Source organism: Hakea prostrata, chromosome 9 (assembly GCF_041222555.1).
Source record: "Hakea prostrata isolate BN-2017 chromosome 9, UWA_Hpros_2, whole genome shotgun sequence".
Taxonomy (NCBI): Eukaryota; Viridiplantae; Streptophyta; class Magnoliopsida; order Proteales; family Proteaceae; genus Hakea; species Hakea prostrata.
In genome coordinates, this window is record NC_142608.1 from 38,614,226 (window position 1) to 38,686,314 (window position 72,089).

Consider the following 72,089-nt stretch of genomic DNA (forward strand, 5'->3'; position numbering starts at 1 on the left):
ATCTGAAGCTAATGTATTTCTCAATACCATCTCTCCTGCTGAGTACCGACGGTTTTTTACTCGGGAATTATAATGTGACTCTATTCTCCTTTGATAATGTTGAGTTCGTGCTATTGCTTTTGTACGAACCTCATCCAACAAATCAAGGCTATCAAGCAATCCTTGTTCATTCGCTTTTTCTTTGAATTCTTTGTCCCGTAATGTTCCCGCCATTACTTCCACAGGTGCTAATGCCTCAGATCCATATGCCATCTTAAAAGGAGATTCTCCTGTAGGTGTTCGAACCGTAGTTCTGTAAGCCCACAGGACATTCTGCAATTCTTCGACCCATAAGGCTTTTTCAGCTTCGAGTCTTCTCTTTATTCCCTCAAGTAGTGTCCGGTTCGTAACCTCTACCTAACCATTGCTTTGGGGATATGCCACTGATGACATACGATGCTTGATCAAATAAGTTGCACAAAATTGTTCAAACTGAGGACAGTCGAATTGGGTGCCATGATCGGTCATGATTATTTTTGGCATCCCAAACTGATATATAATCGACTCGAGTACGAACTTCTCCATCTTTTTTGCAGTAATGGTTGCCAGGGCGCTAGCCTCAACCCACTTGGTGAAGTAGTCTATTGCTACTATGAGATATTCTCTTCCGCCCGACGCCTTGGTGAATTTGCCCATGATATCAATTCCCCACATCGCAAAAGGGATGGGATCTAGAATCGAAGTCATGGTTTCAGCTGGGCATTCAGAAACCGTGGCATGGATTTGACAATTGCTACATCGGCGAACGTACTCCATAGCAGCTTGTTGGAGCTTAGGCCAGTATAAACCAAGCCTCAAAATTTTGTGTGCCAAGGCTCGACCACCAATGTGAGCACCACAAATTCCTTCATGCACTTCAGCCAGGGCTGACTCCGATCCTTCAGGACCCAAACATCTCAGGAGGGGGTCCAGAGTAGGATCTTCTGTACCGCCTCCCATTTTGCATAATGAATCCTGCCGACCGTTAATCTTGCCTCTTTCGGATCCTCTAGTAATTTATCATCTCTCAAATACTCGACTATGGGATCCATCTAGCAACGTTCTACTTCAATGTAGGACATTTCCTTCTCGTGATAACTTGGGAACGTTATCTCATCGATGTAGACCAAAGCGTCTAAATTCTTTTCTTTGGCATTGGCTAATCGGGATAGCTCATCTGCCATTGTATTTTCTTTTCTTGGGATCTGGCATACTTTCAGATTCCTAAACTCTTTCTGCAATACTTGCACAATTTCTTGATATTTCTGTAATCGGGGCTCCTTAACACCATATTCCCCCTGTACTTGGTTGACAATAAGTTGAGAGTCACTATAAATAGTTACGTCTACTATTGCCAAAGCTTTTGACAATCTAAGTCCAGCTATTAGTGTCACGTCCTCCCAGCCGGTACCCTATCTGGCATACCCGAGAGTGTGATCCACAGCCCGAAGATCAGGTATCGAGTGATCAACCTCCCACATAAACAATAACATAATCATGAACAATCATAATAAAAGTGCGGAAGATAAACCATAGATCCAATAAAGAAAGAATGAATCATAAATGAATCAGAATAATAGATATAGTCAGAGTGTCAAACAGATAAGTAAAGTGAGGCAAAAATCCCACTCTACAACCAGCGGAAAAGTAGCTCTAAAAGAATAAACTAGACAAAATCTAATCCCAGTAGCAAGTACATTGGGTAACTAAATTGTTCTCCACTTTATAGACAACATCCTTATAAGTGTAAATCTCATAAATGGCACAAGGACACTTCCACTCAATGGTCGGACTAAGCATTGTACGGAGCATAACCACTCGCAGGATCTTCAGTTTAATTGTGGTAACCGCAATCACCTTCCTGGAGATATGCCTCTTCGCCTTGCGCTTCTTCATAGGGACCGTCATAGTACTCAAGACTGCAGGGATAGTCTAACAAACATTTTACAATAAAGGAATGAGTTTCAAAGAAACTCAGTAAGGCAGTAAAAATCCATAATAACATAAATGGCAGGATTCCAGAACAACATAAATGCAATATGATATGAGACAAACAATGAATGAATGAATCTAACTCTATGTATGCTGGTCTCTATTGGCAGACATGCTTTAAGTCATAGCACCGTACTTCTTTAGGAAAGTCCACTCACATCCTCAACCATTTAAGATATCTTGGATTCTCTCACGGATCATTTCACCGGTCTTGAGCAGCCGATTGGTAATGGGTCCTTCATCCCTCGGGACAAACCATGGCGAGGGGGTTAAGTCAACACACTCTCTCACAACCATTTGGTATAAGTGCGGCGCATGTCGGGGTAAAACCTAGCCAAATGCAAGTCTTCTACTTAGTTACATCAAGTCAGATCCGAGATACGTCCATTCCTCGTCACGACGATCCTTTCCGGTATCCTTCACACTAGAGTCCTCATAGTCCCCGACTACGGACTCATCAACCCTATTGGTTATCCACATATGGTAAACGGGAAGCTCTCACGTCCTCTCACGGGTTGGTTACCGGTCTTAAGCGCCCGTGAGCCCAAGTCTAACCATATGCAACCCTACCAATAAATGGCCCCCACAATGTGATTCCTGTCCTCTCACGGGTTGGTTACCGGTCTTGAGCGCCCATGAATCCCCATTGCTACCACGGGTCGTTCGGTCTCAATACCCCTCCGATTAGGGTCGACATAACAGGACATCCTAGCCAAACACTACTAGACAATCCTAGATATGTCATCCAACAGTTTAGGAAGGTGTCCAGGAGGGCATCTCCGGAAACATCCCATAATATTCCCGTAGTAGTCCAAGGACAGAAATGTCAAAAGGACACCTCTCCTTTCCAAACCATACTTAAGCATACACATGCATCAATTCATATCATCACATATATGGTAACTTCATATATGGAAAGAAATCAATAATTACAATCACTTGTATATAATTGGTAAGTAAATCATACATGAATCAATTTAATATGAATAAGTAATGCTACTGTAATCAAAGTTATGCAACAGTAGTATATCATTGTAAGAATCTAATTTAGGAAACATGTCAATGATATTCAAATATAGAAACTAGATTCATGCTATCTATGTAATTAAGGAAATAACCATCCTTACCTTTTATAACTTGCAAAGGAATCCTAAGAAATCAAGTAAGATCTTGGCAAACTTGAGAAGGAGGTCCTAAACAAGTATATACAACATATTAGGAAAGATCCCTAACAGAAAAGATACCAAAACATCCAACACGGACCAATTCGGAGTTGCTTTGTACTCATTGGTCGAGTGGATTGGTCGATTGGACCAATCGACCAATCAGTCGACCAATGCGATACGATAACCTAAAAAAACAAAGTTTTAAGATATGAAATCCGAATTTGGTGGTTCAAAAGGGTACTAATCAAGGGGTAAACTACATCAGTAGTATTCTAACATATAGGGGACTTCAAAACACCAATCAATTCAAGACTTCATGATCCAAATTAGGAAACAAAAAGTTACCATAATTAGATCAACCATGGATCTTGATGAATTCGAAATAGAAATCAAAGACAAGAACAATAGGAGGATGGATCATTGCTTCAGGTAAAGGTATCATGAAAACATACTTAGATCTTCAAGGAACAAGGCTTAGAAGCATAAATCTAAATAAGGAAATAAAACCTACCATATATGTAACTACCATGCTTCATGAAGAACACATAGTATGGTAGAAGAGAACAACTAGAAATTGATAGATTATGGATCATGGAAAGAAAACACAGTAATTAACTACTAACATGATCAATATAGAAGATCCAAAGAGATCAGAATTCAAATCAGAAGTTTAACAAGATTAGATCATGGTTTGATCATGATTCCTTCAAAAGCTTGCAATGATCATGGTTAAGATCATTGTTCTAGCCTCAAATCCTTAGGATGATCATGAGAACATGTTCAGAGATGTTTGCAACAGAGAATGTAGCATCTCTTCTACTGTCTCAACTCAAAAAGGAAAGAAAAAGAAAGATGGAGGAGAAGAAGAGAGAGTAGACATACCTTTTGATGCAAAAGGAAGAGTTTCGACGAAGATCCGTCAAGAAAACACCAAGGATGCAAGGGAGATGACTTGCAGAGGTCTTTGGTTCGTTCCAAAGAGTTTGGAGGCAGCAAATACGAAGTGGACTCGAGATTGGACTTAAATAGAGCAAGAAAAACCTAATTGCCAAAGACAGCACTCATTGGTCGAGTGGATTGGTTGACTGGCCCACTCGACCAATCAGTCGACCAATGCTGACAGCAAGACCAAAACAGGGAATTGAAGGCCCAGATCAAATCCAATCCTAAAGGGGTTTTGCACACATGTCAAGTGACTTACCTAATAGGTAGAAATGCCTTCAAACCAAGATAGAGAGCACTCCAAGTCCATCAACTAATCCGATCTTCATCAAGATTCAGTTTCCATAAATAGAACTTCATCATCAACTTTCCTAGATCCAAAGCCAGACACCAAGTCCTCCACTGGGATGGCCCAAAGCTGACTTCTTACTTTACTCCGGGTCATCGGACCTACAATTAACAAGGTTTCCGGGTCAAGGTTAGGGCTGGGTTTTACAATTAGGGCTTCGTACTCTGCTTCATTATTACTTGCTTCGAATGCAAATCTTAGTGCATATCAAATAATGAATCCTGCTAGGCTCTTTAGGAGAATTCCAACTCCTGCTCCATCTTTGTTACTTGATCCATCCACATATACCTCCCAGACAGTCGGGATAGTGGGCTAGATAACTTCTTCCACGGGTGCAGTAGTCTCTACCACAAAGTCGGCTAGTGCTTGAGCTTTGATTGCTGTTCGAGGCTTAAAGCTTACTTGGAACTCACTGAGTTCAACCGACCATGCTACCATTCTTCCAGATAAATCAGGTTTACGAAGAACTTTACTAACAGGAAAAGTAGTAAATACCTCGATGGAATGAGCTTGAAAATATGGCCGTAGTTTTCTAGCTGCTATCATAAGAGCTAGAGCCTACTTCTCAATTTGAGAATATCGAGTTTCCGCGTTCAGTAATACGTGACTGACATAATATATTGGCCATTGCTTCTTATCCTTTTCCTAAACAAGAACTGCACTGACCGCTGAAGGTGATGCTGCTAAATATATCTGCAAAACTTCCCCCTTCTCGGGTCGAGATAATAGTGGTGGTCTTCCTAGTGTCTCCTTCAGTTCCTCGAAAGCTTTCTGACACTCTTCAGTCCATTTTGCCTCCTTGCTTCCCCTCAAGTCTTTGAGAGTTTTGAAAAAAGGTGGACACTTTTCTCCTGATTGTGAGATGAAACGGTTCAAAGCGGCTACTCTCCCCATTAAGCATTGTACATCTTGAACAGTTTTGGGGGCCTCCATGTCAATTAAGGCCTGTATTTTGGCTGGATTAGCCTCAATACCCCTTTGTGATACCATGAAGCCCAAAAATTTGCCTGACGAGACTCCGAAGGCACACTTCTCCGGATTCAGCTTCATCTAGTATTTTCGTAGTACCGAAAATACCTCTGTGAAATCTTCAATATGTCTCGCTCTTGCAATGCTCTTTACCAGCATATCGTCAACATAAGCCTCGACATTTTTCCCGATCAAATCCTTGAATATTTTGTTGATAGCCCTTTGGTAAGTAGCCCCTTCATTCTTCAGGCCAAAAGGCATGACTTTATAATAAAAACTTTCACGATCAGTCATGAAACTCAAGGTTTTCGTCCTCCTTATTCATGAGGATTTGATTATAACCTGAATAAGCATCCATGAAACTCAAGGTTTCATACCCTGCAGTTGCATCTATCAGCAGATCAATCCTAAGCAACGGGTAACAATCTTTAGGGCAAGCCTTGTTGAGGTCTGTGTAGTCTGTACACATTCTCCATTTCCCGTTTGCCTTTTTGACCATCACAACATTGGCCAGCCAGATGGGGCATTCAATTGGTTCGATGAAACCAGAACTTTTCAGCTTCTCGACTTCGCCTTGAACGGCTTCATATTTTTCCATTGAGAAATTTCTCCTTCGTTGGATAACTGGTTTTACCTTGGGATCTAACCAAAGTTTGTGTTCTGCAACATGCCTATCGATTCCTGGCATATCGTCTGTAGACCATGCGAACACGTCACTATTTTGCTGAAGAAAAGACTTTAACTCCCCTTTGAATTCTTCCAGCTCTTCAGACCCGATATAGGTAACTCTTTTGTCATCATCGGGATACAACTATATTTGCTCAAGCTTTTCTACTGGCTCGGGTCTTTGCATTTCTGCCTCATCCCGATCATCTCGTACTTCAATTGGTAATGCCGTTACCTTTCTCGGGCCTTCCTTGTCTTTCAAATATGCAACATAACATTGCCGAGAGATTCTCTGGGTCGATTTAACTTGACCGACTCCCATCTCAGTCGGGAATTTAATTTTGAGGTGCTTCGTTGAAACAATAGCACCTAATTTTGACAACGATGGTCTCCCAAGAATTACATTGTAAGTAGGAAGATCTCGAACCACCAAGAAATTTACCCGAACGGTGGCTTCCTTAGGGAAGCTTCCAATTGATAGGTCCAACTGGACCGATCCTTCCGCAACTGCAGATGATCCTGCAAAGCCATATAGATGTGTGGATGATGGCTCCATCAAGTCTTCACCCACCTTAAGTTTTTGATAAGCTGCATAAGATAAAAGATCTGCAGCAGATTCGGTGTCAATTAACACCCTGTGTACTTCGCGTCTTGCGATCTCTACCTTGATGACTATGGCATCATCATGAGGCAGGCCAAACGCCCTCTCATCTTCTTCTCCAAAGGTGATCGAACCCTCACCATTTGGTCTCTTATGCTTCTGCGTTTCTCCGGTCTCAACAAATTTTGATTTTGCTTTCAGCCTCCGGAGTGATTCAAGCTCGGGACCACCGAAGATGGTAAGGATCGGTGATCGAGTAGCATCAATTACCTCCTTACCCTTCTTAGATTTAGGAGCCTCCTTCGGTTGGTCTGGGCTAACCGAACGGTCCCTGCCTCACGTGGTTCCTCTCGCCTTCTACTGACGAAGCTGGACAAATGTCCTTGGGATATCAATCTCTCAATATCTGCCTTTAAATGTCTACAATGATTGGTATAATGACCGTAATCTTTATGGAAACGGCAATATTTTTCTTGATCTTGCTCCCCTGGTTTTGAAGGAATCTTCGGAGGCCACTTCAAGATATTCCGCCTTTTGATAATGTTCAGAATATCAGCCCGAGGAGTATTTAATGGAGTATACTTGCCTTTGTCGGGAGATCTCTGCCGCCACACCTGATAAGGCTTTCCAACTCGATCACGAATGTTCTGCTTTGGCTTCTGCTTGTTCTCAGGAACCTTTTGTTCTTTTGCGGAGACTTTATTGTCTCCCTAGAGTGCATCCAAGATTTCCGTGACTTCCGCTTGCTTTTGGCATCTATGTATCAATTCAACATAAGTTGTGGGCATGTCTTGAAGTAATAACTCCAAGAGTCTTCGATTAGTGAGTCCAGTGAACAAGGCAGTTTTAGCTACTTGTTCATCTAGATTCTCTATCTCCATTGTAACTCTGTTGAACCTTTTCAGATATTCCCGAATTGGCTCATTCTTCCCTTGTCTAATAGTAAACAAGGTTTCTTCAGTCTTCTTGATATGAATTCCACTCTGGAACCGCCCTATGAATTTACATGCCAACTCGTCGAAATTCACGATCCTCCCTGATGGAAGGTTTGAGAACCGTTTCTGTGCCGCTCCAGTTAAAGATGAACCAAAGACCCTGCAGAGAATTTCATCGAATTACCTGCAACTGCCATAGTCTGCTGATAATAACCGTGTGGGCTGTAGGATCTCCGGAGCCGTCAAATGTAGAAAAAGTTGGCAACGGAAATTGTGAGGAAACTGGTATCCGGCAATGGGTTCGGCAAACGGAGTCTTTCGAATAATTGAATAGATATCATCAGTTATCCTACCTTTCGCCAATTGTCCGAGCTTCTGATTGATATTAGCTAGTTCCTGACCAATATGTGTCGATCAATCTTCAGCAACACGATCACAACCCCGAACAACGTAATCATTATCACAAACAGCGCGATCATCTCGAACAGCTCGATCATCACGAACAGTTCGATCATCATGAGCAACTCGTCTAATAGTTGGTGAGTGAGTTCTCACTCCGGTAACCAACCGTGTATTTGAATCAGTAGTACTCCCTTGTGGTCCGTCAAACTGATCATCACGCCTAGGGAGTTTTTCAGATCTCTTGGGTACTCGGTCTTCTTCACAGAAGTTTTGACCGACATTTTGTTCGTCAATTAATCTCCGCTACGATGCACGCCTTCCCGTATCACGATGATCAGGCTTTGGTGGTATCACCACCTGTCTGGTCAGTGCATGGAGTGCCTGATTTACATCCAACATCTGGAGTTTCAATTGATCTAGTTGATACTGGAGTGTCTCTGGAGGATTATTACCTCCTTGACCACCATCTACCCCGAGCGGCCGACTACTTCCCTGGGGAATATCTGGATTGTTTACTCCAAGAATTTGAATACCAGCATCCCGCTGTGCAGCAGCGGCTGTTGCTGCCGCTGATCTAGTCAGCATGGCTTTCTGAAATGTTTCCCACACACGGCGCCAAATGATGCGTCCAAAATTTGCTCAGCCCTTAGATCTCCTGAGAATGACCTGCAAAACAAAGCGTCAAATGTGGCCCGACCGCTGGGGTCGAGAGTCAACCTCTGAAGGCTAAGTCAGTTGATGAACTTAATCACAAACGGCTCTGCTAGAACATAGAGCTAAGGAATGAATATCTAGAATACGATTCAGATAGTAAGCATCTGAGTGTTCACGTTCAAGTGTGTGTATCTAGATCCCCCTCCCTTGTGGGGAGGCAATGTTTATATAGAGTGTACCTTTGAATCTTCTTCGTTGGATGTATATGAGCCTTCTTCGGATAGCCATTGGATCTCAACAGATAGAAGACAAAGGGAATCTTCTTCGTTGGATGTATATGAGCCTTCTTCGGATAGACTTCTATTAGTTTGGACTAGTAGAGGACTCCTAGGATAATCCGATCGTTATCTGATGATTATCCTTTTGAAAGTTATAAGTGACAGCCGCCGAATTCTGCCTGGCATCATTAGGTTAATTAACCTCCTCCATAAGTATTGGATTAGGGCGTGCTTGTGGCTGATTAAGTTTTCTTCCTCAGCAAGCTACCTCCTGAACCGGCTCGTTCAGAAACAAGTCGGTTCCCTTTGTCTCGACAGGAGTCGAGGGTCGAACCAAGAGCGAACCAAGTTCGATCGTATTTTCTCCGTATTAATAACATATTATGAAAGATACTAAAATGGAAAGATATCAAAACATCCAAAATAGACCAAATATGAGGTTGTTGTACTCATTGGTCGATTGGATTCGTCTACTGCCTTAGTCGACCAATGAGTCGACCAACAGAGATAGTTGCCTTCAGAAATCAGAATTTTAGAATATGAAACCGAATTTGGTGGTTCAAAAGGGTACTAAACAAGGGGGAAACCACAATGGAACTATACTAGTATATAGAGGACTTCAAAACATTAATCATATCAAGTCTTCAAGTTACAAATTAGGAAACAAAAAGTAACCATAATTAGATCAATCATGGTTCTTGAAGAATTCCTAGTAAAAATCATGGACAAGAAAAATAGGATGATGGATCACTAATTGTGATAAAGAAATCATGAAAAGCATGCATAGATCTTCAAGAAAATTAGATCTAAGACTGAAGAACATCAATCTAATTAAGGAAAGTGAATGAATACATGTTTTCCTTCAAAAGCGAGTGATGATCTTGATGAAGATCATCCACCAAGCTTTAGATCCTTAGGAAAAGAGAGGGAAAGAGTATAGTGATGGTTGCAACAGAGATACAACATCACTACTACTGTCCTCAATCAGAAAAGGAAACAAAAATAATGGAGAATCAAAGATGAAACATAGAAGAGGATGATCACATACCTTTTTGTGTAAAAGCAGGAGTTTTGACGAAGATCCGTCAAGAAAATCACCAAGGATGCAAGGGAAATGATTTGCAGAGGGCTCTGGTACATTCCAAAGAGTTTGGAGGCAGAAAATACGAAGTAGACTCGAGATTGGACTTAAATAGAGCAAGCAAAGACCTAATCAGCAAAATCAGATCTCATTGGTCGATTGGATTTGTCGACTGACCCAGTCGACCAATCAGGACAGCAAGTCCAAAACATGGAAATGAAGGTTCAGATCAACTCCAAACATAAAGGGGTTTTGCACACACATTAAGTGACTTACCTAGTAGGTAGAAATGCCTTCGAACCCAACCAGAGAGTATTCCAAGTCTATCAACTAATTCCATCTTCATCAGGGTGCAGTTTCCATAAATGGAACACTGACATCAACACTCATGGATTCTAAGCTAGCCACCAAGTATTCCACTAGAATGGCCCATAACTAACTTCTTGCTTTACTTCGGGTTGTTGGACCTACAAACAACAGGGTTTCCGGGCCAAGGTTAGGGCTGGGTTTCACAGCAATCCTATTGTAGTTCCAGAATTATAGCAAGCAATGTAACCATAAGAAAGTTATAAAAACAGTAGTATGATCATGCAATTCGAATCAAATACAAGCAATCATGTATTTAGGTTAATTGAGAACAAGCATCCTTACCTTAATTAACTTTGAAGAATTTCGGAGAAAAGAATGAGGGTAGGTCCAAAGTATTCAAATAAATCCTAAACAAATAGAGGTTAAGCATTAGGAACAAACTAGAAGATTGGAAGTGAAATGGACCAAAACAGGCCAAGACTTGCTATCACTGACTCTATTGGTCGATCAGGGGATCGACCGACACTGTTCTATATGCACAAAATCCCTAATTTTTTATTTGAAACTCAACTTCTAGGATTCAAAACACACTGAAATTTTAAGGGAAACTCTAGAATAGTAAACTAAGACTATCTAGCATAGATTAGGCATCAACAATGATCATTAGAGTAGAATTCTAATTTAATCAAAAGCTAGAGAGAATGGGAATTCAGTCTAGAAAGAAAAGAATAGTAGACCATAGTCAAGAATAATCATGGGAATGAATCTAGCATGCTTTAGAAATCAAAAACCTAGAATGGATAGTCCATCATGAAGATCACACTTGATTTCCCTTCAAAATCATCATATGGAGATTCACAAAGTTATAGAGTGTATGGAGATCCACTCTAGAATAGTAGGGATTGGAGGATCAGTCATGGGAATGACAATAGATCATCCTCTCAATCACAGAGAATAGAAGAATTCAATAGGATAATAGATCAAGTGAGGTGTGGGAGTGAATACCAACCTTAAGGAAGAAGATTCGCCGAGAAGCTTTGAGGATTTGATGAGGATCTTCCACAACTCCAATGTGAGTGCTTGAGAGAGGTTTCCCACATTCTCCAGAGGCTGAGGAACATAATGGGGCTGATTACCATGAATTTATAATATAAAGAACATCAAAAACCAAAAAATTCAGAGATTTACAAAACTGCCCCTGTCCTTGTTGGTCACTCAGCTTGGTCTGTCAGGCTGATCGACCAAGGTGATTGACCAACACTGACAACAAGCCCAAAAACAGGGTTTTCAAGCTCCAAACCTCAAAATTCCAAAGGGGCTTCTCCCAACTCAAAAAGTGACTTACCTAGCATTGAGGGACCTTCCAAAACATGTCAAGTTAGGGCTCAAGTCCATCAAGAAGTTCTTCATCATCAAGATGCAGTTTCTTCTCCAACTCAGGCATGGTTTCCATATACGGAATTCCATCATTAATTTTCATGGGTTTTGGGTCAAACACCATGTCTTCCTCTGAGATGGCCCACAATTGCCTTATACCTTCACTTCGAGTCTTTGGACCTACAAACAAATGAATTTCCGGATTAGGGTTTGGGCTGGATTTCACATTACCCCCCCCCCCTTAAAAGAAATTTCATCCTCGAAATTGAAAGCATACCTGGGTTTCCAAAAAGATAGGGAAATTTCTCTTTCATCCCTTCTTCCTTCTCCCAAGAAGCTTCTTCAGGGGTGTGGTGCTTCCACCAAATCTTCACCAAGGGAATGGTCCAATTTCACAACTATTTGTCCTTTTCGTCTAGGATTTTAACCAGTTCTTCATTGTAAGAATGATCATCACTAAGTCCTTCAAGTTCTTGTTGTAGTATGTATTTCGGATTCTCTACCTATTGCTGAAGCATCGATATATGGAAAACATTATAAACTCCAGTAAGAGACGGAGGTAAGGCCAAATAGTACGCAATAGGTCCAACCTTTTCCAGAATCTCATAAGGTCCAATGAACCGAGGGCTAAGCTTTCCTTTAACATTGAATCTCATCACACCTTTCACAGGTGACACCTTCAGGAAAACTTTCTCCCCAACTTGAAATTCGAAATCGGTCCTTCCCTATCTGCATACGATTTCTATCTTGACTGGGCTGATTTGACTCTCTCTCTAATATGTCCACCATTACACTTGTAGCTTCAATCATTTCTAGACCTAACACTTTTCTTTCACCAGTCTCAGTCCAATACAAGGGTGTTCTACAAGTGTTTCCATACAAAGCCTAGAATGGAGCCATGCCTATAGTTGCTTGATATCTGTTGTTGTAGGCAAACTCAACCAAAGCTAAGTGTTTATCCTAGTTGCCACCCATATCCACAATGCAAGATCTAAGCATGTCTTCCAAAATCTGAATTGTCCGCTCAGATTGTCCATCATTCTGTGGATGATGAGCACTACTCAAATTTAACCAGGTTCCCAAGCCTTTCTACAAACTATATTTTCAAAGTTCCCAATACAATTTGCATCCAGCTTCAAATACCAAACCTCTTATGAATAGGGGGCATACAAGGGTGACAGAGCAATGTTAACAATTATTCAAAAGGCTTCAGTATTAACTAAATGGGTCCTTTCAAAAGCTTAGAAAATTCTCAAGAATTTTCTAAGTATGAGGCATCGGTTAGCCTAGACTGAATGGGACCTCCAAAAGCTTAGAAAAATTCTCAGGAATTTTCTAAGTATGAAAATATTTAAGAATTTTCTAAGTATGAGGCATCAGTTAGCCTATACCAAATGGGACCTCCAAAAGCTTAGAAAAATTCTCAAGAATTTTCTAAGTATGAAAATTCTTGAGAATTTTCTAAGTATGAGGCATCGATTAGCCTAGACCAAATGAGACCTCCAAAAGCTAAAAAAATTCTCAGGAATTTTTTAAGTATGAGGCATCGGTTAGCCTAGACCGAATGAGACCTCCAAAAGCTTAGAAAAATTCTCAAGAATCTTCCAAGTATGAAAATTCTCAGGAATTTTCTAAGTATGAGGCATCGGTAGCCTAAACCGAATGAGACCTCCTCACATAGAAAAATTCTCAGGAATTTTCTAAGTATAAGGTATTGGTTATGTGAAACCCAACCCTAACCTTGACCCGGAAAACCTATTGTTTGTAGGTCCAGCAACTCGAAGTAAGGCAAGAAGTCAGCTTTGGGTCATTTCAGTAGAAGACTTGGTGGCTTGATTGAAATCCTTGAGTGTTGATGTCGGTGTTCCATTTATGGAAATTGCACCCTGTTGAAGATCGGATTAGTTGATGGACTTGGAGTGCTCTCTGTATTGGTTCGAAGGCATTTCTACCTACTAGGTATGTCACTTTAGGTGTGTGCAAAACCCCTTGATGTTTGGACTTGATTTGAGCCTTCAATTCCCTATTTTGAAGTTGCTGTTCTGATTGGTCGACTCATTGGTCGACTGGACCAGTCGACCAATCAATCGACCAATTGATTATGTTTTTGTAAATTAGGTCGTGGCTACTCTATTTAAGTCTAATCTCGGGAATACTCCGCCTCATCTTCCTCCTAAGCCTCTGGAACGAGTCAGAACTCCATTCTAATCAATTCCCTTGCATCCTTGGTTGATATCTCGCAAGAACTGAAGTAATCTTCATCCTCCTGCATCAAAGGTATGTCTATACTCTCTTTCTCTTCTCCATCTCTGATTTTATTTTCTTTGATCTGTTCTTGGTTGAGATCAGGAAGATGATGTTGCATTCTTGCAACCATCTATTCCATGATCTCATTCGATTCTTTAAGATCTATGATCATCGTCATGATCTTAACCCTAAATAGTTGAACTCTTGGAACCCTAGCCAATTAAATTCTTGTAACCCTAACCCTTGAATGATCTTTCTGGAAACCTTTTGGTAACCTCCCATGTGAGGGAAACCTCATGGGTAATATTTAGGTTAATCTAAATTTGATCTTCTATGTTTTTCTTGTTATTATTGGCCAACAATTTACTTCCCTTTCATCCTGTGATCTTAACCTTTCATGAAAGCCAAAAAGGTTGAAACCCTAACTTCTTGGATATATGTTATTGACCCTGTTAATAGCCAATTAATGTGTTTTCCTTACAAGAATTGCAACCTATCATCCTCTAATTCTTTATCCTTGATCATACTATGTTTTCTTCATGATCCATGATTTAACTTAATTAGGTTAACTTTTTGGTTCCTGAGTTGTGACTTGGAAACTTGATTTGGTTGGTGGTTTGATGTCCTCTATATACTTGGATGCTACCATTATAGTTTCCCCCTTATTTTGTACCCTTTTGAACCACCAAATTCGGTTTTTTTTTCTAAAATTCGGATTCTTGAAAGCCACTGTCTCTATTGGTCGACTCATTGGTCGACTGGGACAGTAGACCAATCAATCGACCAATGAGTACAACAACCTCATTCTTGGTCTGTTTTGATTGATTTTATATCTTTCCTTCTATGTATCTTTCCTAACATGTTGTATACACTTGTTTAAGACTTTCTTCTCAGGTTTAGTCAAGGTCTTACTTGATTCCCTAAGTTCCTTTACGAGTTAGAAGGTAAGGACAGTTATTCTTTAATTACATAGATCGCATACTCTCTAGTTTCTACCTTATGAAACTATGAGTTTACCTATTGTTGTTATACTTTATATTTCTGATTTACTACTGTGAGAATAGTAGCACTTGCTTATGTTTTCTTTTTATTATTTAAGCTTATGTGAATTGCTTATTACTATATTGTTTAAAGATTGGATCATGACTGTATACTCTCTTGTATATGATGAACTGTTGATTGTGTATGTCATGTCTGATCTGAGATTGTGTCTGATTAGGTATGATTTGGGATTGAGAGGTGTCCTTTTGACACTTCTGTCCTTGGACATTATCGAATATAGTATGGGATGTTTCCGGGGTTGCCCATCGACGCTTTCCCGAATTATTGATTGTCATACCTAAGACTGTCTAGCAGTGTTTGGGCTAGGATGTCCCTGTTATATCAGACCCAAATCGGAAGGGTATTGAGACCTAATGACCCATGGCAGCAATGGGGATTCACGGGCGCTTAAGACCGGTAACCAACCCGTGAGAGGACGGGAATCACATTGTGGGGGCAATGTATTGGAGGGTTGCATATGGCTAGACTTGGGCTCATGGGTGCTTAAGACCGGTGAGTTATATCCGTGAGGGGACATGAGAGCTTCCCGTTTACCATATGTGGATAACTAATAGGGTCGATGAGTCCGTAGTCCGGGACTATTAGGACTTTAGTGGAAAGGATACCGGAAAGGATCCTGAGAGGGGAAGAATGGAAGTATCTGGACCTGAGTTGATGTAACTGAGTAGATGACTTGCATTGGGCTAGGATTTACCCTGACATGTGCCACTACTTAGACCAAATGGTGATGTGAGAGAGCGGTGACTTAACCCCCAGCCATGGATTGTCCCGAGGGATGCCGGACCCACTACCAACAGGAGCCGTATGCGTGACTTACCCAAAGAAGTACGGTGCTATAACTTAAAGCATGTCTGCCAATAGAGACCAGCATACATAGAGTTTAGATGCATACATACATTATCTGTTTCATACTGCATTGCATCTTGCTATGTTCTGCCACATGTTATTTATGTTGTTATGGATTAACTACCTTACTGAGTTTCTTCGAAACTCATTCCTTTTTGTACATTGTTTTGTTAGACTATTCTACATGTACTGACTACTATGAAGAACAGTACACTGAAGCGCAAGCCGATGAAGCATACTACACGCAAGGTGTTGGCGACAATCAAGATTACTCTGATGATCCCTCAGTTGATCAAGTTTCGTACTACGATTAAAGGCAATATGGAGTTGGAACATCTCCGTTGGATTGATGAAGTCCACTATTTTGAAGATGTCATCTATAGGATAGAAGACTCTTAAGTTTTGATATCTTTCTTATTTCCTTTGTTTTAGTTGTAATTCCTTTTAGACTTACATACTACATTCCGCTGTATTTGTGGAGTGAGTTTCCGCCTCACTTTACTTCTTTTGATATCTACAGATATCTGGTATCATTTTCCGTACTCTAACTATATTGTTTATTCATTTCTTGTTTTGAACCTTGTTTATAATATTAAACCCTAATTATTTCCTGTTTATGATTATGTTATTGAATATGTGGGATGATGATTTCCTCGATACTTGATCTTCGAGGCTGTGGATCACACTCTCGGGTATGCCAGTTAGGTTACCGGCTGGGAGGATGTGACAGGTTAGCCTAAACCGAATGAAACCTCCTAACACTTAGAAAAAATCTCAAGAATTTTCTAAGTATGAGGCATCGATTAGCCTAGACTGAATGAGACCTCCCAACACTTAGAAAAATCCTCTGGAATTTTCTAATTACAAGGCATCGGTCAACCTAAACCGAATGAGATACTCCAGCATCGGTCCAACATAGAAACTCCCCATTACTTAGAAAAAGTTTTAGAATTTTTCCTAAGTATATGTCATTGGTACACCTAAATGTTATCCATGAGATAAAGTATTCTTAGAAACAATGGAAGGAAATAATTCTTCATTGATATTTTGAACAACCGGAGCGGACCAACCCTTACAAAAAAAGAAAAGAGAAGAGAAAATTACAGAAAAGATACCTAACGCAGTCAGTACCAACAAAAAAAACACAGTTATCATTCTTGAGCGGGTTCGGGATTGAGGATTTCTTGAGGTTTTGCGGCTGGGATTTGCTCTAGAGGAGGAACTTGATTGTCTTGAATCACTTCAGCTTTAGGAGTAAGAGGAGGAGAATCACTGAGATAGTATTCAACGTTTGGATTAGCTGTCGGAGGATTTTCCTTCGATCAGACCCATTTGGGAAGAGGCTGTCTTAGAGAATCAAACACTTATGGATGGCCAACTTCCTGAAAGGGGCTGGTGTCGAAGGCCGGGTCGACCGTTAAAATGGCCTTCCATACCTCATTTTTCCCATCTTATAGGCCTGGGTGTTGAAAGGAACCAACAACTCATTGAAAGGCTTACAATTCAGATATTTCCTAATGCAAGCCTTTCTGGCTTCCTCAGAGATGTGTTTGGGCTTTGAAGGAGCCACCCGATCTTGGAGATCTTCCTTCTCCTTCTTTAGATTCTCGATTCTCTTCTTGGACTCCATCAACATCCCTTGAAGGCTCCTCACTTCCTGATCAAGACAGACAATTCTCCCGACAGCAGCCTCTAAGTCTTTATTGGCCCTTCCCAGCTTCATATTTTCCTCCTTAAGCTTCAAGCTTTCTTCTTTCAACCGAGTAACCTCGGCACCCCTAGACTTCATCTCCTCCTCCAGCCATTTTTATTGAGCACTAAGACGCCTGATCCAAACATGGCTTCCATTTGACGGTGAAAGTCGTCTGCAATCACTCTGAGAAAAACATTGAAGACCAAGGATCAAGTTCGGGAAAATTCAAACACTTATGAATTACAAGAAAATTTTGAGAGAGAATTGCTACCTAAGTGAGGAATTTACAAATCCCTCATCACTGACTAACTTAAGAACATTGGTGTCGGTTGGCATTTGGGCGAAGGTGCCCACTGCAAAGCTTTCTCACAGTCTTGGGTGACCTGATCGGTCACCTTCAATTTCCATTGGGGAACATAGATCTCCCCTGCCTCTCGAACCATTCGCTGTTTTTTCGATGCAACGTCATTGGTCAAGTCATGTCTCCTCTTAGTTAGGATGACATCTTCGTGGGTGTATTCTTCCACCTAGACAGGAGCTTTACCTCTCACTGAACCCTCAATCACCACCTTTAAAAACCCCTTCGGGGCTTTCGGAGCAGCCTTCGGGGAGGAGGCGGCAACATTCTCAGGCTCTTTCCTCTTCGCCCGAGGGGTCCTATCTTCTTCTGCTGCTATTTCCTTACCAGCCATGGCCTTCACCGCATTTGGTTTATACCTTGGAGGCACTACACAAAGAAGAGAACAGAGTTAGTAAACCAAGCACAATGGATAATTCAAAGCATAATATGATTACAAGTTATAAACGAATTCAAGAGCTCACCGAGGGCTAGACCTCACATTTGGAGAACAACTTCGTACTCCATCACTAAGCCATGGATATCCTGACACGCCTTGATTGATTTAATCTTCTTGATGGAGCTTTCATCGTCAGGAGTCAATGGCAGAGCACGATTTGCTTGAGTGTAGGAGTCGACCCGATTCTAGGCGATCGGGAAATTAAGCTTAAAAGGTGGCGCTCGGTAGAAGAAGTACTGGTGACGCCAACCCTTATGATTAGAGGGGCAAGAACCCTCAGCTAAAATGCCACCCAACCATCCCAGTTTGGTCTTATGGCGCTTAGAAAGAAAAACCCAACCCAGAGGATTGGACTTGCTAAGAGAGTAGAAGTGGGAAAATAAGGTAACAGAAGGTTGAACTTCAAGTTCAGAACAGAACCCAAGGAAGCTGACAATGTGACCCCAACTGTTTGGGAGGAGCATCCCCGGGCAAATTTCCCAGTGATTCAGGATTTCTAAAAACAAAGGTGGGAAGAATGGAAATCTAACACCACTCTTCAAGGTGTCCAGATACAAAGAAAATTCTTCAAGAGGGTTAGAGTTAACTCTCTAGTTCGAATTGGCTACCCGAAGGAGAAAGGTGGGGGGCAGAGAGTAATGGTCAGCAGCAGATTCTAGCTCATCATTAGTAAAATGAGAGACGAAGTAATTGGGGCCTTGGACTAGCCTCTTAGATGGTTGGGAAACCTTGGTGGCAGCTTTGGAAGGTTTTTGTTTTTGAGATTAGGGAGGTAAGGTATTCCTAAAAGGTTCCCTAGGGCTTCGTTTCAGGCCCATACAGGCGAGCCAACAGTCACTTGATCACTCGGCCAAAGTAGAGGGAGAAGTTTGGTTACCAAAATGCTCCCTTCCAGCGACGGAACCAGTAGACTCATCCTTAGATGTCCTACCACTACCCATTTGGAAGAAAGGGAAGGGATTTCTAAGGATTTCAAACAAGAAAAAGAAAGCAAAGTCCTAGAAGTAGGTCCCCAAATTTGAAAGAGCAAGCAAAGAAAATGAAGGAAACAAAGAATAATAAGTTGATGAACTTACTTGTGATATTTTTTTTGAAGAAGGATTGAAGCTTGAAGAACTACAGGGCTTGTAGTTGCAAAGCAAACACAAAGAAGCATCAAAGGCAGACAAGTTCGCAAATGAAGGTAAAAGTTAAAGTTGGAGTTTAGAAGGGTTTAAATAAACAAAAATCCTGGATTGTGTACGATCAAGATGCATTTGGATTGATGGTCGAAACCGAGTGACGTTTCATGATTCAATCTGACGAATGAGATTAATCTTATCCAATGACTGTGAAAGACTGTCATTTCGAACCTAGAAGTAATGATGGTTACGACTGACAAAAGCCACGTGGCATAAAGGGAACAAGTTACGAGAAATGTGAGTGGCTCGAAACGTACCGTTGTGCAGGTTAGTGCAATAAAGGCTATATCGAAGAACGGGAGAACGTCTAGCCTTCTGTTCACTTTGCCTCAATGATCATGATCGGTAAAGGTAAACCAAGCCCTTGGTAATCATGACTGCTCAGTCTAAGGGGCTCATGATGAGGGTAAAATTATACCAAACTGGGTTACCCTCGTTTGGTCTATTTACCCCGGTTAAGACGGCGCAACCACGGTCTGGTAAATAAACCCGGTCGGGATCGATTCAAGATTCAAACTGTAACTAACACAAGGATAAGGGAGATTAACAGATATGAGGATAAACATGATCCCGAAGATTCAGGATACATGATTGAGTTATAAACACAACTGCCATTGCACGAAGAGGAAGATCGTGCCAAGGAAGGTAGTTGCCTTCATCTCCGAAAGAAGGGTAAAAACCCTAAGATCGAATAATCATCAAGGAAAGATGTGAGCTGATCAAACAATCAGGAAGAAAAGGTAAAACCTATTTAAACAAGAGAGTTACCCCTGGTGAAGGTACCTGAATCATTTCCCTCCATTACTATACTCAATTCAAGCTCTGTAATTCATCAGAGCTTTGTGATTAGTTCCATTACTGACTTAGCCTTCGGAGGTGGCCTCCCGACCCCCCGATCGGGCCACGTCTAACACTATTTTGCAAGTCATTCCCCAAGGATCTAAAGGCTAAGCAGATTTTGTGTAATATCCAGCCCTATTCTAACCTTGACCCTGACCCGGATCCACTGTTGTATTCAGGTCCGAAGACCCGAAGCGGTGGAAGAAGAGATTTATGGACCATTCCGATTGATGATCATGATTCGGAGACCGAGCCCATGGACATTGACAATGATACCCCTTGCTTAAATGCATTGTCAGTGTTTAAGGAAAGTCTGCGCATCGGAGAAGATTAATATGGTTGAGGTACCAAATGACCTCCTGTGCACAATCCGAAGGTATTCCCCGAAACTAGACTTCTTGATAGAATTGTGGAAGAAACCCTCACTCAATTTGACCTTGTATAGCCTTTCAAATCCCTACTTGAAGTTGTTGTTCTAAGCCTGAGTTTTCTGCTGAAAATATTTTGGTCGATCCTTTTGGTCGATACCATCGACCAAGGACCATCGACAAAAATATCCCAGTCTGCCAAGTTATTGACTCCATGGAATATTCCTTTTCTATTTAATGTGACCTCGAGCCTTGAGCCTTTTGCAATCATTTTTCTCACCTGGGAACGTGGGGAGAGCTTCCCAAAGCAGCTCCTTGGTTAGTGTGAAGGGTATCTCATCAAAGACACTTAGTTTATCATTGATTTTTGTCTTCATCTTTCACACTAAGGTATGACTCCTCATTCCACTCTCTACCCTACCATTTTCTACTCTTTTCTATTGTCATCTTGCTGATGAGACATTTGGAATGGTGCTGCAACCTTGCAACCACCACTCCAAGTGCCTACTCATGCTCAATCCATGATTCCCTTAGCCATTCATTGATGCTATGCTTATATCTCATGCCTAGCATATATATTCCATGATTTACCTATTAACATCATACCGTTTGATATCAAACTGAGCTATAGAGTGTATTATGTTCATGTTTAACATTGCCACATGATTCCAATCGAATTTCTATTAGTTCCTCTAGCTATTGCATGCTATTCCTCATCAATGCAATCAATTCCAACTCATGCCATGATGTTTATCACTTGAACTTGATAGCTCAAATTGGGGCTTTTTAATTAGACCATTGGATTGGGTTAATTCCTTGATTTATAGTGTCCTACTACTGTTGTTAAGTATGCCTCCAAGTTTCAGATTGATCCGAACACCGGAAGACTCATTTCGGACCAAAATCCCCAAAATCCACTATTCTGCCCCAAGGACAATTTTGGTCGATCCTTTTGGTCGATACCATTGACCAAGACCATCGACCAAAGTTGTTGCTAACAGCAACCTTGGTCAGTTTTGACCCAAATGACATCCGATCTTCCCGACTTCTTTTCTAACTTATTATTGATGTTTGTTTAGGGCCTTAACAATTCTATTGGACTATTCTTGGTATTCTCAATTCATCATCAACTCATCCAAGGTAAGGATGGTTATATCCATAAACATATAAGTCATCAAATATTGAACTGTGCTTTATTTAAAGAATGAAATCCCTAAATTTCCTTTCAATCATTATGAGACTGTTACATATGTGTTAGAACAGTAGCATTTAAATATTTATACTTTTGTTGCGTTACTTTATCATTTTGATTTGCTTATGATTATAATGATTTGTTTCAATATCATAATTTGATTACTATTGTGAATATGCATTGGATGCATGAGAAATGATGAGATTTGATGTGTGATTGCTTACGTATGACTTGGGATTTGGGGGTGTCCTACTGACACTTCTGTCCTTGGGCATCGGAGGGAATAGTATGGGATGTTCTCTGAGGGTGCCTATCGACACTTTCCCGAGTTATTGGATGACATACATAGGATTGTCTAGTTGTGTGGCTAGGTTCATCCTTGTCGTGTCAGACCCGAATCGGAAGGGCATTGAGACCGAACAACCGGTGGTAGTGTATGGTTGGATGGGCGCTCTAGGCCGGTAGCCAATCCGGTAGGGGACATAAACCATGCTACGGATACCTGAAAGGGGCCATTTATTGGTAGAGTTGCATATGGATAGACTTGGGCTCACGGGCGCTCAAGACCGGTAACCAATCCGTGAGAGGACGTGAGAGCTTCCCGTTTACTATATGTGGATGACCAATAGGGTTGATGAGTCCGAAATCCGGGATTTCGCTGACTCTAGTGTGAAGGATACTGGAAAGGATCGCCGGGGGCGAGGAATGGACGTATCTGAATTTGACTTGACCGACTGAGTAGATGACTTGCATTGGGCTAGGCTTTACTGTGACATGCGCCAGTACTTGACCAAATGGTGATGTGAGAGAGTGATGACCGATCCCCTTACCACGGCTTTTTGATGACTTTACCGATCTTCCCCGGGCATTCCCAAGATATGGAAATGGGAGAGTGACTGACGACCCAGAGAAGTACGGTGCTATGACTTAAAGCATGTCTACCCTAGAGACCAGCATTAATAAAGTTAGGCTCATATCTGCATCATATGTTCCATATCACATTGCATTATTATATGTTCTGAATGTGTATGATTTCTAATTATGGAATACCTTCCTTGCTGAGTTCTTCGAAATCATTCCTTTTTGTGCAAATGTTTTAGATTACATTCCAGGTACAGAAGATTACGATGGCACCTCCTATGAGGCGGACTATGATTCCACATACTACCCTCCGGGTAGTGGCGTCGGTGAGGATCCGTATATTGGAGCCGAGGAGGATTACTATTCGCACCAGGGTTAGCTCCACAGTTGTGCGGGAGCGGCAGTGTTGGGTTTACTTCATCCATACTGTTGAGGAGACTACCATTAGTATAGAAGAAACCCTAGCATAGTGCCCCATTCCCCTGGTGTATTTGTGGAACCTTGGATCTTCTAATTAACTTGTCTTTGAATTATTCTTGTGACATTGGGATATGTAACTAACTTGATTTACTTCTTTTCCACTGCTCTGAGAGGGTGGCTACCACACCTTCTCACCCTTTATGATTTTGATCACACTTTATTATTATCTATATTCCGCACTCTGATTTAGTTAATCTTATCTTATTCATGATACTTAGTATTAACTGTTTTTACCATTGATTATTACTGTTCATGATTGTGTTACCGTGTATGTGGGAGGCATGGACCTCAGATCATTGATCCTTGGACTGTGGATCACATCCCGGGTATTCCAAATGGGGTACCAGCTGGGTGGATGTGACATTTTGGATGCATCGGCTCCTCAATCAAATATGCCTTGTCATCGGGATCTTGCAAAACTTTATCAAGGTTCTCCAAAGTCCAAGTTGGTGGCTCTATAACTGGTGCCTTATAGACCCAAGCTCTATAGACTTATTGGAATGGCTTAGTCTCGAAAACCTAGATCTGTACGAAGGATGGCCTCCCACACAGAGTCTTGGGCATCCTGATAGGCTAGAGAATTGTAGTGAATGAGGAGGTTGGCGAACCTTTGACTGTTGAGATATTTGTGAGTACATGCCTTACAAAATTCAACAGGAAGATGCTTGGGACTAGAGGGAGTGACAATGACAGCTCAAACCTGAAGGGTATCATGCTCTTTGGAAGGTTCTTTCATCCATAGCTTTTCTGACTGAAGAGTCGATTCCAATTGCAACACTTTCCCTTCAAGATCTTTCATCCTCTTACTGGCAAAATCCCTCTCGATTGTCAGCTCCTTCTCAATTATTTGAAGCTTGGAGTTATCCTATTTCTGATTCCCGATCTCTTTGTCATTCGTCCCGAGTTCCTCCAATGTCACTTCGCCCTGGCGTTGTACCGACCTACCCTTAGTTTGGCTTTGGCGTTTCGGTGAAAATCATCCGTAGGAAAAGAAGAAGGAAAAAGCACTCTATAAGAATAGTTACAACATGATAAATATTACCAATCAAAAAAGAAAATTACAAAAGCGACAAGTTGATGAAGTCATCTATGAAAGCCTATCGAAATACTCTCGATTTGCCAGCATCCGAGCATGGACAACCATTGCTTTGAGAGTTCATTATCCCAAGTCACCTTGTCCCTAGCAGTCAACTTCCAAATGGGAGAATAAACATCTGAAGGCTCCACTCTAGACTTCTTGGAGGCAACGTCATCTTGATGATATTTTCTTCTCTTCTCCAAAACCTCAGTGAGAGGTATCTCGTCCTGGGCCTATTCAGCAACATCGATCACTGGATGGGTCTGTAAAACACCCCTTAAGGCCAGAGTTGATGATCTAGGGGCTAAGGCACCTTCGGGGTACTCCCTTCTCTTAGACCTTTTCTCTGTCGCCTCGAAACCTTTTTCAGTAGCAACTTTCACAGCACTCCTGTTATAATGGTTCAATGTTGACAAAACCAAGGAATTGAAATATATTAGATTTACGACTTATGGTGAACAGCATTAAGGAGAAAGGAAATGTTCACGAAGCTCACCTAGGGCTAATCCTTGTAACTAGATCATGGCTTCATAGTCCATTGGATGGTCGTGGATCTCCATGTCCCAACTGGTTGATTTTATCCAATCGAGGGAATGCGTTCAATATTGGTGAGGGAGGTAGCTAGTAGTTGGCTCAACCAAAACTTTTCACCTCCTGATCGTTCCACATAATTAGGAAGCCGGGATTGGAGGAGGACGGAAGAAAATGTATCAATGTCTCTAGTGTTCATGGTTGGAGGGACAGGTGCCTTTGGCAATAGCACTACCCCACTCCCCCCCCCCCTCCCGATTGTGTTTAGGCATTTTCAACAGGAAAACCCAGTTGGAGGGATTAGATTTGCTTAGAAGAGTAAAAGTACTTTAAAAGATAGTGGGTCAATTCAACATCAAGGTGTTGATAGAGGCTTATGAATCTAATGATGTGTCACCAACTGTCTGAAAGGAGCATTCTAGGTAAGGGTGTCGATTCGGTACGGTAACGGTAATTCGGTACGGTATGGTACGGTATTGAATTTTAAAACCTCAAACCATAACCGTACCGTACCATATTTATACTGTACGGTATGAAAACGGTAATTTAAAAAACGGTACGGTATGAAAACGGTATGAAATCGGTATGGAAAAACGGCACGGTTCGGTATACGGTGCGGTTTTGTTACGTTATTGTCTTGCTTCTCTGTTGCCCTCTTCTTCTTATTTTGTCACTTGTAATGGGTTTTTTATATGGAAACAGTTCTTACTTTTTTTAAAGTCTAGATATGTGATGGTGGAAAAAGCCACATATGCTGATATGCAATTGCTAAAGTCTTTGAAATGCTTGAGCTCAAAGCAACATTGCCATGATCTACAAAAACCCATAAAAGAGCAATCATTAAATCTATCCATTATTTTCTGTCTTTGCTTGTCAACCAAGGAAGAGGGAATTCTTCTCTCAAGACTTCCAATTCATTCACTAGATTTCTGTCTATTCCATTGCCCCTTAACCGAGTCTACTTCAGTTTACTTGACTACAATCCATGTCCACGTTTTCAAACAGAATAAGAAAGGGTAGTTAATAATTAATTAGATCTATAACATTTGACTAGTTACTTACCTCAAGCATTATATAATATCACTCTCTATGCTCCCAACACTGGCAGTGTTCTCTATCTTTGTGACTCTTGTCCTCTGATTCTTCGAAGTGAAGCGTGACTCTCTGAGATAAGTTTAGGGTTTAAACTTTAAAAGGGTTAATATCTTTACGGTATATGGTACGGTAAATGGTAATCGGTAATTGGTAAAACGGTACGGTAAACGGTATTTACCGACGGTATGACACACTTGCTTATCAGAATCGCACTGCATCAATTACCAAATTCGGTAACGGTAAAAACCGTACCGAATTTGGAAACGGTACGGTACGGTAAGGTTTAAACGGTTTGGTACGGTACGGTTTAACGGTTTTTTAACCAAATTGACACCCTTAATTCTAGGGAAGTCTCCCAGTGGTCCAGTGGTTCAAAATAGCTGCAAAGAAAGAGGAGTGAAAGGGAAACTGAACGCCACTTTTGAAGGCATCGGCAAAAATGGAAAATTTGAGGAGCAAAGTTAGATGGGATCGCCAGAAACAATGCAACTCACAAAATCATCTAAGCTAGTCCTACGATTGCCCATTTCCCGAAAGGACTATAAAGTTAAGGTACCCTAAAGAGGGAAGCAAGTGGGAGAACCCTCAACAAGAAGAGCTCAGTAGGATTCCTAAAAATCCAAAGACCCAGCAACAAAGATAACAACAAGTATAGAATTAAAAATAAATAAAAAATAAAAAATAAAAAATAAAAAAAAAAAAGAAGAAGAAGAAGAGAGAGAGAAGGACAAGCAAAGAGAAACAAGAGGAAATGAAGAAAGTAGAATGAAATGACAAGGAAAGAGGAAGAAAACTCACTCTTTTTCGATAGAAAATGAATCAAGAAGTTAGGAGACAATATCGACTACTTTGTACCCCTCTGGAACACAGAGAAAGTTGCAAAGAACTTGAAGGAGAGCAAAGACGAGGGAAACCCCATTTTCATTTTACACACAAAGCAAGGTGTCAGATCGATAGTAGGAAAAACTCAAGATCAATGGCCAAGATGAAGCGCCAGTTCATGTCACCCTGGCACCCTGGCACCCTGATGGTACTTGTTCATGTCAGATCATGTGGAGAGAAATGCGCAAATCATGCATGATGTGGGAGGCTTGTGGGACTCAACAGTGAATTCAAGGAAGACGGTTGGATCCCCTTGGGAAACACTGGAATTATTTCGAGTTCCCATGTACAGCTAATGGAAGATGACCCGAAAAAAAGGACCAACTGGCAAAAAATGAAAATGCGTCCCATACGCCCACTAAGATAGTGAGGCGCATGGTTTGGGGGCTCTTTATGACAAGAAAGGAATAGTCCGAATGGACCATGTCAAGCAAGCCATAAGACTCAACCTAGTTTGACCAGAAGGGGCCGAGGCGTAATGTATGCAGCAAGAAACAAACTCTAAAGGCAAGAATCCCAGTACCGATGGACTCGAGAGATGCATAAGGAAGGGAATATACATAAATGATGAAACTGGGATCCTTTGGGATTCCTTGAATCAAAGGTGTATTCGAACTCAAAGAACGAATGGACCACAAGAAAGCCCCTCGAGCAGATCCAACATCCATGTCACAAGGTACAACCTATATATACTCTACACTCAAGCAGTGCAAAGGTAACTGAATCATACTCAACTCTATGAGATTTCTTGTTTATGCTCTACAACTCAGTAGGGTCTTATGAGTGGTGCCTATACTGACTTGATCGTTGGAAGTGGCTTGGTGACCACTCTCATGTCTAACTCTCTTTTGCAAGCCTTCGTCGATCAAGCAGGTTCTAGACGCATCAATATCTCATTGGCAACTCTCCCAAGTTGTGTGATCCCTTGACTAGACCAAAGGTAACTTGGAGTTGTTAAAAGCATTGAGGGTTAAAAACATTGTGAGTAGATCTTCTTGGCAAATGCTTTGATAGACAAATACTTGAGAGCCATGTTATGGGTCTAAGAAATGTCTTAGGCAGTTCTTGGGGGGTTGTGTTGTTGCCTTGATAAAAAGGAAACCAAAAAAAAAATGTTAGGAATTTCTATATCCTTCCCCTAAAAAAGAATTAAGAGAGAGAGAGAGAGAGAGAGAGAGAGAGAGAGAGAGAGAGAGAGAGAGAGAGAAATTGTGGCTTAAAGTGGTCATCTCCATGCATGTTTTATATTAGTCTTTTTTGACGTTATTTCCATCTTCACGTGTCCTCTTGACCTTGGATAAGCCGTTGCTCTTCATTAGTGGAGAGACTATGAAAAGCTCAACATATGAGAATTGATCTTGGACTATGAAGTTGTAGGTTGAATTTGGGGTCTCAATGTGCATACACTTGGTTGGCTTAGGATTACACATACAGTGGTCAAAGTTTGAGATTTAGTGGTTTAATTGTTCATCTCTTGATTAGCTCATTTTATATCTTTCTTTGTATTATGGTTGAACTTGACTAAGATTGAACATTGAATTAAAATGAGTTTTTGTTTGCTTCAGTTAGTGGAGACCTCATTAACCAAATTCTGAAGGGTAATTTTGGCACATGAAAGAGAATAGGCCAAGAGAATTTAAAGGAGTTTGGAATCCATAGGAGGTAGAGCTCTACCTCCCTATTTGGAATCCTATTCAGAGAAGGAAGAGGGGGAAATCCCATTTTTGAGTGTGCTCTGTCCAGTTTTGATCAAATCATTCGTCAGGTGGTCATCTGGTTTTTGATTGAGCTAATTTTTAGATAGGTGGTTCACAACTTCTTGCTCTTCAAATCCAACAGTAGGGATCATGCATTTGAACTCTCAAAGTCAATGCAATTCATATGCCACCTCGCCAAGCACTTCCTTGGTTGAGTTGGATTAGGAAATTAGAGTTTGTTTCAAATTGTATTAGACTGAGTCAATGAATCATATCCCATGTAATCTAGGAAATCATTTTACAAAAAGGAAGCAACCTCCAGCCATAGGGGATGACTTTCATAGAGGAGCTGCTAGAGACGTTTCGGGGTGTGAGAGTTGTTGGTTTGTGAAGGAGTTGCTGCCCAGGCTGGAGTTTTTTTTTTTTCCTCTAGAGTGATGTTTCTTTTGACTTTTTCTTCCCCTATGATGTTTTAAATTTTTTCGAGTTGCTGCCCAGGCTGGAGTTTTTTTTTTCCTCTAGAGTGATGTTTCTTTTGACTTTTTCTTCCCCTATGATGTTTTAAATTTTTTCTATTAGGGTGTAGATGGATCCTTGCATAAAATAAGTTATTGGTTTTTTCTCCCTTCATACAATACAATCATCTCACTTTTTCTTCAATTTTGTTCTTAATATTTGAATGCTTGATCAAAATTCACGAATGCCATTGTGTGTTTTCATACATATAACAGCGGAGAAAGTATGCTAAACTTAGGATTGAAGAATGACAAATTACATCTAATGCATTATGTGGTTTATTGCAATGTTTGTGAGATTCTTGTGTTTCATGCAGCATTTTAAGTTGATTATCTACCAATTTTCTAGTCTTCTTAACCGATCCAAAAACGATTTTTACCCATACAGTATACTTGCATTTGGAACCTTGCACTGTCCTCGTTCTCAAGCTTTTTTTTTTTTTTCCTGCTAAATGGTCAAAACATTTAATATATTTTTATGCATCCACTGGCATCCAACCTTAGACCGTCTTCTTTACCCAAGGTGAAGGTTAATCATTATTTACTCATCAATTTACCTCATTCTGAAGCTTTGACATCAAAGACAGAAACAGAAAACAAGAAGTCACGGGGACCTTAATTCCAAAGTTCGCATATCCGTTTCATACAGGGAAGGAAACCCATTTCCCTTATTATTTGGATATGGAAAGGATACCCTTTTGTCTTCTATATATATATATATCTATATATCTATATATCTATATATATATATATATATATTTCGCCAACTAGTAGTTTTAAATTAAGAAACTATCTGTTGGCTACTTGGCTTCATCACTTCCTAGTGGACAGCTAAGCCATGCATTCCCCCTTGCTCACAAACCGCAATCTTCTCTATCACGGGAGATTACTTCCAGTTCACTTCCGTTGACAGGCAATTCTAGATTTCTTTACGAAGTTCACACTTGAAATTCTTCTTTCTAGCAAATTATGAATCAACTGGTTCAGCAGTAATTGCCTAGCACTTGCTACCTGTGTATAAAATAATACAGATCATGAAAAGATTTAAGTTTCTCAGAAATAAATTCTTAAGAACTGTAGACTCCAAAGTCAACATCAATATGTCTTTTGATGCTTATTTTATGTTTAGCATTTTAAGGTTGAAATTTTCATTGGATTTTGGATTTCCTTCTTAAAGCTCCATTGTTGGTTTTTTAAAATGTAGAAATTCTTTCAGATTTGTTAACTTCGGCTGAGTTTAGAGTCAGACACCTCATCTCTGGATAATGATAGTTTGGGTCAGCAGTAACTTCTTCGCACCCTGCTACCTAATAGAATAATATGGATATTAAAAAGATTGAAGTTTCTCAGCAATTAGTTTTGAAGAACTGTGGAACTCAAAGTCAGCATCAATATGTCCTTTGATGCTTATTTTATGTTTAGCATCTTATGGTTGAATTTACATTGGATTTTTCTATACAGCTCCATTATTGAAAAAAGAGTTCAACCTTCAGACTCAGTTTAGACTGTTCCAAGGAAGAAAGATGATCGGCAATGGGATTCTTACCTTGCTTTTTGCTTGTCTTTTTGTTTTAGCTCCAGGTACAGAATTGAGTTCTGTCACTGATATTGAAGCCTTGAAGGACTTCAAAGATTCAATCACCCATGACCCATCTGGAGCAATGGCAAACTGGATCAATGCTAACCATTACTGCAACTGGTCTGGCATTGCTTGTGATGCATCTAACCATGTTATTTCTATCTCCCTACTTGAGACGAAGCTCCATGGGAAGATCTCTCCGTTCCTGGGAAACATTTCGAGCCTCCAGGTTCTTGATTTATCTTCAAATTCTTTCACAGGGTCCATTCCTTCTCAGTTGAGTTCTTGTTCAAATCTCACCCAATTGATTTTCTTCAACAATTCTTTGTCTGGCACAATCCCAGAGGAGTTAGGAAACCTCAAAAACCTTCAGGTACTGGATTTTGGGAATAACTTATTCAATGGAGGTATCCCTGAAAACATTTGTAACTGCACTAGTTTGACCGCTCTTGGCTTCAACACCAACAACTTCACTGGTACGATTCCATCTTGCATTGGAAATCTTGTTGATCTTACGGTTTTTGTAGCTTATACAAACAACTTGAGAGGTTCTATACCAGCTTCTATTGGTAGGTTGTCAGCTTTGCAGACCTTAGATTTGAGTCAAAACCAGCTCTCCGGGAAAATACCTTCTGCGATATGGAACTTGACTAACTTACAGTATCTCTTATTTTTCGAAAACCTTTTGAGTGGAGAAATCCTACCTGAAATAGGGAATTGCAACAAGCTTGAGCAGGTAAACCTGTACAGCAATGCACTCACTGGAAGCATTCCTTCTCAGCTTGGAGAACTAGTCAACCTAGAGGTATTAAGGTTGTTCGACAACCATTTATCCTCAACAATCCCTGCTTCCATATCCCAATGCAAATTTTTAAATCATCTGGGCCTTTCACGCAATGAATTAACTGGAAGAATACCCTCTGAGTTAGGATCTTTGGCTTCATTACAAGTTCTCACTCTGTTCTCAAATAACCTGATAGGCGAAATCCCTGTCTCATTGATGAACTTGCAAAACTTATCATATCTGCACTTGGGCATGAATTCCCTTGGAGGGAAGATCCCTTCCAACATCGGCTCCCTCTACAAGCTGGAGAAATTGTTCCTGTATAGCAACCTTCTAGAGGGTCCCATTCCATCAGAGATTGGCAATCTAAGCTTGTTGGTCACCTTACAACTTGGACTGAATAGATTGTCAGGTAGCATTCCTCCTTCAATATCAAAGCTAACACTCCTTCAAGGACTTTCCTTGCCTGGAAATAATCTAGAAGGTGCAATTCCTGAACATATTTTTGAATTGGAACAGCTAACGGAGCTTGATTTGCGTCTCAACAGGTTTGCTGGTCCAATTCCAGATGCTTTCTCGAACTTCCAGTTTCTTTCAAGGTTGAACCTCCATGGGAACATGCTTAGTGGGTCTATCCCAAGAAGCATGGGCCAGCTTGATCATCTTACTCTCTTAGACCTCTCTAACAATCACCTCACAGGATCTATTCCTGAATCTGTAATAGCAGGAATGAAAAGCATGTCAGTTTATCTCAACTTGTCACACAATTACCTAGTGGGGTCCATTCCAGTTGATCTGGGAGAGCTTCAAATGGTTCAGGCAATTGACATATCAAACAATAATCTTACAGGAAGTATTCCAACTGCACTTGGGGGCTGCCAAAGTTTGTTTTTGCTTGATCTGTCAGTGAATGCCTTGTCTGGTCAAATTCCTGCTGATTCTTTATCTCAGTTGGGTTCTCTATCATATCTGAACCTTTCTTGTAATAATTTAGATGATGAGCTGCCAGGAAAGATAGGAGATCTCAAGCATCTGAATATCCTTGATCTCTCTAGAAACAAGTTAAATGGTACAATCCCTGAAAACCTGGGGAATCTTTCTGCCTTGACATATCTTAACCTTTCCTTCAATCAACTTGAAGGCCCTGTTCCAAGTGCTGGCATATTTAGACACCTTAATATGTCTTGTCTGGAAGGAAACCCTGGTCTCTGTGGAACCAAATTTCTCACACCTTGCAGCAATTCAAGCCACATAAGTAAACCACATCAGTTCTCCAAGAAGACAGTATTAGTTCTGATTGTTCTTGGAATTGTAATTATATGCTTGATTCTGGTTATTGCTATGTTTGTCCTTAACCCATGCATCAAAAAGAGAAGATCTAGAGGCATTGAAGCTTTAGAAGAATGTAACTCTTTGTGCCCAACCATCAAAAGGTTTCATCCAAGGGAGTTGGAAATTGCTACACAGTTCTTTAGTGAAGAGAATGTGATTGGTAGCAGTGCCATGAGCACTGTGTTTAGAGGCACCCTAGCAGATGGGCAAATTGTTGCTGTGAAAACACTGAATCTTGAACGATTCCCTACAAAGTCTGACAAGTGCTTCAAAAGAGAAGTTGAGACCTTGAGCCATTTGAAGCACAGAAATCTGGTAAAGGTAATAGGATTTGCTTGGGAGAGTGGGAAGCTGAAAGCTTTGGTTCTGAAATACATGGAGAATGGGAGCCTGGAAAACATTATACATGATCCTGAAATAGATCAGTCAAGGTGGACACTTTCGGAGAGGTTGAATTTATGTGTATCTGTTGCCCATGGACTAGTTTACTTGCACTCAGGGTTTGATTTCCCAATTGTTCACTGTGATCTGAAACCTTCCAACATTCTTTTGGATGGAGACTGGGAAGCGCATGTTAGTGATTTCGGCACTGCTCGCATGCTTGGTGTTCATCTCAATACTGAAGTCAGCATCTCTGCCACATCAGCTCTCGAGGGCACTATAGGGTATTTGGCACCAGGTACCTTTTTTTATGCTATTTTATTTTCCTGTTATGACTTTCTGCATGGTATACCAAACAAATTATGGTTGTTTATGAGATTGGATGACTCCTGTTTGCTAAAGTCTTTTAATTTTTGTTTTTTGGTCGTTTTTTTTTTGGGGGGGCTGAAAGGAGAAATTTTGGCTTCAAAATTTCAATAAAGAACTTCTATAGAATAGTAGAAATTAATGATAAATTTTAGCAGTTCCTGATGTCTAGTTATAGAAGTTAATTGCTGTCTTCTCAAATAAATAAACTAGTTTTGTTCGGCAAGGCCCAAGTTGTTTCTAACAATTAGTGCTTTATTGACTACCAGACTAGACAATGTTTTATCTAACAGTCTAAAACTCCATTCTAATGATACTCTCTTACTTGCATGAAATACATTGTGTTTCAGAATTTGCATACATGAGGAAAGTTACCACCAAGGCAGATGTTTTCAGCTTTGGGATAGTAATGATGGAGTTCCTTACTGGTAAAAGGCCAACAGGAACCATTGAAGAAAATGGATTGCCAATCACCTTATGTCAATTTGTTGAGTTGGCACTCGGGGCAGGAGTCAATAAACTTCTTCATGTGATAGACCCAGAACTTGCTTCGAGTATCTCCAAGAAACAACTGCAGGAAAAACTGGTTGAGCTCTTTAAATTGGCCTTGTCCTGCACCCGCCCAGCACCGGAGGAACGGCCAGACATGAATGAGGTATTGTCATCCCTATTGAAGATAAATCATAGTATAACAGCAACCAGTTCCTGATATCTTCCAAGGGAAAAATAGGAGAATAAGCTCAAAGAAAGGGGTATATGGATTCTTGGTCAGTCAAGATACAGAAAATCTGCTTTATGCCAGGCATTGTACTGTAATGTGACTGGTGTAAACTACTTTCTGAGGGTAAGCCATAGTTATAACTTTTCTGTAATGTATTTGATTATTTTGTTAAATGGATAGAAATTGTTTGTAAGTTGATGTTATCATTCAACTGCAATTGTAGGAACTCATTCGAACCCGACTACTCTTTCTAGTTGAGGGATTACGTAAACTGATGGACGTATACAACTCAGGGAGCAGTCCCTGAGTTTTGTTTGTTTATTTGACACCAAGATACAGAAGAGAATGTACCTAAGAATCCCCCAAATGCAGGGGGAAGAGACTCCTGCAAAGGAGGGCATACCCTCCTAACCATATTTGAGATCATATAGGGGTCAACCCCACTGACTGGTTAGCTTGGAGGACTAAAACTATTTGTTGAACTGAAGAATTCATAGTTGAAATTGATTTTCCTAAATGTTCATGTTCACTCGGTTCCTCATGCAGTGGAAGCCTATATATATAGGATACCAAACTATACCAAACATTCTCAAGTAATATTGAGAGGAGAATATCAAGAAGTTGTAAAGACTTCAAAGATTCCCATACAAATTAATGAGTAATCTGGAGGATCTCCCACTACTTAGTGGGATCATTCAGCGGTAACTCTTCAAAACTAGATGAGAATTGAAGCTTCTTCAAGACCATTGGCTTCCTGAGAGGCACAAGCAAGCATCTATCTGATCTTACCATTTCTTTCTCAAATTTAGGTTTCAATTGGCAGCAATTCATAAATAAAACCCACCATGGCAAAAGCATGACCAGAAGATCTATTAATCAATCTCTTTTTCTCTTTTTCCTTTTAGTTCCTCTTTTTCCAATCTTAACTTCTACAACCCCAGAAGTTCAATTAACCGCTTTATATCGTCCCTGTTGTCTTCGGTCTCATTGACAATTTGATTGTACAGTTCAATTAATTTACAGTCAAAAGGGGTCCTTCTGGGTCAGGGGGAAACCAATGGAATGCGAGAAAAAGATCTTGTGGAGCATCACTATCTTGAGAAAAATGAGAGAAAGAAAATGATCCATTGATGATGAAGAACCACAATTCTGTTGAAAGTCTTAGTCCCACATCTAGTAGAAGTGGGAGTTGTTATCCCACATCGAAAAGAAGTGGGAGTTTGTTGAGAGTTTTTGTCACATCTACCCAGCCGGTACCCCATCGGGCATACCCGGGTATGTGATCCACAGCCCCAAGGATCAAGTATCGAGCAATCATGCCTCCCACATACAATAAAAGAATCATGGATAAGATAAACAAATAATCAGAGTGCGGAATAAAATGATACCAAAATATTTATAATCCAAAAAGGAGAGAGAGTGGGCGGAATGTCACTCCCTCAATGGCAGCGGAAAGTAGATCATTCAAGTTAGGTTTACAAGTCCAAAATTTAAGGAGTAAATCCATGAAAGTTAATTATAGATCCAAGTCTTAAAAGAAGAATTTAAAAGATGGATAACTAAACAAAAGATTCCTCTGTCACATAAAGTATGTCCTCATAACTATAAACATCATAAGTCCAACACAACTGCTCCCACACCCATGTCAAGCTAATCCTGGTGTGAAGCATAATCCTTTTCGGTACCCTCGCTGTGATCTTCATAGTAGCTACTACCTTGAGGGTAGTATGACTCATCGTAGGGTGCCTCAAAGGATGTACCATCAGTCTCTTCAAAACATGTAAAATAGTCTAACAAAACAATTGCACAAAAGGAATGAGTACAAAAGAACTCAGCAAGGCAGTTAATCCATAATACATAAGCCATATGATACAAGTCATAACATGATGCGAAATGATATGAGACAGATGATGCAAATATGATTCTAACTCTACATATGCTAGTCTCTAGGTAGACATACTTTAAGTCATAGCACTATACTTCCTTGGGTAGGTCTCAAATCACTCTTCCTTCAACCATCTAGGTATTTTGGGTTCTTCGGTGGGAATTGGGTCCTGCCTCCCTCGGGACAATCCATGGCTGGGGTTTAGGTCACCACTCTCTCACATCACCATTGGTATAAGTATTGGCGCATGTAATGGTAAAGCCTAGCCCAATGCAAGTCATCTACTTAGTCATATCATGTCAGATACAGATACGTCCATTCCTCGCCCCGGGCTATCCTTTCCGGTATCCTTCATACCAGAGTCACGGATATTACTCACCGGACTCATCAACCCCATTGGTCATCCACAAATAGTAGACGGGAAGCTCTCACGTCCTCTCATGGATATGACTCACCGGTCTCGAGCGCCTGTGAGCCCAAGTCTAGCTATTTGCAACCCTACCAAAGATGGCCCCTTTCAGGTATCCATAGTATGATTTATGTCCTCTCACGGGTTGGTTACCGGTTTTGAGCGCCCATCAAACCATACCACTACCACGGGTCATTCGGTCTCAATACCCTTCCGATTCGGGTCTGATACGACAGGGACATCCTAGCCATACATCTAGACAAGTCCTTTGTATGTCATCCAACAATTCGGGAAAGCGTCGATGGATACCTTCGGAGAACATCCCATACTATTCCCTCCGATGTCCAAAGACAGAAATGTCAGTAGGACATTCCTCAATCCAAAATCATACTTATCCAATCACATTCTCAGTTCATCATATCACACATACATGATACATCACCATATTGAAAGACATATCATAACATCGCATGATCAAGTGTATAAGTAAATAACAAGAATTAAATAGACATGATATACAAGAGTAAATAAACATGTTGCTACTGTTACAAGGTAACTACAGTAGTCATATGATGTCTAAATACAACTAATAAGCTGAGCCTACTAAGTTGTCAACATCAGTGTATGAATCACATAGTCTATGTCATATGGGTATAACCATCCTTACCTTAATTGATTCGAAAATAATAGCAAGTACCACTTAGAATAGTCCCCAACTTAGTGCTTGAACCGACAACATATATGCAACATTAGAGAAGGAAACAATCAAATCAGAGATCAAACAGAGCAAAACGAGCAAGTATAGAGTTTCTGTCTTCATCTGGTCGACTGGCTGGTTGACTGGCTCAGTCGACCAAGATGAACAGTAACGGGCTGAATAGTGAATTTGGCCCGAAACCGATCTACAGGGGCTCGGATCAATCTGAAACTTGGAGGGATTGATTATAACAGTATAAGAACACTATACAACAAATATTAACATGATCTAATGGTCCAATTAGGAATACCCAAATCGAAACCCTATGTTCTATATGCTAAACATCAAAAATTGAATTGGAATTTGTTGCAATGGCAAGGAATGATGGGGAATCAGCTAAGGAAGTGATAAGAACTAGATTAGAATCATAAACCAATACTAAATCAGACCTGGCATACGTCTACACATTAGTTTAGATCGATAAGACAAGTTGAAATGAAAAGAATCATAGAAAAGCAATGCTAGTGATTGAAATGGAAGCATAGCATAGCAAGAATGGAAGGAAAACAATGGAAATGAAAGCGGAAACACATGACCAAGTGTTTGCAAGGTTGCAACACTTTAGCCATGATCTTAATAGTAAGAAAGAGTAGAGGAATGAGTAGAATAGAGGGTGAGAGAGAGAGATTATACCTTGAGGAAGCAATGGAGATGGAATGCCATGATTGAGACCAAGGATCTTCACCAACTTCAAGAAATGGCTTTGGGAAGGTCACTCCTCGTTCTCTGGAGTCCCAATGATTAGAATAGGGTTCTATTCACGAGGTCCCAATAAGTAGGCTTAAAATAATCAAGAATTTTGTGATTTTTGCATTTATTAATATGTTGGTCGACTGGGCCAGTCGACTAAGCCTGAATAGCAACTTCAGACAAGGAATTGGAAGGCATGACTAATCCAAATTAAGTTGGGTTTTCTCCTACAAGTCAATCAACAAGTCTAGATTAGAGAAATACCTTTGGAACGAGATCAGAAGCGCATCACGCACTTCAACTAAGCTTCCCCCTTTCTAGGTGCAGTTTCTCACTAAACACTGACAGTGAATCCAAGTAGGGGGCATCACTGTCAATATCCATAGGCTTTGAGTCATACACCGAATATTCAACTATGAGGGCCCACAAGTCTCCTTCCACTACTTCGGGTCTTCGGACCTACAAACATCAAAGGATCCAGGTCGGGTCAGGGTTAGGATAGGGCTGGATTTCACAGTTTTAGTCCCACTTCGAGTAGATGTGAGAGAAAGTGGGATGGGGAGGAGCTATAAAAGGATGCCTCCCCCTCCACATGTAATTCATCCCAAAGAATCTTCCCTCTTGTATATTTCTTTATCTATAGTGGAGTTTTCTCTCTCGCCCATGGTTTTTTCCCTTTAAGAGTTTTCCACGTAAATTCTTGTGTTCTTCTTTTCTCTTATTTGCTGATTGCTCTATTCTGTGGGTTTTTCACAACCCGACAATAGTATCAGAGCAAGGTTTTGTTTTCATCCTACGAAGGTGATGCATAAATTTTTTTGAAGTCACTATTCACATGTTTGTTTTCTTTTTGGGTATCATGGAAAGGTATATTGAATGATTAAGTGCATGTCTAGAAAAATTTTGTCTAAGAAGTCTAGTATTTAAGCGGACCGGTTGTATCCCTCCAGTTTTTCCTGTAAACTTTCCTGGTGCACTTTGGTTCAACAATATACCAGTTGGAGGTAACCTGAGGAGATACTTTTCATGTGAAATAATGGGAGTTATTCTTTAGTCAACAACAGTTCGTGATAGAAGTAATGGCAGCAAGGATCGACATTGGCAAGTTTGACGACACAAAATTCTCATTATGGAAGATGAAGATGAAAGCATTATTGATAAAGGATAATTGTCTGGAAGCCATCAGTAATCGGTCGGCGAAGATCACAGATAACAAAAAGTGGAGCAGAATAACTGCAATGGCCCTTTCCAATTTGCATCTGGCATTATCTAATGATATTTTGGTAGGCATAGAAGAGAAGAAAACTGCTAAGGAGGTTTGGGATCATCTCATCAAATTGTATGAAGTCAAGTCACTTCACAACAAAATTTTCTTGAAGAGAAAGTTGTATATCTCATGGATGTCAGAATCTACATCAGTTACAGAGCACATACATACTCTGACTTCGTTATGTTCTCAACTTCTAACATTGGGACATAATGTTATGCCACATGAACTTGCTGAAATTTTACTCCAAAGTTTTCCAGATTCATATGATCAAGTCATCATCAATTTAACCAGCAATATCCTCTTTGATTATCTGGTATTTGATGATATTGCTGCTACAATTCTTGAAGAAGAAAATAGACGAAAAAGAAGGGAAGATAGACAGGCAAGCTCACAACAAGCAGAAGCTTTGTCTATGACGCAAGGAAGGTCAATGGAACGTGATTCCAGTGGGAGTCACAAACAAGGGAGGTCAAAATCCAGGGGTAAAAAGAATATCAAGTGCTATAATTGTGGCAAAATGGGACACTTCAAAAATGAGTGTCGATTCAAAAAAGGTGTAGATAAAGCAAAAACATCTCAAGGGTGCATTGCTGAAGGAGACATTTTTTACAGTGAAGCAACAAGGGTATCCAAGGATAGATTGGAGCTTATCGATGCTTAGATCTTGGATTCGGGAGCAACATGGCACATGACCTCTCGTAGAGATTGGTTTCACACTTATGAACCTATCTCTACAGGGTCTGTGTACATGGGAAATGATCATGCCTTAGAGATTGCTAGAATTGGTACCATCAAATTGATGATGTACGATGGTATGGTACGCACTATTCAAAATGTGCGGCATGTGAAGGGCTTAAAGAAGAATCTATTGTCTTTGGGACAATTAGATGAAATTGGGTGTAAAACTCGCATCCAAAATGGAATGATGAGAATCGTCAAAGGAGCACTAGTTGTAATGAAGGCTGAAAGTAGTGTCGCAAATTTGTACAAACAAATGGGAGAAATGTGTCTGGAGGCAAAAGCATCAGTTGCATCAACCGGTATTGCGGAAGAGATGACAAAAGTGTGGCACAAAAAATTGGGCCACATGTCATAGCAAAGGTTGAAGGTTCTTGCAAAACAGAAATTACTCTCGGGCCTCGCAAAGGTTTCATTTCCCTTTTGTGAGCATTGTGTTACAAGTAAGCAGCATATATTGAAGTTCAATGCATCTAATTCCAAGAGTAATTGTATTCTGAAATTAGTTCATTCTGATGTATGGCAAGCACCGGTTACATCTCTGGGAGGAGAAAAGTACTTTGTAACTTTTATTGATGATTATTCCAGAAGATGTTGGGTGTTTCCTATCAGGAAGAAGTCAGATGTGTTTTCAGTTTTCAAAACATTTAAAGCACAAGTTAAACAAGAAACAGAGAAGAAAATCAAGTGCCTTAGGATGGACAATGGTGGGGATGACTTCATTGAATTTTGTAATCAAGAAGGCATCAAGAGACAATTCACGATGGCTTACACTCCTCAACAGAATGGAGTAGTGGAGCGGATGAATAGAACTCTACTAGAAAAAACGAGAGCCATGCTAAGAACTGCAAGTATGGCTAAGTCCTTTTGGGCAGAAGCCGTAAACGCTGTCTGCTATGTGATTAATCAATCACCAACAAGATTGATTGATCTGAAGACACCAATGGAGATGTGGACTGGCAAGCCAGTTGATTATTCACGCTTGCACACATTTGGGAGTCATGTGTATGTGATGTACCATTCCCAAGAAATTTCAAAATTGGCAATCCAGAAAGTGCAAATTCTTGGGATATGCTGATGGAGTCAAGGGGTATCGACTGTGGGATCCCACTACCCACAAGGTTGTCATCAGCAAGGATGTCATTTTTGCAGAAGATAAGCTGCAGAAGGAAGATGTGGGTAGCACTTCAATAGGAATTTCAGAGAGTACAATAGTTCAAGAGGAAGAGAAGTCCAAACCAGAAGATTCTTCTAGAGAAAATGAGGAACAAGTACTAGTCGAGTCTACAAGTGTAGAAGTTCGACAGTCAACTCGTGAAAGACACACATCAGCCTGGCAGTCTGATTATATTATGGAGGGCAATGTTGCATACTGTCTTCTAATAGAAGACTGGGAGCCATCAACATTCAAAGAAGCGATCGATAGCTCAGAAGCGTCATTTTGGATGGCAGTTATGCAGGAAGAAATAGAAGCTCTTCATAAAAATAAAACGTTGGAGCTTGTACATTTACCGCACGGAAGGAAGCCCATTGGTAACAAATGGGTTTACAAGATCAAACGAAATAGTGATGATTAGGTAGAGCGGTATCGGGCAAAATTGGTGATCAAAAGATATGCTCAGAAAGAAGGTGTCGATTTTACAGAAATATTTTCACCAGTGGTTTGACTTACTACTGCTCGGATAGTTCTGGCATTTTGTGCTACTTTTGATCTACATCATGAGTAGTTAGATGTAAAAATTGCATTTCTTCATGGAGATCTTGAGAGGAAATCTATATGCTCCAACCAAAAGGTTTTGAAGAACCAGAAAAGAGGAACTTGGTTTGCAGGTTGAACAAATCTCTATACAACAACAACAACAATAAGCCTTTTCCCAACTAAATGGGGTCGGCTACATGGATTCTTGCCCTCCAATCAGTTCTGTTCAAGGCCATGCTAGATACAAGGCCTAAGCTATACATATCCTTTCTCACCACTTCTCCTAAGGTTATCTTAGGTCTACCCCTAGCTCTTCTAGTTCCTTCAATATGGATTATATCACTTCTCCGAACAGGAGCATTTATAGGTCTCCGTTGAACGTGGCCGTGCCACCTCAAACGACTTTCTCTAAGCTTATCACTTATGGGAGCAACTCCCAGACCAACTCTAATATGATCGTTTCTTATCTTATCCATCCTAGTTTTGCCACTCATCCATCTTAGCATTCTCATTTCTGCTACACTGAGTTTATCTATATGATTCTTTTTAACAGCCCAACACTCTGCACCGTACATCATAGCTGGTCGGACAACGGTCCTATAAAATTTTCCTTTAAGCTTTAATGGAATACGCCGATCACATAAGACCCCGGATGCACCTCTCCACTTCATCCACCCTATTTTAATTCTTTGGGAAACCTCATCTTCTAAATCACCTCTTTTACTTATGATTGAACCTAGGTACCTAAAACAATCACTCTGAGGAATCTCTTTATCGTCAAGTATCACCACTTCATCATCTGCCCGATCATGACTAAAGTTACAAACTAGATATTCTGTCTTCGATCTACTAAGTTTAAAGCCTTTTGATTCCAAAGCTACTCTCCATGATTCTAATTTGGTATTAATCCCCACTTGGGTCTCATCAATCAACACAATATCATCCGCAAAAAGCATACACCAGGGGACCTCATCTTGAATGTCTTTGGTTAATTCATCCATTACCAATGCAAATAGATATGGGCTTAAAGTTGACCCTTGATGTAGCCCAACTGTTATCGGGAATTCCTTACTTTGTCCCCCCACTGTTCTAACACTAGTCACCGAACCATCATACATATCCTTAACTATATCTACATATTTACTTGCAACACTTCTTTTCTCTAGTACTTGCCAAATTAACGCTCTAGGGACTCTATCATAAGCTTTTTCTAGGTCAATAAATACCATATGAAGGTCTTTCCTACATTTTCTATACCTTTCCATAAGTCTCCTAATTAAGTAAATAGCCTCCGTTGTAGATCTTCCCGGCATAAACCCAAATTGGTTCTCCGTAACTGTAGTTAAGTGTCTCAACCGGGTTTCAATTATTCTCTCCCATAATTTCATCGTATGGCTCATCAATTTAATGCCTCTATAGTTATTACAACTTTGAATATCTCCTTTATTTTTGTAAATTGGAACCACAACACTTCTCCTCCAATCATCTGGCATTTTCCCCGTGCTCATAATCTTATTAAACAACTTAGTCAACCAAACTAGTCCATGGGTTCCTAAGCTCTTCCATACTTCAATTGGGATTTCATCAGGACCTTGTGTCTTGCCGAGTTTCATCCTCCTTAAAGCTTCTTTTACCTCGGACATCGAAATTCTACGTATATAAGTTCGGACACCAGTGCCTTGGTGAAAAGTGTAATCGTCCGAAACATAAGTGCTTGAAGAATGCTCATTTAGTAAACTAGAGAAATAGGTTTCCCATCTTTTCTTAATATCCTCCTCACAAACTAATACTTTACCATCTCCATTTTTAATACATCTAACATGGTCAAGATCTCTACTCTTCCTATCCCTCATCTTAGCTATCTTATAAATAGATTTTTCCCCTTCCTTTGTGCCCAACTTATTGTATAACTCTTCATACTTTCTTTCCCTTGCTTTTCCCGCAATTTTCTTAGCTTCATTTCTATCTAACCTATACCTTTGAAGATCCTCAACATCCTTAGTTCTTTGCCATGTCTTAAAACTAGCCTTTTTATTCCTAATGGCAGCTTGAACCTCACTATCCCACCACCACGTCTCTCTATAAGAATGGATCTTTCCTTTTGATTCACCTAGAACATCCTTAGCCACCTTCTTAATACACATAGCCATCTCATTCCACATTGCATTGGTATCCCCTTTAAAATCCCATTTTCCTTGTTTGACTACTTCATTAACGAAGGATTTAGAGTACTCTCCTTTCAAATTCCACCATCTTATTCTGGGATAGTTTACCTTAGACCTTTTATGTGTTCTTGGGACTAAGCACATATCCAAGACCACAAGTCTATGTTGTGCAGTTAAGCTTTCCCCCGGTATCACCTTGCAATCCTTGCACAACAATCTATCAGTCCTTCTAGTTAGGAAGAAATCTATTTGGCTTCTATGCTGTCCACTTTTGAAAGTAATTAAATGCTCATCTCTCTTTTTGAAGTAAGTATTTATAATAGATAGATCAAAAGCAGTAGCAAAATCCAAAATTGAAATCCCCTCGTCATTCCTTTCTCCAAAACCATAACCTCCATGAACACTCTCTATAGGGTTTAAAATAGGTGCCAAGATGCTGGTATAAGAGATTTGATTCCTTCATATTGAGCCTTGGATACAACAAACTTGCTTTAGACTCTTGTGCATATTACAAGAGGTTTGGTGGTGATGATTTCATTATTTTGTTGTTGTTTGTTGATGATATGTTGGTATTAGGCCCCAACAAAAATCATATAGTAGAATTAAAGGCTCAGTTGGCTAGGGAATTTGAAATAAAGGGTTTGGAACCTGCAAACAAGATTCTAGGGATGCAAATTCACCGAGACAGAAATAACATAAAGATTTGGCTATCTCAGAAGAGTTACTTAAAGAAAATCTTGTGCCGCTTCAATATGCAAGATTGTAAGCCAGTTTCTACCCCCACTTTCTGTTAATTTCAAGTTATCCTCAAGTATATGTGTAACAACCCCCGTATTTCTAACCCAGGATCCATATTGCAGGTTTGAGAACCCGAGGGTCTATCTGGGTAAATTTGTGGAGTGTTCGGATAGAAGTCCATGATCCACTAAACCCATGGATTTGGATTCTCTTGTTGAAAAGCCTGCCTTGCTTGGTAGTTGGACATCTGGAAGGCAAGTGATGTCTGGAGATGTCCGGAATGAAGGTAAGACCACCCCCATGTGTTCAGTAGGGTTAGGTTGTACTTGGACTTCAACCCCCTAAGCAAAGCACCCTTGTATAGCAATATACTAAGGGGCAGTTGCTAGTGGAGGTTGATTAGACCAAACAACCGCCCCAATCGACCACCTGGTCTTGGTTGTGGGGTTTTGCCCTATTTTGCCCCCAAACTTCTATAAATAGCAACCCTCGTCTATTTTACAAATATTATATTCAAGATTGCTGTTTTTGGTGGTTAGGTGGCAGTGGAGACGTGCTGGAAGGTGATCCGAAGTGCTGTTAATTATCTGGAAGCTTCTCTTCTCTTTTTTAGCTGATTTGGTTGAGGTAATTGATTCCCTATTCACTCATACTCTACTCTTGGGCTATGATTAAAGTAGAATTGTTTTCCTCTTTGGTTCATGATCCTCCTATTACAGTACCTACCTTTTTAATGCTCTTGATGAGACCAGGTTCGAAAACGAAATCCTGCTTGAAAAGGACTTATCTAATCAAGAGGAGTATTCTGGGTAACCAATTTGGTGTCAATTGTTAGGTTTCATATTACCCTTGGTTGTGGGAGTGTTATGTTTGAAATTCAGACTATGATCATCCAAAAATCGGATTGAAATCGGATGATCAAAAGCTTGAGTTTCGGATATGAAATTCATTGTTTTTGGGGTGATCACTAGTGGCGGTCACTCAACCTAAGCGACCGGTCGAAGTGACCAGCTGGTTTCCAGTGAGCAAGTAACGTTTGGATTTTGTCTGATTTCATTCATTTGACTTACATATTATTGTAACCCTGTTTATAAGTGTCCTTTGTTTCCATAAAAGTCTTATAATTATTTCTGGTTTGCAATCTAGAGGATTTCTACTTATTTACAGGTAAGGACATACAACCTCATCTTTATGAAATGACTTGAACATGCTAGTCCAGTGTCTTTCAATACTGTTATTTCATTTTATATACTGCTATAACCATGAATAGGATGCTAATCTTATTATATGCTTGTTGTTTGCATCATCTTTACATATGTTGTATCAATTATGAATGGTATGATGATGATGATGGTTTATGGTTCTAATGGAAAGGGTATTCTATTGGGATATCTTGGCTTGATATATCAGAGGGCTATGGTATGAGACACATGGTTGCTGATGTCTCCAGACTTGTCATAACTATTAGATGACATACCTAGGTAGATTCTAGAGTTGCATGGCTACTTACCCAACATACTACTACCCTTTCGGTAGGGGAATTAAAGCTGGATGATCCGTGACGACGGTGATGTGACTCTGTTTCGTCCTATAACGGAAACAAGTCCGTGCGAAGACTCAGTGGTCTACTGTTGGTCATATAATGATAGGGTTGCATATGTTTGGGTTGGGCTCATGGACGTCCAAGAAACGGACCGGGTGTCATGAGGAGTCATGAGAGCTTTCTACCCCAACAATATGTGGATGACCATAGGGTTATGGAATGGAGTCCTATAGTGGTAGCCAGCCCATGAGGGTTCTCATTCCTAGGTTGCGAAGGATATTGAACCGAGTTGGTTGGTTTCATAGGGGATGTATCTAGACTTCATGTAGTATGTTATCATTATGACTTGAATTGTATTAGAAACCCCGACATGCACTAGTACTCATGCCAATGGTCGTGGTGAGAGAATGTTGACTTAACCCTAGCCATGGTTTGAGAGCCAGGTGTGGACTTACCGTTTTACCCAGGATCCCTACAGAGGTAGCTAGTCCCTGCCGGATCAGAGTGACTAGACCTACCCAGGGGAGGGGTGGTGTTTATCTTAAAGCATGTCAACTGTTAGAGACTTGCACAGTTAGATGTTAGCGGTATTCATACTTGCACTTCATACATATCATATATGTATTGATGGTTTGACATACGGATGAGAATTATTGTTGTTCTTATTGAGTTCGTCAGAACTCATTCATTTATTTTTCTATGTTATATTAGCCTGTACAGATGGAGGATATATGCCGGAAGATGGATTGGTTTCCCATGAAGGAGCTTTCTCGTATGAAGAAGATGTAGCACCGGCAGTGGGAAATGCAGATAGCCTATGCGGTAGCTCCTGCGAGTGCATGGAGTGCATTTATAGCACCCATTGATGGACGAAGGAGACAAGTTGCTAGACAGTTTGCCCATCGTATGGATAAGAATTGGAGGACCCCTCACCTTGATAAACTTGAGTCCAAGTTCTTAGCTTTAGAGAAAGAATCTGAAAAGAAGATCATTTAATTCTTTTTGATTGCTTCCACTAAACTCATATTCTTTTTTATCATTTATTCTTTCTTTGATTATTTTATTGGAGTATTTGGACTCCTGTAATCCTTTTATTTAATTATTAAACTTATTCTTGCTCATGATTATCTTTACTTGCATTTATTATTATTGATGGGTAAGACCGTGGATCCTGTGACGGATCCCTCCCACGGGTTGTTGGGCGGGTAACCGAGACCAGTGGGTGGGGTTTGACAGTGGTGGTATCAGAGCCATGGTTTTATAAAGTCAATAATAGTTAATACAAGTGTTAGATGAGCAATCTGAGCCATAGATCCAGAAGTGACTCAAAAAAACTAGAGTGAAAAATAGGAAAATCTTTCGTTAGAAACAAACTAAGAAAGTAAGTGAATTTTATTTTGCATAATTTACTATAAGTCAAGTGAAACATATTCTGACATTATAATTTTCAAAGAAAGTGCTTAAGAAACAATAATGAAAATGCAACAAGCATAACTGTACTTCATTAATACAAAAGAGCTTTACATAATTTGTAGCGTGATCTACGCTTTACAAAAGATAGGAAATAAACATGTGCTGAATAAAAATTACAATGAATAAATAAATAAATAATATATATATATATATATATATATATATAATCCCTTAAGTCAGTCTGTACTAAATCAAAAAGGAGAAAAGCCTAAGTCTAACTACTGCTATGGTGGTGGTGGTGGTGCTAGTCTCATCTGGCGGAGTATGTCAAGGCACTCCGCTATCTGGCCCCTCATCTCTGCCTGCCCCTGCTCGAACTGGTCCATCCAAGTGAACAGACCCCTAGCCCAAGGTGGTGCGTTCTCTAAAGTATCTTGAGTCTCGGATGTGCTCCCTGTCTCGAACTGAGATGGTGGTGGTGAGTCATCATGAACAGTATCATCAACCTCTACATCCATGTCCTCCGGCTCGGCTGGCATCTCTGGTGAATTTGGTTCGCCCAGTAAGTGCATCTGAGCGACCAATCTATAACCGATCGTACCACCGTGACCGACCGGAATAGCCTCCTTTCCCTCGAAGTCAACCCCGAAGTGCTCAAAGATCCGAGTCAGGTCGTCTCCGTATCCAAGGTTTGTTCCCCTTGGATGTGTCACTCGATAGATCATGGCATGTCGTATAATGTATGCCAAGTCTATTTGATAGCGGGTGTACAGAGAGAAAGTCATCGGGGCCTCGCATGAGGGAAATCTCACTCGATGTCCCCGCCTTAGGCGTAGGTTCCGTGCAATGATACGTGAGATGATCGGGCATGAGGGAAGCAGCTCGGTCCACCGACTCTACACTACCGCACTCCCCTATGCAAATGCCTGAGTAGACGAGAGCTCTCTCCTCCCAGAAGATGACATCATCAGATTCTGCCCCCAGCTCGAACCATCTCCTATCGTTGTGGACGTATGGAACATCGAGGATGTGAGCCAGCTCCTCAGTGGTGAAGCATATGTCTGTGGTCTTCACTTGACTCTCTATGACAAGCCTAGTATCATGATCTCCCACTGGCTCATCATGGAAGGTTAGGTTGTTGTAGAATAGCTTGATAAGTTTTGGATAGGCAGATTCGTTCAAGAACAATGTACCTCTCCAACCCACTGCCGCAAACCTGTCCTCATTCTGGAACTGCTCTAGCTCTAAAGTCACCACCAGTCGTCCTAACTCGATCCGACGATGATTGAAGTGGCCAAAGTACAACTCTATGCCTATGGAGACCTAAAATAGTCTAGGTGTACTAGGTCATGTGCGTCGCCCCGACCACAACCTCAAGCGCAAATGGGTACTCTCCTACCTCCGCAAGCAACCATCTAGTGTGAAAAATCTGTTTTTGGGTGAAAAAAGAAAGAGAAATGAGAGTTAGGACATGTCTAGGAATTACCTACAAGTGTAAAAATGCATAGTGAACAGTAGATCTATGTCTAGATGTGTTTTGGGAAATAAAAGGAATGTTTTGCACCAAAGAAAACCTAGAAATGAAGCACATTGTAGTTTCTCACATGCAAACCATAGAAATGAAGGGTTTTGTGAGAAGATTACCTGTGTAGCTTGTAATGATCGCGTGGGAAGTAGATCCGAAGCCAACGAAGTCTCCAAAATACTTTCCTTAGCCTAAGCACAAAATCCCTAGAGCCCAAATACAGTTTTGAGAAGTGTAGAAGTGAAAATGGGACCCAAAACCGTATTTGAATTGTTTCTATCGCGCGAGACTTGGAGTGGTCGCTTGTGGTGGTCGATTGACCCAAGCAACTGGCTTGAGGGACCGGCCCAGTTTCTATTGCACATATTTTTTATTTTTGGCCCTGTTTTGATTCTTTTTGGACTTTGTGCTTAATGTTGCCTCTGTTTATGGGTGATAGCTTTGATGTGATACTTGGAATGGATTGGTTGTCTAAGTATGGCGCAATCATCCTTTGTTCTGAAAGGAAGGTAATGTTTCATTTTAAAGATGATAGTTCATTTGAGTATCAAGGAAATCAAGGGAATGAGCAAGAAGATTGTGGTTGCGACTATGAAAGTCAGGAAATGGACCAAAGATGTTGGACTTCTCTCCTCTTCGGTGGATGTTTCAGTAGATGTGAAGCAGTTATCCGATATCAAGGTTGTCAAGGATTTTCCTGATGTTTTCCTTGATGATTTGTCTGGTTTGCCCCTAGAGAGGGAGTTAGAATTTTCAATCGATCTAATTCTTGGAGCAGCCCCTGTTTCGAAAGCTCCGTATCGGATGGCTCCGATTGAGTTGAAAGAACTTCAAACCCATTTGATTGATTTGACAAGCAAAGGGTTTATCCAACCCAGTGTTTCGCCTTGGGGAGCCCTGGTGTTGTTCGTGAAGAAGAACGGTAGTATGCGGATGTGCATAGACTATCGAGAATTGAACAAGTTGACGATCAAGAATAAATATCCTCTTCCTAGGATTGATGACTTGTTTGATTAGTTGAAAGGTGCCACTGTTTTCTTGAAGATCGATCTGAGATCTAGGTATCATCAGTTGAGAGTAAAGTCTAGTGATGTCTGCAGGACTGCATTTAGGACTAGATATGGGCATTACGAGTTTCGAGTCATGCCTTTTGGTCTTACTAATGCACTGGCAACATTCATGGATCTAATGAACCGAGTATTTTAGGATGTCTTGGACAAATTTATCATTGTATTCATTGATGACATTCTGATTTATTCAAAGAGCAAGGAAGAGCATGTTGAGCACTTAAGTTTTGCCTTGCAGCGTTTGAGATTGAAGAAGTTGTTTGCCAAGTTTAGAAAATGTGACTTTTGGTTACCTAAAGTTATGTTCTTGGGTCACATTGTTTCTGCTGACTGTATTAAGGTTGACCCTACAAAGGTTCAAGCTGTAGCCGATTGGGACCGACCTAAGTCAGTCACCGAGATTCGAAGTTTTCTTGGTATGGCTGGATATTATAGGTGCTTCATTGAGAATTTCTCCAGACTATCAGCCTCTATGACCAAACTTACCAAAAAAGGAATCAAGTTTGAGTGGAACGAAGCCTGTGAAGAGAGTTTTCAAGAACTCAAGAAGAGGTTGACTAACGCTCCAGTGTTGACGATACCAGATGACTCTGGAGGTTTGACAGTGTATACCGATGCCTCTAAAGTTGGTTTGGGTTGTGTTCTAATGCAGCATGGGAAGGTTGTAGCTTATGCTTCTAGGCAGTTGAAGAACTACGAGCATAACTATCCTACTTATGACTTGGAGTTGGCAGTTGTGGTTTTTGCTCTGAAGATCTGGCGTCACTATCTGTATGGTGAAAAGATATCTATTTTCACTGACCACAAGAGTCTCAAGTATTTCTTTACTCAAAAGGAGTTGAATATGAGACAACAAAGATGGCTAGAACTGGTGAAGGATTATGATTGTGATATTCAGTAAAATCTAGGAAAAGCTAATGTGGTTGCTGATGCTTTGAGTAGAAAGAGCAATCGAGGAAATGTAGATCTGGCAACTCTCAGTAAACCCTTATTGTTCTCTATTGTCAGATTTGGACTTGAGTTTGTGTCAGAAGGTTCTGATGCTATTTTGTCAGCTGTGTTAGTCCGACCAAGTTTGAGAGACCGAATTGTTGCTTTGTAGTCGACTGATCCAGAATTAAAGAAGAAGATTGGCCTGATCACTTCAAAGACTAAGGAAGTGGAAGATTTCTCTCAAGCCTTTGATGGTGCACTTGTTTTCAGAGATAGAGTTTGTGTTCCTGCTGTGGAAGACCTCAGAAAAGAAATCTTGACTGATGCTCATCAGTCCATCTTTACTAACCATCCCGGAAGTGTAAAGATGTACCAAGATATGAAAGGATATTTTTGGTGGTCCGGCATGAAGAATGATGTGGAAGACTTCATTGCTAAGTGTGGGACTTGTCAATGTGTGAAAGTATTCAGCAGCCTTCGTTTGGCCTTCTACAACCTCTTCTTGTGCCTAGTTGGAAGTGGGAGGACATTGCTATGGATTTTGTCACAAGTCTACCCCAAACTAGCAAGGGGAATGACTTAGTGTGGGTGGTAGTGGATTGACTGACCAAATCGGCTCACTTCATTCTGATGAAGATCACCTATACTCTAGATAAGTTGGCCCGACTCTATGTTGATAATGTGGTGAGACTGCATGGTGTTCCTATTAGCATTGTGTTGGATAGAGATCCGAGGTTCACCTCGCTTTTCTGGAATAGTTTGCAGAAAGCCCTGGGTACTCAGCTGAATTTGAGTACTGCTCATCATCCTTAGACCAATGGACAATCGGAAAGGACAATACAAATTTTGGAAGATATATTGCGAGCGTGCGTCATTGATATGAGTGGTAACTAGGATGACCACCTAGCCTTGGTGGAATTTGCTTACAATAACGGTTATCGGTCTACTATTGGAATGGCCCTGTTTAAAGCTTTGTATGGAAAGACTTGCAGAACTCCTCTATATTGGGATGAAGTTGGAGAAAGGCATGTTCTTGGCCCTGATCTAATTGAAACACCAGTACCATGGTGGATATGATTAGAGAAAGGATCAAAACGCGCCAAGATCTCAAAGAAGTCTTATGAAGATAAAAGAAGATCATATTTAGAGTTTCAAGTTGGTGAGAGTGCATTCTTGAAAGTTTCGCCGATAAAGGGAGTCATGCGTTTCAATATTAAACGAAAGCTTAGCCCTAGGTATATTGGTCCCTTTGACATTATTGAAAAGGTTGAACCAGTAGCATATCGGTTGGCTCTGCCTCTGTCTCTTGCTGGTGTGCATGATGTTTTCTATGTATCTATGCTAAGGCAGTGTAGCAAGTACAGAGCAGTTGCTCTAGCATGGACATGAAGGTTTGAGTGCGGATTTGACGTATGATGAAGAACCGGCTGAAATTTTGGACTGAAAGGATAAACAGTTGAGAAACCAGACTATACCTTTAGTGAAGATCAAATGGAAGAATCATTCATTTGAGGAAGCATCTTGGGAAAAAGAAGATGAGATGGAGACCAAGTTCCCCCATCTTTTCGGACTTACAGATACATTGTAATTTCGGGGATGAAATTTCTTGTAAGGGGGGAGGGATGTAACAACCCCCGTATTTCTAACCTGGGATCTGTATAGCAGGTCTGAGAACCTGACGGTCTAGCCAGGTAAATTTGTGGAGTGTCCAGATAGAAGTCCATAATCCATACCCTAAACCCATGGATATGGATTCTCTTGTTGAAGATTCTGTCTTGCTTGGTAGTTAGACCTCTGAAAAGCAAGTGATGTTTGGAGATGTCCGGAATGAAGGTAAGACATCCCCCATGTGTTCATTAGGGTTAGTTTGTACTTGGACTTCAACCCCCTAAAGAAAGCACCCTTGTATAACAATATGCTAGGGGGCGATTGCTAGTGGCGGTTGATTAGACCAAGCGACCGTCTGGTCCTGTTTTGCCCTATTTTGCCCCCAAGCGACTGTCTATTTTATGAATATTATATTCGGGATTGCTGTGTTTGGTGGTTAGGTGGCAGTGGAGATGTGCTAGAAGGTGATCCGAAGTGCTATTAGTGATCTGGAAGCTTCTCTTGTCTTTTCTAGCTGATCTGGTTGAGGTAACCGATTCCTTGTTCACTCATACTCTACTCTTGGCTATGATTAAAGTAGAATTGTTTTCCTCTTTGGTTGTTCATGATCTTCCTATTACAATACCTACCTTTTTAATGCTCTTGATGAGATCAGGTCTGAAAATGAAACCCTGCTTTCATGAAAAGGACTGATCTAATCAAGAGGAGGATTTTGGGTAACCAATTTGGTGTCAATTGTTAGGTTCGTTTTACCCTTGGTTGTGGGAGTGTTAGGTTTGAAATTTAGACTATGATCATCCAAAAATCGGATTGAAATCGGATGATCAAAAGCCTGAGTTTCGGATATGAAACTCACTGTTTTTGAGGCAGTCACTAGTGGCGGTTGCTCAACCTAACCGACTTTTGGATTTTGTCCGATTTGATTCATTCAACTTACATACTATTGAAACCCTGTTTATAGGTGTCATCTGGTTCCAGTAAAAGTCTTATAATTATTTCTGGTTTGCAATCTAGAGGATGTCTACTTATTTACAAGTAAGGACATACAACCTCATCTTTATGAAATGACTTGAACATGCTAGTCTTTCAATACTGTTCTTTCATTTTATATACTACTGTAACCATGAATAGCATGCTAATCTTATTATATGCTTGTTGTTTGTATCATCTTTACATATGCTTTATCAATTATGAATGTGGTATGATGATGATGATGGTTCATAGTTCTAATGGAAAGGGTATTCCATTGGGATATCTTGGTTTGAGATATTAGAGGGTTGTGGTATGGGACACAGGCTCGCTAATGTCTCCAACATTGTCATAACTATTGGATGACATACCTAGGTAGAGTCTAGAGTTGCATGGCTAGGTACCCCACATACTACTACCCTTTTGATAGGGGAATTGAAGCTAGATGACCCGTGACAATGGTGATATGACTCTGTTTCATCCTATAGCGATAACCAGTCCGTGCGAAGACTCAGTGGTGCACTGTTGGTCATATAATGGTAGGGTTACATATGTTAGGGTTGGGCTCATGGACGTCAAAGGAACAGATCAGGTGTTGTGAGGAGTCATGAGAGCTTTCCGCCCCAACAATATGTGAATGACCATAGGGTTATGGAATGGAGTCCAATAGTGGTAGCCAATCCATGAGGATTCTCATTCCTAGGTTGCGAAGGATACTGAACCGAGTTGGTTGGTGCCATAGGGGATGTATCTGGACTTCATGTAGTATGTTACCATTATGACTTGCGTTGGATTAAAAACCCTGACATGCACCAATACTCATGCCAATGGTCGTGGTGAGAGAATGTTGACTTAACCCCAGCCATGGTTTGATAGCTAGGTGTGGAATTACCATTTTACCCAGGATCCCTACAGAGGTAGCCAGTCCTTGCTGGATCAGAGTTACTAGAACTACCTAGAGGAGAGTTGGTGTTTATCTTAAAGCATGTCAACTGTTAGAGACTTGCATAGTTAGATCTTAGCGGTATTCATACTTGCACTTCATACATATCATATATGCATTTATGATGGTTTGACATACGGATGAGAATTATTGATGTTCTTATTGAGTTCATCAGAACTCATTCCTTTATTTTTTTTCTATGCTAAATTAGCCTGTACATATGGAGGATATATGCCGGAAGATGGATTGGTTTCCCATGAAAGAGCCTTCTCGTATGAAGGGGATGTGGCACCGGCAGTAAAAAATGGAGATAGCATGTGCGGGAGCTCCTGTGAGTGCATGGAGTGCGCTTATAGCACCCATTGATGGGCGAAGGAGACAAGTTGCCATACAGTTTGCCTATCGTATGGAGAAGAATTGGAGGACCCCTCACCTTGATAAACTTGAGTCCAAGTTCTTAGCTTTAGAGAAAGAAACTGGAAAGAAGATCATTTAATTCTTTTTGATTGCTTTCGCTGAACTCATATTCTTTTCTATCGTTTATTATTTCCTTGATTATTTTATTGGAGTACTTGGATTTCTGTAATCCTTTTATATAATTATTGAACTTATTCTTGCTCATGATTATCTTTACTTGCATTTATTATTATTGATGGGTAAGACCATGGATCTTGTGACAGATCACTCCCACGGGTTGTCGGGCAGGTAACCGAGACCGGCGTGTGGGGTGTCACGATGTGTCCTAGCAATGAAGCAGAGAGGAAGGAGATGTATCGAGTACCATATGCATCAGCAGTGGGGAGTCTAATGTTCGCTATGATATGTACAAGACCAGACATTGCACATGCAGTGGGAGTGGTTAGTCGGCACATGGCGAATCTAGGACGAGAGCATTGGATTACTGTGAAGATGATCCTAAGATATGTTAAAGGAACCTCATATGCTACTCTATGTTATGGAGGATCTGAATTTACTATCAAAGGATATGTTGATTCTGATTTTGCAAGTGATCTTGATAAAAGGAGATCCACTATTGGCTATGTGTTTACAATTGCAAGAAGAGCTGTAAGTTGGGTATCTAAACTACAGATAGTTGTAGCGCTGTCTACAATAGAAGCTGAGTATGTGGCAGCTACACAAGCTTGTAAAGAAGCAATCTGGATAAGAAGATTCATGGAAGAACTTGGGCACAAACAATAGAAGATTCTCTTGTATTGTGACAGGTCGAGTGCCTTGCACATTGCAAGGAATCCAACTTTTTATTCCAGGACAAAACACATAGAATTACAATATCATTTTGTTTGTCAAGTGGTGGAAGACAGAAGGGTGGATATATAGTAAATCCATATGAAAGAGAACCTAGCAGATGCATTGACAAAGGCAATCAACACTGACAAGTTCATTTTGTGTAGATCCTTGTATGGCTTGACAGAGACATAGACAGTGATAAGTTGATTTCATGCATATTATTTTATATGATTAATTAACTATATTTCCATGTATTTACAATTGTTTTATATCAATTTACCCTAATATGATATGAAAATGAATATGTTGCACCCTTTCCTTTAATTTCTATAATTTTGGTGATTTTATATATTTCCTAACAAATTCTAATAAAGATTTATTACTTTTACATGTAGGAAATTATCAATCAAATCTGGGTATTATTGCAAGAGTCCTACCTCAAGTCAAAAACATAAAGAGAATGAGTCCTTGCATGCTTCTACGTTTTATTTCCTATTTAAGATTTGATCAAAGAAGGGAAAAGAGGAAGAAGAATCCAATTCAAATAAGAAGGATAGAAGAATCCCGATTTTGAGTGTATCTGTCCAGTTTTGATCAAGATATTCATCGGATGGTCATATGATGTCCGATCGAGCTGATTTTTGGAGGAGAGCTTCACGACGTCTTGGTCTTCAAATCCAACGGTGGGATTATGCATTGGAGATCTGTAAATTAGTCCGATTTATACATCAAAACACTCCTTGGTTAAGTCAGATAAGAACTCTGAGTTTGATTCAAACTCTTTGTTTAATTAATCTATAAAAGGATAGCAAAGCCAAGGAACTGAGGCAGGACATTTTTGGAGCTTTGGAGGAGCGGAGAGATCGAACCAGGAGACGTTGGTTGGCTTTGGAGATCTGAATCTTGAGAATAAGTTTTTCTTGATCTTCTTTCAATGTTCTTGAACTCCTCTGTAATGTTTTTAGTTTCTAGTATGAACTAATTTAGTTTTTCTAGGGATCAGATGTAGCCTATCTTTGAATTCCCACTCTTGACTTCATCAATATAATTTTGAATATTGTTTCCTTTGATTGAGTTTTTACTTCTATTCTTCATGCTTTTGATTAATTGGCCACTAATCAACTGATTTGTTAATCATAATGAACTGAGAGGGGATTTATGTGTTTAGTTCATTGGAGTAAAAGCCATGAATTACATTTAGGATAGAGATATACTTACATGGTTTGTGTAGTTGTTACATGGGAATCCACAGAATTTAATGATTTCTCAGTTGTCGTAACCCACATAGAAATATAGTGGGTTAGCAATTGAGGGAATTTCTATTAGTACTCGAGAGAGACTAATAGATAGGAAAGGAAATCTCGACTATCAATCAGGAAAATATTTCTCAAATTATAAAGAGGGAGAAAATTGTGGGAATGCTTAGTTATGGTGAAATCTGACCCCTAGGTCTTTAGCAATTAATAATCTCAATTTAACTTTCAATTTGCAATATAGTCTAGAATAATTATCTTCATTATTATTTGTTCAAATAAAATTGGTATAATTAATTTGGTACTTAATCTATAGTCTTCGAGGGATAATCTAATCTCCAAATGGGAGATTGTTGAAAGTCTTAGTCCCACATCTAGTAGAAGTGGGAGTTGTTATCCTACATTGAAAAGAAGTGGGAGTTTGTTGAGAGCTTTAGTCTCACTTCAAGTAGATGTGGGAGAAGGTGGAATGGAGAGAGGCTATAAAAGGATGCCTCCCCCTCCACATGTAATTCATTCCAAAGAATCTTCCCTCTTGTATATTTCTTTATCTATAGTGGAGTTTTCTCTCTTGCCCATGATTTTTCCCTTTAAGGGTTTTCCACGTAAATTCATGTGTTCTTCTTTTCTCTTATTTGCCTGATTGCTCTATTTGGTGGGTTTTTTATAGCCCGAAAAATTCTTTAACTACGATGAACCTTCCAACTACAATCTCTTTTCAAACTGATGGGATCCTCCCACTCTCCCTTCTTCTCTGCTTCTGGTGGTGGAAGCCACTAATTTGCTTTTTCTTCTTCTTCAGGGGTTTTTTTTAATAACAGCGAATGATTATTCTATTTTTCTTTTATAATTTTTTTTTCATATAAATATAATATAATATATCATAAGCATAATTAAACTCATAAACTCATGGCTAAGACGTCTTAGGCTTTGAACCTCCATCATTAGCTTTCCCTCATCATTATGATTGGATTGATATTTCTAAAATAAAATAATAATAATAATGATAAAGGATTATAAAAAATATTTTATTTGGCTAACTTTAGAATTCGATTGAAAGAGTGATATTCTTTCTAAATTCAGGAGAAGAGAGAGAGAGAGAGAGAGAGAAAAGATCAGGAAATATTGTAAATGTACTAAATGATCATATAACTATAGTACTTAGGCTTTAGTGCCAATTGTATTTTTCCAATATACATTCTTGTTCTCCAAAATTCCTACCATGAATTATAGATGCCAATTGTATTTTTCCAATATACATTCTTGTTCTCCAAAATTCCTACCATGAATTATAGATGTGACAACCAATGGCTACCGGCCACATATGACCTAGTTCACAAAACAATATACTTTCTCTGGGAGAAGTTTGTTATGCTTTCAATAAACTAGCACAGTATGCATGACATGTATTCTTCTAGTGCCCTTAATTCTTTTGTGATGGTATCTTTTGGTTATGGTTCTTGGCCTACTGCCTCAACTTCTTATTTTTCTTGGTTTATAAATTCCACATGATTGAACTCTGGCTTGCCCGTTTAAGAGCCTTTTTCACTTCTGCCAACATGTACCCAATTTTGGCAACTCAGATAGTTATCACAAGAAGAATGTCATTTAGAGGGGAACATTAATGCATGAAGTAAATCCAAGCAGACGTGCCTCTTGTAATCACTGCTGAATTCTATTCCCATGATCTTCTCAAACAGATTTGTCTTTCTTACGACATAGTTAGAAATTTAACTTCCTTGGGATGTCCACATATTTTCAAATTAAACTTGACCCTAATAGACTACCTATTTAGTTAGGCTCTTTTTTGTATCAATTCTCATTCTCTATTATGAGAATTTTTCTTTAATTTAAATTGTTTGGCATCTATTATCATTTTTATTTTTATTTAAAATAATAGAAAAACCTCCAAAATCCATAATGGACTTTTTATCCATTATGGATTATTGGTGACAATTCATTCTCACCATTTATGCGCAGGGTTACTTGAATTTTAAAGTTATGCTGGGGGTACAACAGTAAATATACATAATTTTATAAAACCCACTCCCAAACCCTCTCTCTAACCCTAACAAGCACGAACGAGTAGGCTTCTCTGAACGACAAACCCTTTCAAAATCCCTCCATTTTCACTTCTCACTTAACCTGCAATAGATTGGCTTCTTAACTTTGACGGTGCTTCTCAATCCCTCTTGTCTCGCTAGATTCTCAAGGCTTTGCTTCTTTGAAAGGCGTTTGTCAAATCCTCTCTCAATCGCTCTTTTCTCACTTCTTGCAAATGTTTATTGCAGTAGATTCTTCAAGGTAATCGAGTACCTCTATAGCAGATTCTTCTCGCTCTTTTCTTCTCACAGATTCTTCAGATTGTTGGTTTAATCGAGTAACTCATTTACAGTTTACCCCTCCCCTGCTCTTTATGGGATATTGCTTGTCTTTTATGGATACTAAAACCGGACATCAATCAGTTTCTAATTTCCAATTTCCACTCTAAAACTTTCTTAAATTCTGAAAAATAGACTCTCTTTGGTTTTGTTGTATTGACAACTCAATCTCTGTTTATGGTTCTTGTCTGATTGTTTTGATAGCTCTCCAAACATTTTTCAGAATTCATAATCTAATCCTCTACTAGAGGCATAATCGCTAAGTTAATGGAGTTTCATATATGAGATTCAGCAAAAATGAAAACAAGACTAACAGAGGATGAAAATGTAGATCATAACATCCGAAGTAATAGAGATGAGCTCTTAGTAAGGTTCCACCCTGTGGCAAGAACTCTATGTATCCAGATCTATCCGTTTACCTTTTTTAAATATTTATCAGAACCTGTGTGAGGCTTATCTCAAGACTGGTTGTTGAACTTAACTGATAACTCTGAACTAGTTTGATGCTCAAAATGTGCAGATATTTCTGCTATTGAAGAAATAAAAGGCTTTTCTTACCAGACAAGCTACAACTAAGAAAAGGGGTGCCAAGTAATTTTTGGGGGGCTGTAAGGCTTAAGAGTCCCATAGATTCTGTGAGGATGGAATTTTGAAATATTAGGAGGCTATATCTGCAGATGGTATGCGAACCATAAGGATCAAATGTTTAAGTGAAATTGCAACTTTGTAGTTGCTGATGAAAAGAGATCTTTGGCAATGGTTTATTTTAGTTTAGGGCATTGGTGGAAGTACCAGCAAAGGTGATATTCATTTAAATTAGGTGATCAGTTTGATTCAACCCATACCACATAGCCACTTTCCACATATTCCCACCAGACTAACAGATGATCAAATGACTCATTAGTATCCTTAATGGGGGTGAAAATCCAATAATTTTCTCACTTCTCTTTCTTTTTGCAGAAACCTTATTACAGAGTTTTTCTGTCTCGAGGTTTTAATGGTACAAAAACCATAGTTGTTGGTAATACATCAAAAGTAATTCAATTCAATTAATTGATGGGGAAAAAATTCCTTACCTGAATTCGCTTTCCCTTACTTTAAGTATTCACAGCGGAAGTCTAGATCCACGTCCTCGTTCCACCACCAAAGATTTACCGCGAGATTCCTCAATCACAGGGAAAGGGAATAATATCCACAACCCAAATGCCGTGGATTAATGGAATGAATATCAAATACTAGCAAAGAAGAAAATCTAAGCCTGCGATTCTAAGAGAGAGGGAGAGAGAGATGGAGCCGCCGTTTCTCAGAGATTCGCTCGTGCGAATGAATTACTCCGTTACTTACTCACTAATGCGGTGGTTACTAAAATATATAACCTATTTTGTAACCGCCCTAATAGTGAGTTTCCAATATTGCCCTTGGGCATTTAATTTATTAATCAAATTAATAAATTCCAACAGCTCCCACTTGCACAAGGGCAAGTGTTAATCTTTCAATGTGTCCCAGACACACTTGTATATCCCAGATATACACATTCAATCTCTCTGCTATGTATCCCAGATACATAGACCTCTTGTGTCCCAGACACACATGCATATCCCAGATATACATATATATTGATCTCTTCACTATGTATCCCAGATACATAGACCACCTGTGTCCCAGACACTAATATCCACAAGTCATACTGGCAAAATGGGTTGTGCGACCGGTGATATACCTGCACGCGTGAGCCCCAAACTAGAAACCTTCCCAGAAGGCCAGAATGGCACATCACTCATAGAAACAAATCAAATAAGCATTAGTATAACACAGTGTCCTAGGTTTATTCAAACTCACCAGACTAAAGGTATCTCGATCCCTCTGAGAGATCACCTTCTTGTCCTTAAAATGTTCACTACTGTAACACATACAGTTGGCGCCAACAAACACTTTTTAGGGTGCAGTTGAATCAAACCTTTCCTTTCGCCCCAGACCATCACTACACTTAGGATTGACTCCTTTCCCGGTAGTGCCCCTTTAGGTCGAATCTATCATGACCATAGGTAACACCCCAAAGTAGCCACATCAACCCTTCGTTTCATGATGTCGTCGAAAGTCACTAAGAACACTAATGGACCATAAGGTCCAGGACTCACACAATGAGAGGAGCAGGGATCCATCCTCTCATTTCCAATGATCGCTAAGCACACATAGTATGATATATGTGCTATGGTGGAGCATTCTATATACAATAGAACGTATGTCCATCTCAACACCATACAGGTCTTAGTCCAGTCGCAACCCCTTGCGCCTAACCCGAGTTACTTTATTGTCGCCACCCTAGCGCCACATAAAGTACTCGCACTTTAGCTCCTATAGGCAACATGAATAGTGGGAACATTCATGTCGATTCTCTTCACAATAGAGAAACTCATCTTGATTCCAAATCAAGGCGACTTCATGATTATGAATTGACCTACACAAAGTCATTCACAATCCGTCTCATCTCTGCTCGCCTCCAAGGCGCCGGGAGGCGAATGCTCGTGTGAGTGAGCCATTCTCTTGCCTATTGACATATGTTGTTTTATGCTAGAAGAAACACAATCACACAGAAAGTGAATAAAAAAAATGCTGGAATGAACTCATATTATTCATTAATAAGAAAGTCTCAGTACAAAAAATAAGTCACAATCTACACAAGCCCAAGGATTTTACATGAGAAATAAAAACATCCTTGGCTATAGGTTTGGTAAGAGGGTCAGCTACCATCAAACTAGTAGATATGTGCTTAAGTACAACTTTCTTTCTTGATGTAATGTCTCTAACAAAGTGATATCTCAACTGTATATGTTTGGTCTTCCCATGATACTTGGGGTCCTTGACATAGCTAAGAGCTGTCGTACTATCCACAGGTAGATAAGGGCAGCCTCTTTGGATGTCATCACAATCCCAGTATGTCGAAGGAATCTCCTCAACCAAACAGCCTCTTGAACCGCAGCGGAGCATGCCACATACTCTGCTTCCATGGTCGAGAGGGATATACAAGCACTGCTTCTTGCTACACCACGAAATGGCCCCGCCATTCAGCAAGAAAGCATATCCGAGAGGTTGATTTGCGCTCATCGATGTCTCCGGCCCGATCGGCATCACTATAGCCAACTAACCACAAATCCGATCCTTGGTAACACAACATGTAGTTACTCGTTCCTCTGAGATATCTCAATATCCTCTTGATTGCTTTCCAGTGCTCTATGCTTGGGTTTGATTGGTATCGACTAACCAAACCCACTGCATAACAAATATCCGGCCTAGTACACATCATAGCGTACATAAGGCTACCCACTTTGCCTTTGGAATATGGAACTCTTTCCATCTTGGTTTTCTCCTCTGGAGTCTTAGGACCCATATCAAGGCTCAAATGCAAACCCTTCTCCTTTGGAGTATCAATTGGTTTGCGGTTGTGCATTTGGTATCTCGTCAAGACATTGTCAATATAGGTCTCTTGAGATAAACCCGGTAATCTCTTTTGCCTATTTCGACAATCTTGACACCAAGCACATAGCTTGCTTCACCCATGTCCTTCATATCAAATACGGAGGACAACCATTTCTGAATGGTTTCCAATAGCTCCTTGCTATTGCTAGCCATAAGTATGTCATCTACGTACGATGTCGAATGACATAATTATTATCGATCTCTTGGTGTAAACACGGTGGTCTTCCTCAAGCATGGAAAAACCATTTTCCATCATAGCTTGGTGGAAGCGCACATTCCACTTTGTCTAGATGCTTGCTTTAAGCCATATATGGACTTCTTAAGCTTGCACACTTTGTGCTCAAGTCCATGTGCTTCAAAGCCTTGAGGTTGATCCATATAGATCTCTTCCTCAAGTTCTCCATTGAGAAAAGCAGTTTTTACATCCATCTGATAAACCTCCAAGTCCAAGCGAGCAACAATGGCTAGTATGAGGCGAATTGAGGCAAACCTAACCACGGGGGAAAAAGTTTCCTCATAATCAACACCCTCTCGTTGGGTGTAGCCCTTAGCCACTAAACGAGCCTTGAATCTCTCAATAGATCCATCCGCCTTTCTTTTGATCTTGAGAACCCACTTGTTCCCAATCGCCTTTCGGCTCGGCGGCAAGTCAACCAAGTCCCAGACATGATTAACTTTCATCGACTCCAACTCTTCCTTTATTGCTTTTAACCATTCCTTTGAGCTTGACCCCGTAAGAGCTTCGCACCGCTCTTTGGTTCATGCTCATCGACTGAAATCATCTCACGGTCGATCTCTTCAGGAGTTACCATGTAGGCTTCATCCTCTATGTCGAAACGTCGACGAGGAACTAGCCCGCGCCTACTACGGCGCAAGTGCATGTCGGATTGCTCACCGTCTAAGGTAGCTATCACATCTGCACTCCCACTCCCACTAGGATCTTCCGGATGAACCCCGGGTTCATTATCCGAATCCGAATCCCTGGAGTGACAAGACCACTATCTTGTATCTCAAAGAATTCCGATGATTCTTTGTTAACTCCTGAAAGAGATGGAAAATCATTCTCCAAGAATGTTGCATCCCTAGACTCAAGTTCCGTTCTCCTCTCATTCTCATCTAGTCCAATGAAGACATGGCCCTTTGAGGGTTCGGAATATCTCACAAAGATACACTTTCTTCCTCTGGGTCCAAGCTTTCCATATTGGTGAGAAGTAGAGTGAACATATCCTGCACATCCCCATGCGCGCAAGTAACTCAAATCTGCTTCCTTCCGGTCCACAACTCATATGGTGTGGAAGGAACCGATTTGGTTGGAACTCTGTGAGGATATAGGCCGCGATCAACAAAGCATCTCCCCAATAAGAGATGGGTAGATTTGCCTGCGTCATCATGGATCTCACCATGTCTAGCAAGGTTCTATTCCTCCTCTCAGCAACCCCATTTTTTGTGGAGTCCCCTGGAATAGTAAGTTGTCTAGATATCCCCTTTTCATCACATAACCCTTTGAACATATCAGAGAGATACTCTCTACCTCTATCCGTTCTAAGAGTTTTAATCCTTTTATCTAACTGATTCTCAACCAAGCTCATGAATTTCTTAAAACATTCCAGAGCTTCTGACTTATGAGAAATTAGATAAATGTGACCATACCTTATATAGTCATCTATGAATGTGATGAAATATGACTGTCCTTTTCTAGTATGCACATTCATGGGTCCACACACATCTGAATGGATAAGTTCTAAAGGAAGAGAGGCTCTCAAAGCCTTTTTAAATGGTTTTCTAGTTGCTTTTCTGCTAGACATGACTCACGAGTTGGCAAATCAGATAGTGAACCTTGGCCTAAGAGACTTTCTCTTGCCAACCTGTTCATCCTATCTAAGCCAATATGTCCTAGTCTTGCATGCCACAAATAAGAATCAATACACATAGTATTTTGGCAAACAAAAGCATTACTAGAATTAAATGAATAATCAATTGTATCCAATACAATGAAACCATTATCAAGAAAACCATAACCATAAACTGTATCACCCGGATACAAAACCAAAGAATTGTTTTCAAATACAATTCTAAAACCATGTCTTAAAAGATAAATAACGAAAAAAAGATTTCGCCGAATGTCTGGAGCATACAGACACATCATGGAGTAACAGCGTCTGGCCACCTCGCAAAACTAATTTGCATGTGCCTATGCCATGAACCTCCACGCTTGAGCTGTTCCCCATCGTTATCCTTTTGCTTCCTCTTGGAATACGACGGTATTCCACGAAGCTCGAGCGTTCCCTTGTTATGTGTTCTGTCGCACCTAAATCAACAATCCACAAAGGATTTAGTTCAGCAAGCATAGTAGAACTTGTTACATAACAAGATGAGGTATAACACACAAGACATACCTCTTGCTCGGTGCAATCACGAGCAAAATGACCGAGCTTTCGGCACTTGAAGCAAATCAAAGCTGATTTCTTCTTGCCAAGCACTAGTCCCCCTTGAACGCTTGGGCCCACTCTTGTTTTTGTTCCCACCCTGGTTACTTTGCTTGGACCGCTGAGGTTGAGCTTTCTCTCTCTTGCGCTTGAAGCTTGCACTCTTACTAGTGCTAGCTTCAGCAGCAAACACATCGCTTTGAGGGGTATCGGCCAACATCCGATCCTCATCAAGCTCAAGGTGCTTGGCGGCTTGATCGAAAGTCTTGACCTCATCGGCATGAGTCAAGAAGATCTTCATATGCTCCCAAGTCTTTGGCAATGACCTGATGACTACGGAGACTTGCTCCTCATCAGTCTTCTGGCGCCCACATGCGCTCAACTCACTAATCATGTTAGACATGATGGTTATATGCTGCCTCATGGTGTGACCCTGGCGCATCTTATAACCGTCAAAAGTGAGTCCGAGCTGGCGGCCTCTTGTGGTGGAAGTCCCTCCATACTGGAACTTCACAGCCTCCCACAAAGACTTTGCAGTCCTATGCTTCTCATAACGAAGCATCAGGTCATCCCTCATGGAGCTCAGGATTGTAATCCTGGCTACCCGGTCTTTCCTCTTCCAAGCATTGTATATATCAAGGTCCCTGCGATGCTGTGCAGTGGTACCTTCCTCAGGTGGGTTCATGGTCTGGTTTATGGTCTCTAGCATATCCTGCTCTTCCAGGAGATATTGCACGTTTCGGTGCCAGAGGTCATAATTCCTCTCATTCAGCTTATCTCCTTTAGAGAGGTCAGCAACAATGCTCTTAGTAGCAGCCATTTTTCTAGAGATATTACATACAAGAATGAGTTCAATGAATCTAGCATAAAACACAACTCATGCAACAAAAATCACACTAGCATATTCAACCTATGGGATAAGCACTTAAACCAAAAGAGATGCTAAAAAAACATTCAATCAAATTCTCATGCAAACCCACATAGACTTATACACTAACTTCATTCTGTGCAAGAAACATGATTGATAGACCCATAAATAAAAAAAATAGTTTTATTAAAATAAAACATGCAATCATGTTAAAGCTATGAGGTGGTTCACACAGAACACTTCTACCTCATTAGCTCCCACTAGGCCCCAATAGGCCTTCAATGCCCAAACATCACACAGACTGTCGGGCCATTGGTGTCCAGTAAGTTAGAAACACATTCTGACTTGGACAGACCAATATCCAAAAAAAATCCATCTCCCAAACGGATTGCCGTCTGCCCAGACGGAATTCCGTCTCGCCTTTTATGCCCAGGCGGATGGCGGATGACCGTCCCCAGACGGAAATTCCGTCCGTCGGCATTCTGTGATCGGGCGGATGACCGTCCGCCCAGGCGGAAATTCCGTCCGGCATTCTGTGACCAGGCGGAAATTCCGTCTGGTCAACCGTGACCACTCTCGATAATAGACGGACGACCGTCTGGTCAGACGGTCGTCCGTCTGGTCCACAATGACCAAAAAACGGCGATTTTTCAATTTTTCTTGAACGGAAAAAACGGTAAAACACGTTTTTTCACTCAAAAATCATCCAAAAAACACATGAAAAAAATCCAACAATAAATTTTAAACAAAAATTTTCATCATGGATTATCAATTCATGCAAATCTCCATTAGGGGAAATCCACAAGGATCTCCCACTCGGATCCGAATCAAAATTAAAAGGTTTCCAAAAACCCTATCAATTCTCCCATGGGTTTCGTATTAAACCCTTGATCCTCCCATTGGATCCATACAATAAAATTAAACAATGGGGAGGAACAATAAACGTGGGAACCAACGGCTCTGATACCAATGTTGGTAATACATCAAAAGTAATTCAATTCAATTAATTGATGGGGAAAAAATTCCTTACCTGAATTCGCTTTCCCTTACTTTAAGTATTCACAGCGGAAGTTTAGATCCACGTCCTCGTTCCACCACCAAAGATTTACCGGCGAGATTCCTCAATCACAGGGAAAGGGAATAATATCCACAACCCAAATGCCGTGGATTAATGGAATGAATATCAAATACTAGCAAAGAAGAAAATCTAAGCCTGCGATTCTAAGAGAGAGGGAGAGAGAGATGGAGCCGCCGTTTCTCAGAGATTCGCTCGTGCGAATGAATTACTCCGTTACTTACTCACTAATGCGGTGGTTACTAAAATATATAACCTATTTTGTAACCGCCCTAATAGTGAGTTTCCAATATTGCCCTTGGGCATTTAATTTATTAATCAAATTAATAAATTCCGTACAATATGTTTTTCTTCGTCTTTTTTTTCTTTCTTCTTTCTTTCTACCCATTTTTGAAATCTCTCCACCACTCCCCCCCCCCCCCCACCCCCCCCCCCCCCCCCCACCCCCCCCTCCCTCCCACCGCTTCACTTCGACTTCTTGCCCTCCCTGCGCAGAGGGGCCCCCCGTTGGTTTTTTGTTTTGTGTTTTTTTTTGTCTTGGGCTCTTCCCCATTTGTGTGTGGGGGTTTTTTTTTGTTCCTTGTCTGTTGTTTTTGGTGGTTGTTTTCTTTCCCCCTGGGGGTGGGGGTGTTTTTTTGGGCCCGCCCCCCCTGTTGTGGTTTGTGTATTGTAATTTCAGATGATCAATCAAACACTAAAGTAGCTAATTTAGAGTTTTGGCCCATAGGCGATTTCGTAAAAAAACCAGTTGAACTGATGGCTTAAGGCCTTAATTCTACTTTACAAATTTAAAAGATTGTGGTTCAACATCTCTACTTAATGATATGCATCATGATGTATACTTCATGTGAATCTTTTGTGACAGAGTCTGTTATTTGTTGCAAAAATGGAGATCCTTGTTTGTTTTTTGCTTTTTACTTTGGAGATTCTTACTATATTAATTGTCCTAATCTATGAGAGGCTTACATCGTGGAATTGTTTGTGACACGGAGCTTTATAGCTGAGAAGGGAGAGCTTGATGGTGAATTTGAAAACAGTGATAAGGATGAGGTCTTGGATATTGTTAATGTGATAGGTCACAGAGAACAATTGCGATGAGAAGCATATCGAAAAGAAATTGCAAAACAAATCATGGAAGCTTATAGAATAGATACTGAATATATGAATACTTATTTTCCTTATAAATTTTAAGTTTATAAGAATATTGTTAAACTAATATTTTGCTTGATATATTTTTTTGTTAATAATTGTTAATATTTAGATTATAGGATTTTTTTTTTGTATTAATTTTCATTATTATTTTCTAACAATTTTTCAAGATATACCAAACTTATTTTTCATTCCATAATTTATCTTGACAAATGTCACCAAACAATTTTTTATTCTTGATCAATAATGAATTCTTGTACTTATTTATTTTAAATAGTCATAATAGAGAATGAGAATTGATACCAAAAAGAGCCTTAGTCTACATTACACATCTAACATGGTTGAGATTCGTGATTAAATAAACTCCGATCTGATGGTTTTTGGATCAATGGAAAGGTGAAACACATTGGATCTCTATTTTTTGTTGGGAAAATTTTAGATACACACAAGATAGATAGTGAAAAGCATAGATAATACAAATCTATGTTAAATTGGCAATAACCTCCTAAAGTGTCTTTTAAATTTGCACAATAGTACATCTAGCAAATTCATTTAAATCATGGTTAGATATTTCATAATTCCTGAAAGATAAGAACACAGAGCAAACTCCTCTTGCACTTTAGGGGCGACACTAGTTGTCAAACTCAAAAGCATAGTGCATTTGGAACAGAACCTATTACTACATACAATAAAAATTCCCTGATAGATCACCAAAGAATGATGATGGAGGTAGTGGGACTACAGTTTATGTAATATGATTTGAGCACCATGCTGTGGATGAAGAGTTATTACAGTAGTAGGAGCATGAGCATAGGATGGTGAAAGTTCAAAAGCAAATCGTTGAAGAATCAATGCTAAAGCCAACTTTGCTTCTGTCATCGCAAAGTGCTGTCCAATGCATATTCGAGGGCCCCAACCAAATGGGAAAAATGAGACTTTATTCTTTGTGGCCTTTGAGATTCCTTCAGCAAACCTCTCTGGTTTGAATTCATCTGCATCTTCACCCCATATTTCATGATCACGATGAACAAGGGCTATAGGTAACAGTAACTGTACTCCAGGAGGTAAAGAAATTTCTCCTAGTTTGATGTTCTTGTATGTACACCGGCTGAGCTGCAACAGTGGTGGATATAATCTAAGAACCTCAAGCAGAATCATGGTAACCTGCAGTGGAAATTAAGGTAAGAAAGTTCTCAGAACAACTATATTCTGAATATAAGAGACTCGTATTATCCAGGTCTTATGGGAAGATATCCTTACAATCTTGAGGTGGCTTAGTCCATCAAAATTTGGCTTGTTATTCCCAAAGATTTGGAGGACTTCTTCCCTTGCACGCGCTTGCCATTCTGAATGCATACCTAATAATATCATTGTCCAAACAAGTAGAACAGATGTGGTTTCTTGCCCTGCAAAGTAGAAGAGTCTACACTCTTCGATGACATCTTCAATAGTCAGCCCGACATTCTTATTTTTCTGTTCTTGAATCTCCTTGTTATTGGATTCAAGTAACAAGCCTAGCAAATCATCATTCTTGGCTTCTCCAACTCCCATTGCCTTCTGTCTTTTGCTGATGATGCCCATTAAAAGAGCTCTTACTTCTCTATCAATCTCTTTCATTCTTCTGTTCCTTTTCGTGGGCAGCAAACTGTACACAGTCGACACTGGTGAGGACAAGGATCAAATTTTGTAATTTGATTGCTTTCAGATTTTATTTTTGAGAAATAATGAATAAATGCAAGCTTGAGTGTTCAGTTTCATGTTTTTCCCCTTAAGTATGCGATGAACTCACAACCACCATTCATCTAGACGTCCAAAGATCTAAAAGCGGCAGCTTTGGTTAATTTTTGAAGAATAGGAAAACTGAAACTCTGCTACATGACTTGTAATTGAAGTAGCTAGTAGTTTCCAATAGTAAAATGGCAAGCTATTTGAAGAGAATGTTGAAATGTACCTAAATCCAGGGATGAATGCAGTCTCAAAAGACTTAACAAAGAGCTCAGCTTGCTCATCTTGCAATTTGAATATTCGTCGCCCTTCTTCATAGCAGCTACCAAACGCTGCCCTAGAGATGACATCCCCTGTTAAACTTCGAAGATCTGGCCATACATCCAGTTCAGAAGAACCTTCGGATGTGATAATTTTCTCCCATTTGCTGACTACCTCATTGCAGCTCGTGTAAAATGCGGATAACATGCACTTCATAAATTCACAGGAAAATACAAATTGTCATCATCACAATAGCATGGAAAAACAATAGCAAATATGTAACAGTATGTAACGTGTGCTTTTAAACCCAGGAAAGAAACAGAATTTCTGTATTTTTTTGTCTTCTGCCACCCCCTCCCCCAACCCCTGTTTTCCCTTCTTTTATAATGGTGTTAATCTACTCTGTTTGTTTTTATGAATTTAAAAGAATTAATTAGAAGGATATGTCAAAGACATAGAAATAACCTTTAATTTTTCCATATGGAAGGCTGGGTTTATGATCCTTCTGTGCATGGCCCATTTCTCACCCTCATAGCTGACAAGTCCCCTTGCAAGAAGCCTTATGAGTGGATTTACTCTGACCTTGGCAAAGTGACCAAACTTATTGCTCAAAATGTCCCTTATGAGGTCAGGATCCATGATATACAATATCGGATTTCTTCCAAACCAAAAGGCAGATTTTTTCCCTGCACTTCCAAATTCCAATTATCCACACTTAGGCTCTTTTTGGTGTCAATTCTCATTCTCTATTATGCCTATTTAAAATAAATAAGTACAAGAATTCATTATTGGTCAAGAATGAAAAATGGTTTGGTGAATTTTATCGAAAATAAATTATGAAATGGAAAATAAGTTTGGTGTCAAGATAAAAAAATTGTTAAAAAATGATAGTAAACATGTGAGAAAAGAAGGAAAAAGTATGATTGTTATAAAAGAATGTGTATTGACTATTTTACCCTCATCTTATTTATAAAACTTTAAGTAAACTTACACAAATGAATATAATGAAATTCTCATCATAATTCATAATGGACAAAAAGTTCATTATGGATTTTAGAGGTTTTTCTATTATTTTAAATAAAAATAAAATTAAGAATAGATGCCAAACAATTTAAAATAATGAAAATTTCTCATAATTGACAATGATAATTGATACCAAAAAGAGCCTTAGTTATCTTCCCAGAAAGAGAAGAGCAAAATAAAATCAGTTTTTAAGGCTTAATACAGCACAGAACAAAACAGAAACTGTAAACTTTATCATCTCGTAAGGGCCACAGCCATTACCAGCATTTGGTATGCATTCTGTAGTGTTAGCTTCTTGGGGAATGTATAGAACAGCATTTGGTATACGTTCTCATTCTCAAATCCTGTAATGTATTCCAGTAACTTATCCGATTCAACATTCTTTATCTGAATCATGCCTTACCCTTGGTTCTAAGTGCCTCAAAAGGGGTACTCCTTGAGTTGGGTTTACAGGGTGAGCAACTAAAGAATATAAAACTGTAAACTTGATCATCTCTTAAGGAAAAATTAGATCCTTTAGTCTCTCCTGAATTAAAATAAGTTGTGTCTCCATGAGACTGATTTTTCAAAAATCCTAATATCTG

The 72,089-nt window shown here is 40.1% G+C and overlaps 2 protein-coding genes across 3 annotated transcripts in view; one reads left to right on the forward strand and one right to left on the reverse strand.

The window, feature by feature from the left end:
- Positions 1-30,218: 30,218 nt before the first annotated feature.
- Positions 30,219-34,560, forward strand: LOC149005208 (uncharacterized). Its single transcript, XM_089168539.1, has 2 exons — positions 30,219-33,478; positions 33,897-34,560. Exons 1-2 carry the CDS (start codon positions 30,628-30,630, stop codon positions 34,253-34,255), a joined length of 3,210 nt encoding a protein of 1,069 aa, XP_089024665.1. The 5' UTR covers positions 30,219-30,627; the 3' UTR covers positions 34,256-34,560.
- A 34,377-nt stretch (positions 34,561-68,937) lies between these two features.
- LOC149005209 (cytochrome P450 CYP72A616-like) overlaps positions 68,938-72,089 on the reverse strand; it is a 3,682-nt gene continuing 530 nt past the window's right edge. Inside the window, exons 1-5 of one of the 2 annotated variants that reach the window (XM_089169466.1) lie at positions 71,649-72,089; positions 70,948-71,196; positions 70,448-70,692; positions 69,757-70,141; positions 68,940-69,660 (exon numbers count right to left, since the gene is read on the reverse strand). The exon at positions 71,649-72,089 is cut by the window's right edge and continues 165 nt beyond it. In XM_089169466.1, the coding sequence (XP_089025592.1) occupies positions 69,235-69,660; positions 69,757-70,141; positions 70,448-70,692; positions 70,948-71,121 (1,230 nt within the window). In that variant the 5' untranslated portion in view covers positions 71,122-71,196; positions 71,649-72,089 and the 3' untranslated portion in view covers positions 68,940-69,234. Of the gene's footprint in view, positions 69,661-69,756; positions 70,142-70,447; positions 70,693-70,947; positions 71,197-71,648 lie in introns of both variants that reach the window. The other variant, XM_089169465.1, reaches the window with a different exon arrangement.

Bases quoted from the DNA above. Each gene is read 5' to 3' on its own strand.
- LOC149005208 (XM_089168539.1), top strand. From the start codon at position 30,628: ATGATCGGCAATGGGATTCTTACCTTGCTTTTTGCTTGTCTTTTTGTT. The intron at 33,479-33,896 runs GTACCTTTTTTT...ATTGTGTTTCAG, and splicing joins TATAGGGTATTTGGCACCAG to AATTTGCATACATGAGGAAA.